A 70,495-nucleotide genomic window follows, 5' to 3' on the forward strand; every position below is an offset into this window, starting at 1 on the left:
GTGATAACCCTAGAAAAGTAACTCAAGCATCTCATGCGTCCTCTACATGACCACAGCTGAGTCCTACCTGAGATTGTATTTGGGCTGGCAATCACACTGGCACCAAGGAATAACATTTACTGAGCACTAACTAGGGGCCAGGCACTGTGCTTTGCACTTTTCACGGAGTATTCATTTACCCCTCACAACAACTCTGTAAGATAGGGACTATTATCCTCCCCGTTTCACAGACCAGGAAGTTGAGGCACAGAGAGGTGAAGTAATTTGCAACCAGGTCAACAGCGAGCAAGGGGTGCAGCCAGGTTTTGAACCCGGGGCTGACCCCAGAGCCTGTGATCTTGACCACTGTCACCAGCTCTGAGGGATGAGGCAGGGGTGGCTTTGAAATGTAAAGATGAATTCCTGCTAAGTGAAGGCCAGGTGATGCAGAGGTCACTGTGGGTGAAACAGAGCCAAGTGGTGGGAGAATAATGTCATTAGCACACAGAGTTGGGCAGAAGTGTGTGACCAACCGACAGAAATGGCAGCATGACTGAATGTCCCACATTCACTCTGTTAGTTGCAATTCAGGCTTAGCAAAGCAACAGCATCCCTATCACTGAATTAATGTTGTTACATTGATGCCGTGCCTCGGCAGTTAGGGTCATAGGCTTAAGAGTTATGGCTTTTGAGGTCAAATCCATCTTCCTCCTTGCTTGGTCCACAGACCATGGGCAAGTCACTGATTTCTCTGAAGTTCATTTTTCCTCATCTTTAAATGGAATTCTAATAGCACCTGAAAGGCTGCCAGTTGCCTATGGAATTCCCTTCTCTCCTCTTTCTTTGTTGACCAACCTCTGATTTTATTCCAGTTGTGATGTACACAGAAGACTACATTCTCAACCTCTCTTGCAGCTACTGGTGGCCAATGAGAAGAAGTTGTTAGGTGAGATTTCTGGGAAATATCCTTGGAAGACACTGATACAGCTGGGATGAAAGCAGAGTTTCCCTTCTTTCTCCTTCTTCCTATGTGGAACTCAGGCATTATGGCTGGAGCTCCAGCAGCCATTTTGGGTCAAGAATTGATCTTGAGGATGAAGCCATAAGATAAGAATGAAGCAACACAAAACTAGTGGGAATGTGAAATGTTGATAATACCATAGAGACTGCACCAGCCCTGGCCTGGATTGATCTTTTTTTAAATACACTTTTAATTTTTCTTACAACAGCTTTTGATTCACAGAATTATTGCAAAGATAGTACAAAGAATTTCTATATAGACCACATCCAGTTTCCTCTATTATTAACATCTTATATTGGTATGGTACACTTGTCACAATTAACAAACCAATACTGTTACGTTATTATTAACTAAAAATAATCCGTACTTCATTCAGATTTCCTCAGGTTTTCCTAACTGTCCTTTTTCCGTTTTAGGATCCCATCCAAGATACCAAATTACATTTAGTTGTCATGTTTTCTTAGGCTTCTCTTGACTGTGACAGTTTCTCAGATTTTTTGTTTTTGTTTTTAATGACCTAAACAGTTTTGAGGAGTACTTGTCAGGTATGTTGTGCCTGATTTGTCTGAAGATTTTATAATTAGACCAGGGGAATGTGTTTTGGGAGGAAGACCACTGAGATAAAGTGGCTGTTCTCACAGTCTCTCAAGGGTAGATACTGCCAACACGACTTATACATATGGATCTGAACTTTGATCACTGTCAGATTCTCTAAAGTTATTCTTTTTTCTCTCTTTCTGTGCTGTGCTCTTTGGAATTAGGTCACTATGTGCAGCACATAAGGCGTGGGGTTATGGCTTAAGGCGTGGGGACTTAAGGCGTGGGGACTTATTTTCCCTTCCTTAAGGGTGGAACATCTTATGTAAATTACTTGGAGCTCTTCTGCACAAGAGATTTATTTCTTCTGTTTATATCTATCTATCTATCTATCTATCTATCTATCTATCTATCTATCATCTATCTTTCTATCTACCCATCCATCCGTCCATCCATCCATCCATCCACTAATTTACTCAATCATTTATTTGATTTGATAAATATCACATTTTAATATATCCATATTCCAGAATGGACTCATGAATATTTATTTTATTCTTTGGGTTATAACTCAATACAGCTCTATGTTTTCACTCAAGTTGTTCCAACTTTGGTCATTGAGTTTTTTTCCGGTTGGCTCCCCAGACTTTTTGACATGAGAGATGAAACAAACTGAGGTAGATCTTTTGCAGTAATGATCTCAGATTCCTCCCATTCCTGTATGCTAACCCCTTTGCCATGTGATTTTGCAGCTTCCCTCATCAAGACCTGAGTCCCTGGAATCTGGGCTGAGCCGTGTGACTTGCTTTGGTCAATGGGAAAAAGGCAAAGCTTGAAAAGGCCTTGTGCCTGGGCCTTGCTGCCCCAGGGACTCCGAGACCACCATGGGGGCAACCCAGCAGCCTGCGGAGATGAGAGGATGTGTGGCCCAGTTACCTCCACTCCCCTTGCCTATAGCCCACCAGCAGCCAAGGGAAGGAGGCCTTCTACCACAGCTGATTGCAGACGGGAGATGAACTCAGACACAAGCCCTTCCCACTGAGCCCAGTCCAAACTGTCAACGCTCGGAGCCAGGAGCCAACTCCCAGTTAGTTTAAGCCCACACATCATGGGGGACTTACACAAGCCACTTTCTTTCATAAGTCTATGTTGTCTGAGTTTTCTGTTACATGATGTTGAACCTAATCCTACATGGACACAGAATTGATTTTATGGGAGGTGGTGAAATTTGAATGAGTGAGACTGCTTGGGTGGAATGATAATAATAATAATAATAACTGCTTGGTGGAATGATAATAATAATAAAAATAATAACAACAACAACAACTAGTTTTATAGTGTGTTAGTATTTAATTTTTAGTTTTTCCCCAAATTTTAGTTGAGAACTGTGTTCAGATGGGGCTTGAACTCACGACACTGAGATCAAGAGTCACGTGCTCTACTGACTGAGCCAGCTGGGCGCCCCTACTTGTTTGAGCTGTCAGGTTGAGGAGCTGAGAGCCCATTTTATGCGCATACACAAACAAGTGTTTTTCTGTCCATGCCCTCCAGCCTAAGACCACCAGGAGCGCTCCGGGAGTCGGACAAGTTGGGTTGATGACTCATTGCAGCAAGAGAGGCTGCGTCCCCATAGGGAACTCTGAGGCATCTCAGGGAGGCTGTTGGAAAAGGCTTATTATAGGATTTGGGTTTGTGTTAGGTGATCTTGAGGAGAGTTTAAGGGAGTAGGTTTTCCTCTAGGTTGCGTGGCTGTCAGGAAGTGGGAGTAGTTCCATGGCTGGGCTCTTGATCAACCTTCTCTGTGGAGAAGGCGGACCAGAGCAGGACTAAGGCTCTGAGTGAGTCCTACAGAGGCGGGGGCACTGGATCCATCATTTTGGTGGCTTGGAAGTGGTTGAGTTTTGTCTTTGTTCAGACATGATTACACAGCGGTCTTGCTTTTGTCTTGGTTCATCAGGCACAGAACACCTTGTCTTGGTTTCTGTTCAACAGGACATCAGGCTCAGCTGCTCACATCCAAGCCAGCTCCCGGATGTCGGGCCTGCTCTCTCTTTCTCAACGGAAATCAACGCTGGTAGGTCCGGGAGGATTCCTTCTCCCTAAAGATCTCCAGATATTACTCAGTTTGGAGCGACAGGCTCATTCCCGCTCAAATCGGGCGGCATCTTTAGGTACTTTTCTTGGCCCAGAAGTCTTTCCTTTCCCATTTACATCTTCTATTAACAATATCTTAATCTCAGTTTTGGTATTAATTATACACAAAGAGATTATCTTACTAACAAGATATTGTAATAATAATATTTATCAACATTTGCTATGTACCAGGGGCTGTTCTAAGCATATTATATGTCTTAATTCAAGGATTCTTTTTTTTTTTTTTTTTTTAAGATTTTATGTATTTGACAGAGAGAGGGATAGCGAGAGCAGGAACACAAGCAGGGGGAGTAGGGGAGGGAGAAGCCGGCTTCCTGCTGAGTAGGGAGCCCGATGTGGGGCTCGATCCCAGGACCCCGGGATCATGACCTGAGCCGAAGACAGACGCTTAAGGACTGAGCCACCCAGGCACCCCTTAATTCAAGGATTCTTAACCTGGGGTCATGCTGGGGTCCGTGAATGGGATTCATCTTCATTCACCTGTAATTAAATTCAGCACTTCCTTCGATTATGAATGTGGGACACAAGCCACAGAGTGTCAGCAGAGCCTGGAACTTGGCCACCATTAGAAATCATAGCTACTTTCATATCCTACCACAGTGGTTATGGGTATCTCCAAATACTGTTAGCACTCATCATTATTTTGCAATTACAGTACTTACGAGATCTTGAGACCACTAGAGCTTGTTAGTTAAATGTTCACCAAAAAGCATGTATAGTACCATATCACAACTGTGTTCTTTAAAAATATTTTGAGGACCACTTTTTAATTAATATAATTTGTTTCCTTCATAATTCAATGTATTTTATTTCAAGCAGTTGAAAACAGCATTCTGAGAAGGGCTCCATGATTTCACTCGATGCCAAAGGGATCCACAGCAGGACACACACGAAGAGCCCTGTGCATTGATTCACTCCTCCAATGACCCCACAGGCAGGTCTCATTACCAGCTTGTTAACGGAGGGAACATGAGGCACAGAGAAGATGTGTAGTTTGCCCAAGATCACACAGGTATTGAGTGGTTGTGCATTATTAAATCTGCCAGCTCTTTTCACAGCCTATGGGTTGTGATTATCCCGAGGCAGGTGTCAGACACATGGATCTATGGATCTCCATTTCTGCCTGTGGGTGTGTGTAATGCGTATATGTAGAAAAGCGAACCACAAATACTTGTCCATTCTGGGCCTTCTGTCTGACTTCCGGGATCCCTTCAGTAACTGCATCCTCATATCCTTTGGGCCCTCAGGGCTGAAGGGCTGGGCTGGGGAGGGCTCAGGGGCCCAGCGGGGGTGAGGTGGGCAGCAGGTGAAGGTGGGGTAGGAGGGCCAGCATAACTCCAGGGTTTGGCCTCTGGCCTGCAGCTACTCTTGTGACCTGGACAGCTTGGGGGGGCGGGGAATCTGGAGGAAAGAGGATGCAGGTCCCACAGTGAGACCAGTGAGACCCCTGGGACTTGTGAGTCGAGAACACCTGAGACCATGGTCCCTGTGCCAGGCTGCCTGGGTGGGGGCGCTGTGGGCAGCTCGAAGGGAAAGCAGCCCTCGCGTGAGCCCCTGGGCTCTCAACACTCCACTGCAACACCCCTTCCTTTCGGAGCCCAGACATGTGGGTTTTCCCGGCATCCAGCAGTTCTGCGACACCAGCTGGGTGTCCCACCACTTAAGTCCATTCTGACACCCAGGACCGCCCTCCCTTCCCGTCAGATGGCAGTTTCAAGTTCAAGTTGTCTCCTGTGCTTCTGAGTGCGGGCTATCAAGCAGAGGTTCCCAAGACGCCCTCCTCAGGTTTGACGAATCGCTAGAGCAGCTCCCAGAACTCAGGGAAACAGTTCACTTCCTAGATCACCTGTTTGTCATAAGGGGATATGACTCGGGAACGTGGAAGAGATGCGTGGGGCAGGGTAGGAGGGAAGGGGGCGGAGCTTCCATGTTCCCTGGGGTGTGTTTCTCAACCTGCTGCTCCGTGTGCTCACTAACTCTGCAGCTCTCTGGAGCCTGGACTTTGGGATTTGTATGGAGGCTTCATTACAGGAGCAGGATTGATGAAATCATTGGCCATAGGCCGAGGATTCCACCTCCAGCTCCTGGCCACGGCCCACTGCCTGGGGGTGCCCGTGGGGTGGGGCCAAAAGTCTGAGCCTGGTTGGTTCCCGTGGCAACCAGCCCCCAGCCTTGGGGCTTCCCAAAGAGTCACCTCATGAACAAACACGCAGGTGAGTAAAAAGAAATTCCTTCACCTTCAGGGCTGGGAACATTTTTCAGGAACCAATGACAAACCACCAAATATGACAAAAGATGCTCTCCTGGATCTTATTGCTCAGGAAATTCCAAGCATTTAGGCACTGTGTGCCAGAAATGGAGATGAAGACCGAATCTGTATGTTTCTTATGATAAATCATAACATCACAGGAACCTAGTAAAGCCTGCTGCCCACACAGGGGTGCTGGAGCCCCTATCCTGAAGGCAGTGAGTCCCAGAAAGGCCTTTGGATATGGGCCATCCCAGTCAAAGAGCGGAAGACTCCTCCTACCCCATGGGCCCTGGGACAGGGGTCAAGTAGAAGAGTCCCTTTGATCACAACTCTGGTTAGTTGTTTTCTTCCCAAAGGTGAAGTGACATTAGTAAAAATAATACATATATGTCCCATGGATTATTTATCCTCGTACCTGTGTCACATTGGATCAATCATTACAGTTTTGTGAGGTGCTTTATAAGGAGCCGAGGCAGATGGAAAAATCACAGCAAGTCACTTTATCTCATTTTCTTATATAAAGAACAGGGACAGGGGCACCTGGGCGGCTCAGTCAGTTAAGCGTCTGATTCTTGGTTTCGGCTCCAGTCATGATCTCAGGGTCCTGAGATTGAGCCCCACGTCAGGCTCCGCGCTCAGTGAGGAATCTGCTTGTCCTTTTCCCTCTGCTCCCCGCCTCAAATAAATAAATAAAATCTTTAAAGAACAGAGACAATTATGTGCTGAGCTGTGTGGACTAAATGAAATATTGTATCTTCTCAGTTCTAAATGGTAGCCTCTATGTCTGGTGGACGCTCTGTCTGAGGAACTTTGGACATGAAGAGAAAGCAATAGCTTGTATTTTATCTAGTGTCTAATTCAATAACTTTTCTTTTTTTAAAACAGCTTTACTGAAGTTAAATTGACATGTGATAAACTGCCCATATGTAAAGTGAATCATCTGATAAGTTTTAACGTGTGTACCTCTGAAGCCGCCTCCACGGTCAAGGTGATGAGCGTGTGCATCCCCCATGAGTGTTTCCACCTGTGTAGCTTAGAGGACAGTGTTGTCTCAGAGCAGGGGCTCTGAAAGCTCTCGTTTTTCTGTGATTTATTTTTATTTTATTTTTTTTAAAGATTTTATTTATTTATTTGACAGAGAGAGACATAGCGAGAGAGGGAACACAAGCGGGGTAGTGGGAGAGGGAGAAGCAGGCTTCCCGCGGAGCAGGGAGCCCGATGCGGGGCTCGATCCCAGGACCCTGGGACCACGACCTGAGCCTAAGGCAGACCCTTAACTGACTGAGCCACCCAGGCGCTCCTGTGATTTTTTTTTTTTTTTAAGATTTATTTATTTATTTGGGAGAGAGAGATAGCGAGAGCCAGTGGGGGAGGGGCAGAAGGAGAGGCAGAGAGAGAACCTCAAGCAGGCTCCACGCTGAGTGGGGGAGCCTGACTCAGGACTCGATCTCATGACCCTGAGATCAGGACCCTGAGATCATGACCTGAGCTGAAACCAAGAGTCGGACGCTTAACTGACTGAGCCACCCGGGTGCCCCGGCCTGTGATTTTCAGAAAAGATGAGAATAGTTGTCCAGGGCAGATCACTACAGCATGGTTTCATTGCAAAGCCCAGGAAGGACCACACCGGACACCTGGCATCCTCTGCTGACTCCTGAAACCCCTCACAGCTGTGCTCTTGTGCAGTTTGGGCTTCTCTAAGCTGCAGGTAGGCTTGAGCAAAACCAGACCTTCTACTGGTTCAAGGAGCTGAAAAGTCCGCAGTGATGCTGGCTTCAGGTGAGGCCTGGTTCAAGACACCAGACATTATCCCCAGACCCTGCTTTTCCCTTGTCCTCATGCACAGGTAGGCATTTCTTGGAAAGCAAAATAGCATTAGTCCTAAGCAATGTGGGAGATGAAGCTGGAAAGGTAGCAAGGTGTTGGATGCTCCGCACCCTTGCCCTTGGAGTTCTCTTCTTTACTCTGGAGTCTGGTGACCATGGGCAGCCACGGAAGGATTTCGAGCATGAGAATGACCTGATTTTATTTGAGTTCTGAGAAGATTCCATCAGCCATGATGCAGGGTCAGAATCGTCATGACAAACAAATTCTTTCTCTAGAAATCCTTTCTTGTAGGAGAATCACAGTGGAGTTAGCACCAGGCAGCATTCTTGGCGCTTTTCTTTTGGAATCTCACATCTTCCCACATTCCCTGGGAAAAATGTGTATCGCTTAAAATTTTAAATCCCAAATAACAGTGGCTTGAAGACAATAAAAGTCTGTTTCTCACTGTGTATGGTGGTCCAGGGCTGGTGTAGCAGCTCCGCAGTCAAAAGAAATCCCAACTCCTTCCATCATTCTGCCTCCAGCCCAGTTTGTGGCTTCTATCTATCAGCTCACCTCATGGCCCAAGCTGCTGGTGCTCCAGCCATCACACCTGCACCTCAGGTAAAAGAAAAGGGGGAGGGCAAAGGGGTCCACCTTCTGGTGGGTCAGCTTTCCTATTTTCCTGACTTGACATCTCTTCTTACCTATTATTGTCCAGAACCTGGCACATGATCTACTTTAATATCAAAGAATTCTGGGAAGTGTGACCTTTATAGGGGCACATTGCCACCCAAAGTGGGGCATGTGTGTGTGTGTGTTTAAAAGGTTGTATATTCTTTGGCACTCTTCCCATTGAGAGGTGGGATCTATGACCTACTCCCCAAATCTGGGCTGGGGCTCTGTGAGGGCGTTGACCACTAGAATAGGCGGAAGCGATGTTTTTATAGTGTGATTTAGCATCCAGGTCATAAAAGGCCTCAAGCTCAAGCTGCAGGTAGGCCTTACCATGTACCTTCCATTTGGCTTAGGAACCAGGAAAGGCTTTGTGGACCTACGACCTATTTAGTGGCATAGGGCCCTGTGCTCAGAAGGGTCATTCACTTGTTTTCATGCTCTGCTACAGTCTTGAAATTCTTAATGAGTGTTGTATCTTTGAACTTGTGTTTTGTAAGTGAAGTCTGATGGCACAGTGAAGCACATGCCTATGTGGAGGGTAGATGTACACTAGCTCCCTGCCACTCTATTTGTGTGTGTGTTTGGGATGCCTGCTACGCGGCTTCCATAACACGCTTAACCTTGTACATAGGGTCCCATGCTCAGAAGGGCTCAGCAGAGTATTAAAACAATTAAAATTAAAAACAATTTAATTGTTTTAATTGTTTTAGTGCTCTGCTATCACATCTTGAAATTCTTTTTTTTTTAAATATTTAATTTATTTATTTGACAGAGAGAGAAGGAACACAAGCAGGGGGAGTGGGAGAGGGAGAAACAGGCTCCCTGCTGAGCAAGGAGCCCGACACAGGGCTCGATCCCAGGACTCTGGGATCATGACCCGAGCTGAAGGCAGATGCCTAATGACTGAACCACCCAGGAGCCCCACATCTTGAAATTCTTAATTTCATCTTTGAACTTGTGTTTTGGAAGTAAAGTCTGATGGGACAGTGGCTGCTGCATGTGAGCAGAACATGCAGTAAGGGCGTCCACCGTTCACATACAGTGCCCACCGTTCACATACAGTTTCCACTGTTCACATACGGTGCCCACCAATCACATACGGTGCCCACCGATCACATACAGTGTCCACTGTTCACACATAGTGCTCACCATTCACATAAAGTGTTCACAATGCCCCATGAGCATAGAAGTCTAGTGAGCTCACATCACGTGGATGTTCGGAGGGCCTCCAAGTGGGTACAAGGTAAGCCTGTGATGTCTAGGATTGAGTAAGTAGGGGTACAGCCCACAGATGCCATGCTTTCTGTTCCAACTAGAAGTACCTTTGGTGGCAGAAAAGAGGCACTAACATTCCAGAAAACCACAGACAACCCAGGAAGCTGATCGCATCCTTTCCTATCCATGTGACTTCCTGTATTAGCCAACCACCTGCACTGAGATGATGACCCACAGAGGAAGGGGAGGACAGGGTACCCCTCAGTCCCTTTCCTTTCAGTCTTCTTGACCCATGATAAACAGGAGGTAGAGTGTTGATAGAAGGTGTACACATCAAGAAGTGAAATAAAAGTGGTCCATTGGTTTGGTGCAGTATTTCCACAGTCTTGCTAAGAATGAAATACACACACACACACACACACACACGAGCTCTGAAATACTAATTTTGTAATTTCAGTGACTCCACCTATGAGTTAAATGCTCTCACATCTGCATTCAAAACTGTCATTGTACAATATAAAGATGAATGGTAAAATTTATGCTAATAATTTAAATTAAAAAAATTTTTAGAACAACATTAAGTAAATAAATAAAAACACCATGACAAGTTGAGAGAGAGACTGTAGAAGAAAGGAAGAAACACATTTTCCTAAGGTTTGAACCATGGGCTCCACATTTTCATTTTGCACTGGGCCCTGCAAATTATGTTCCTGGTCCTGTTTGGAATGCTTGCTGTCAGGATGCTTCCTCTCAGAATCCAGCCGCCATGTTGTGAGGAAGCCCAAAGCATGAGGGAAAGGGCCTATGTGGATGCTCCAGTCAACAGTCCCCCGCAAGCCCCACCTCGGAGTCATCCCAGCCCAGGTGACAGAAACAAAGCCTCCAGATGATTCCATCCCCACGTCTCCCAGCATTCCCCCAACCTCATCCCAACTTCCAGACGCCTCCATCCATCTGGGTCTTCCAGCTGAAGCTCGGCTGTCATGACATTGAGACACGCCCTCCCTGCAATACCCAGTCTGGATTCTTGACCTACAGAATCCCTGAGCAAAATAAATCCACGGCTGTTATTTTTCTGCCCCTGAGATTGCTGTAGTTTGATATGCAGAAATAAATTACCATAGTTTATTCGTTTGGGTTGATTCCCATCTTTGGTTAATACAAATGAAGCTGCAATGAATAACTGTGTGCATGTATTATGTATATTTAGGACAGATTCCTAGAAGTGAGGATTACTGTGTCAAAGGGTAAATGCATAAGTAATTTTGTTAGCAGTGGCCAAATTCCTCTCTACATTCTTATTTTCTCCCTAAATAGCTTTGTGTTTGCAGTGTACATGTGGATGTGTAATCTCCCCTCCCGACATACCTAAGTACATATAGAGAAACATACAGAGACAAAAATGCACACACAAAGGGACAGCCTGGTGAATTCTCACAAACTGAACATGTGTGTGTAACCTTCACATGGGTCAAGAAACGAACAGTCCTCGTCCCCTCAAACTGCCCTAGCACCCTTCCCAGTGAATACTCCCTTCCATGTATGAATATACCACTATTTACCCATTTTCCTATTGGTGTTTCCAGTTGGGGGCTAATACGTTCTATACTCCTTGGCTTTTGTTATACTCATCCAAACCTGTTGCACAGATGTCAGGGGTGTTAGATGCTCTTTTACCTTTTTGTTGGGTTATCGTTCTCAAACTAGGTTCCTCTGTAACCCTGGGGCCCTTTCTCAAATGACAAGAAAAGAACAAAGGCGTGGCTTGGCTTCTATCAGTTTAAAACCTTCTCCCAAACATTTGGGGTCCGGCCCCACTTGTCCGCTAGTGAGCTTCAGCAGTGACAAATGTTCAAGAAATAACAGGAAAGCCTGTAAATGCCACAGGCTGCATTGCGAATAGGACATCATTTATGGAGTGGTCTTTTGTGTCGGGACAGGTCGTTCACGGACAGTAGATGGATTTTCTCTAAACTTCAAACGCCTTGGCACAATAGGTATCATGATCTGGATTTCACTGGGAGTGAAAACCCAGGTTCTGACGGGGGAAAGCAACTTGCTCACAGTTACACACTAACACTGGAGGACCGGGAAGCCTGTAGGCTCAGCGACACCACAGCGCTGGCTTCCTGCTGTTTAGACTGTTATCTTCTGTGTCCTCTTCTCAGTCTGGCCCACCAGGGCCTGCCTACCTCAGTCCCTTACCAGACCTCTGGCTTCTTCCCCTTCCTGAATGCTCCGAAGCTTTCCCCTGGGCCAGCCCCAGGGCCTTTGCGTGTACTGTTACCTCTGCCTGGAACCCTCTTGTTCCTCTTCACCTAACTCCTCCTCATCCTAGAAGGATACCTTCCCCAACTAGTTGGCGCCTTGCTCCAATAGCACCATATATTTCCCCTCTCACCTTCATTTTAGGTGGTTTGGTTAATTCGTATTGAATTTCTGTCTCTTTCTGCCCACCCCAGACTATAAGAACCTGAGGGCAAGTGTCAGTCTGTCTTGTTCATGGCCATGTCCCAGTGCCTAGCACAGTAGTTAGTAAATACTTGATGAAGGAAGGGACCATCTTATTTGAATCTCATGGCAACTCTGTGAAGCAAGCAGAGCTGGGCTGCTCACTCCCTTTTTACAGATGAGGAGAGTGAGGTCCAGAGAGGGAAAGGGTTGGTCCACTCTTCTGATTTGTGGACACAGCCAGACCTGGACAGCTGTGATCCTGATGCCTCTCCCAGACACCAACGGGCAGGTGGAGGCGGAGGGAAGAGATCTCGGCCAGCCAGGAGGTTTCCAGTCTCCCCAGATTAAAGTGGCCTGTCCCTGTCCCTCCCCTGCCCAGGCCACTCGAGGGGGGATGGGCGGGAAGCAGGTCAAGGAGGTCGACAAGGAAGAAAGCTAAGTCCTACTAAGAAAAGATTTGGGGGCGGTGAGCCTGTGGCCAAGTGCTCTGAAGCCAGGCAGGGAAGTCAGGAAGTCAGAGCAGGAAGGAAGGTCTGTCCCTGCCCCAGGGGGGGTCAAGCAGGGACAGTGGGCCTTTATTTTCCTGTGTGAGCTTCAGGCACTGGCTAGCTTCAGCTTGGCAACTGCTTATGCATTTATTTATTTTCCTTGAACCTTGGTCACGGGGAACATAAGATCCAGGTGAAGCATGCTCTGGAGCAGGTGATGTGGGCCCAGAGCTACCTTGGTAAATTCTTACTGTGTGTCTTTGGCCACGTGACTTCACATCTCTGGGTCTCAGTTTCCCTATTTGGAAAGGGGAGAGATGATCATAGTACCTATCCCATAAGGTCATTATGGGGCTTCCGTGGAGATTCTAAGGGAAGTTCTTCATAAGGTCCCTGGCAAAGAGAAGTAATTGGAGACAAATCACAGAGAGCTTACTATGTACAAGCTCTCTCCTAGGTGCCTGGCAATTTACTAAGCCCTCATGGGGATTTTGGAGGCTCTTAAATTATCCCTGTAAGGAGCAGAAGTGGACTTGGGCCCAGCTCTCGGCAGAACCAGAGGGCTGAACTGATACACTGTGTTACTTACAGAGAGTAGCTACCACGTGCTGGGCCTGGAATTCCATGCCATGGGGACGTGAAAGTCCAGTGGAAATGGACAATCCTCCAGGATACCTGAGGGCCACCTGGGATCCTCTCCTCAGAAGGAATTCGTCAGGCCCAAAGCCTCTGAACTCCAGTGTAAGAACAGAGCAGAGGTGGAGCTGGAGAAAGACTTGACCTGGGTGGTGAAGAGCCCTGATAGCAGGCTGAGCACAGGGTACTGGGGAGCCACTGAAGGTTTCAGGCAGGGGACATGACATGACTGTAGGCCAGGAGGGAGCAAACCTGGAGAGGGAGCCCTACAGGGAGACTGCTGGGATATTCTGAGCCAAAGATACCAGTCTGGGGTAAAGAGGGTACGTGCTGGAGGCGACGCGGTGCTGGATGGCCTGTTTCCCTTCCTGCCAGGTGCGAAATGACACCTTTGGGTGCAACTGCCCGGGCCGGAGAGGGAAGCTGTGGTTGAGGATGGCAGAGCTGCCCACCAGCCTTGGACTGCTCAGCTCCAGACTTATAGGGAAGAAAAATATTTAACCCACTGAATTTTGGGGTCCTCTTGCTACAGCAGCTTAGCTTGTACCCTAAGTCACTGTGTGACTGTAGGCAAGGCACTTGACTTCTCTGAGCCTCTGTTTCCACATCTGTAAAATGGGGTAATACTAGAACCCATTAGGATTCAGAGTTAGTGTGTGTAAACTAGCATGGAGGAGGCAGACAGCGCCTCGTGTTCCCACCCAAGCCCCCCTGGTTGATCCTGTGGAGGAGACACTCCCAACTTCCCATTCAGCCGAGGGCAAGTCCCTTACGTTCTCTTCCTCCTTCTGACTCCCCCACTGGCACCGAGTGCAGGGCAGTGCACACAATAAGGCCCTTGACTCAGTTTTCTAGAATAACAGGATGTGGATGACTTTCAGATAGAGGTGCTCCCTCTCCTGTATTTTACAGAGAAACTGAGGTCCAGAGAGGGGCAGAAATTTGCCTCTGCTGCACAATGACTCGGGCAGAGTGATGGCTGGATTCAGTCCTGGCAGGTGTTGGGATGGGGAGTGACCTCTGATGTAGGTGCTGGGCAGGCACGCTGTCCCACCCCTCTCCCCCTTGCTCATGATGGCTGCAGCCACACTGGCCCCCTTGTAGTTCCTCATGATCACATCAGGGCCTTTGCACTTGCTGTTCCACCTACTGAAACTACCCTTCCCTGGCTGCCTCTTTCTCACTGTATCAGTCCTCCATTTAGGTACTACCTCTTCAGAGAGGGCTTCCCCTGATCACCTGAAGTTGAACTCTCTGTAATCAGTCTCTACCTCCTGTTTGCTTTCTTTATTTGCAATATATTAATTTGTCAATTTAGTTTTACAAACTAAAAAAAATTCTGATTTGGGCCAGCCTCTCTCTCTAGCCTACGTTCTGTGAGCATAAGAGTGTCTTGTTTGCTCCATCCCCATCACCCAGTCTGGCCTTGACCCAGGCAGATCCTCAACACATACTTGCTATGTGAACAAATGCATGCATGCATGAATGACTGCATGAGTGAATGTTCCAGGTCTGGATGTCCACCATCACCTGGAATCCACATGATTTCCCTGTGAACCAACCCCCAGGCTCCCCAGTGTGCAGATGGGGAAAGGGAGGCTCTAAGAGTCCTCACGGGATAGGGCAGGAACGTGTCAGGTGCTAAAGGCCATTGGACTTCCCTGACCTCCGGACACACGAGAACCTCCGCTGCACAACCCCACATTCATCTAACACAAGCAAGTAACACACTTATGCTGGACACGGCCTGGACCAGACTCCATTCTCCGAAATGCTGCCCCACCGGAAGATGGGGCCGCTGCTGTTGCCAAGGCAACGCTGTTAGTTTTCGGAAGCATCTTTAAATGGGACAGGTGAAGGCTCCCACAGACACCGAGGGGGAGGGACATCTGGAAAATGGGGTCAAATCCCCCCAGCCAGCAAGACAGACCATCCTGATGCTGGCTGGTCCCCTACTCCCTGCAAAGGGCCACCTTTGACCTCAGCCATGGCTCTGGAGTGTGCACAGTGACTTTCTCCCTCATTGTGGAAACTGCTTCTACTGGGGACACGCAGAGACCTTAGGAACAATGTGATCAGGTGCCAGTGGTAAAGGCAGACTGGTCTTGGAGAGCTTTCCAGAAATTTCCTTCAGTCCTTGAAATAAGTAGAGGGGACCCTACTTCAGTATTTTTGTGGTTGGTGCCAAGATGCCCCAGAGAGGCCCGCACAAGGGAGGCAGCTCATAGATGCAGGGGCACCGGAGGTGGTGATGCGCTGTGCCACCTCGGATGAAACCCTTTTCCTCTCTGAGCGCTAACTTCTTCATCACTACAGTGCGGAGAATGCCGGTCTGGTGTAGGGAGCGGGGACAAGGATTCTGCAGAGTCAGGTATCCCAGAAGCCAGATCCTATGCGTAGGGACCTCGAGGACATCCAGCCAGGGCCAAGGCCACACCAGCCATGCCCCCACGGGGGCCTTGTGCTGCCTGGAGTCCTTCTGCTGGTCTTGTCTGCAGCCGCTGTGGCTCAGCATCGCTCTCAGGGGGCTTAGAGAGGTCAGCAGCTGCTCTGTCCTGATTGCAGGGATGCGAAACAGAGACTCAGTCAGAGAGGACCAGGGATTCTGCTCCAGGGACACAGCCAGGACAGCGAACCAGGGTCTGACATCCCTGGACAGGCCACAGCTGTGTCCTTGATAGTTTGGGGCAACCCCGAGGTGAGCTGGAGCCTGGGGCCAGGCCTTGGGGGCACGGAGGCTGGGAGAGGGGGCAGAGATGGAGGGAAATGGGAGTCAGAGAGATGGAAGGAGGAACAGTGATTGCCAGTCTGGAAATGGCGCCTAGAAACAGCTAGTCCACGTGACTTGGGTGGGACTGACCCTACCCCCGTTCCAGGTGTGATCAGGTGGCCCAGGTCTGGTCAATCAGACACATAATGATAAGTGCAGAGATGCGCACAGGAGGACCAGTCCCAGCTGGAGAAAATCATGCCTTTGCTGGAATCCCTGGGACAGGGGAACGCTCTGTCTTAGGGATGCTCAGCTGGGAGGACATGAGCCCAGGGCTGCTGGAGCCACCTGTCAGGAGAAAACCTGATGGAGAATAAAGCCAACATGGTGGATGCAGGGCTGAGAGGTGAAGAGGGACATCATTTGAGCCCCTGGATCTAACCGTGCCTGAATCCACTCCTAGACTTCCTGGCATGTGAGTCAATCCATTCCTTAGGATAGGGTTTCTATCCCTTGTGTTGGATGAGTCCTGGCATGGAGGAGGAAGGAAGGGAGGGAGGAAGGATGACTATTTTAGAACAGGCATCTGAGGGTAACCCAAATCAGCTTCTTGGCCTTTTCTAGAAAATGACTACAGACCCGGGTTTGGGCCTCACCCCACCCAGAGGAGTCTGTCCCTGGGGCTCCCAGCTCTGGCTTCATCTCCTCTCCAGTGCCCACCTGGCTGATAAAACTCTGCAGTACACACATAAATGCCACGGAGTCAAAAAACAAATGCTCACCTTACCTGGGTCCAGAAGAAGGGGGGCATGCACTTAGGGGTGAATTTCCTCACCCCACTTTCCTCTTTGGGAACTAAACTTTATTAGGCACCTGCTCATGCCGAGCCCTGTTACAAAGTTGACATACACGGTTTCATCACCTCCTGCCACAGCCCAGCCAGGAGAGAGCATCATTTCTAGTTCACAGACAAGGCAACTGAGGCCTTGAGAGGCTGAGCCACTGGCCTCAAGTCCAGGAGCTGGAGCAGGTCTGTCCAATTCCAGAGCCCCGCCGGCAGCACGGCTGCGCACGCGGTAGATGCTAAATGAAGGCCTGCCCAGCAAATGCTGTGTGAGGCCACGTGAGCCTTCGGGGCAGCACCCTGCCCCTCGGTAATTTCCCCCTCCTGCCTGAAAGGCCACCATTGGCAACCCCATCCTTTGTTTTTTTCAAAGAGATCAGTGTTAATCTGTGCTGGCTTTGCTCAGGGGACCAGCTGAGGCGGGACTCAAGGACAGGTGGGAAAAGGTGGCCCATTTCCACCATCCCAGCCTCATCCAGGAGAAAACCTGAAGACAGAGGCGTACCCTGGTGGGAGAGCAGGTTGATCTCGGCTGGTCTGGGTGTTGGCTGAAGACAGCAGGACGGTGCTGGCCTCATCAGGCCCGAGGAGGGTGACAGTGATGGGGGTGGGTGGCAGGGCGGCTGTGGCCCCTCTCTGACCCTGTCCTCTGAAGGAAGCTCGTGGGGAGCCCCTGGTCTCCCAGACCCAGGCCAAGGCTGGCTCTGCCCCACACTCCCACTTCCCTCAAACCCCCAACTGTAGCATCACTGTTGGATCAGGTGGGAGGAGAGGGCTAGGGTCCTGGCTTGGAGGCTGGAAGGATCTGGACTTGAAGATGGCATCCTGCCCAAGGCAGAGTGGACAGTCCCCAACAGTCCCTGAAACTTGAGCCAAGGTGGGCTAGGGCTACAGGGAGTGCTGAGAGGGTAGCCTCCAGGCAGATATCTGGTTTCCTGGGGCCAGAAGGAGCCTGGCAGGACCCCAGCCCACAGCACAGATCGGAAACTTAGTTCTAGATCCTTCTTCAGGGGTGGCATGTGTCTTCTTTAACCCAAAGCTTCTTCCAGTTGCTTTTAGAGGCTGTTGGAGACCATCACTGTGTCTCTTGTAGCTCGAAAGTGTGAGTGCAGATGGGGGTGGGGAGCTAGGGCTCCTCCTCTTCACACTTGACCAACTTTTTCCAAGGGCATCTGCAGCCCCGAGAGATGCTCTGGGATAAAGAAGGCCTGTTTTCCAATAAGGACACTTGGAGAAAGCTGCCCACTCTAACCTCTTCACAGGCAGTCAAAAGGCATATGCCCACACTAAAGGCTCTGACAGGTCCTGCAGCTATGGATGCCTGTTCATATTGATTTAAGCTGGTGTTTCCCTCCATAGGTACTTTTCGAGGGGAGCCTGAGTTATTCTCTCCGGAACACCTTCGAGGACACACTGGGGGTAAAGAAATCCTTGTTAGATCTTCTGGAGCCTCCAAGAGACCAGGTCTGAGCTCCGGATGCTGGGGTCTAGGAGGGGTGGACTGTTAGTCATGTATTTCTTTGAGGACCTACATGAAGTCTGTTCTCAGCTCATTCAGGGTGTTGTGACCCTCAAGCTGGCAGGGGGCCCGTGCAGGAGACAGAAGGGAGGAGGACAGAGGGACACTGTAGAGGCAGGACCCCCCCATTACCCACCATCTCGCAACTTGAGGGGAACAGGGGGGCAGCGGACCCTCTGACTCCCGGGCAGGAAAGGAGAGCGGCCTCAGGAGACCCAGGGTATCCAGGACAAGGCCCTGGCACTGTGCCCTGTGTTTGGGGTCCAGCTCGCCCCGGCTCTTCCACTGGGTCCAGCCTCCGGGCGCGGCTGCCTCTCAAATGCCCACGGGGCGCAGCATCATGCGAGTGGCCCGCAGCGAGTAGCTGGGGCCCTGGAAGTAGTGCCAGCGGATGCCGTTGAGCTTGCGCGTGTGGTGGCGAGCTGGGTAGTAGATGCCGTTGAGATTGGAGAGGCCGCAGGCGTCAAACCACCACCCTGGTGGAGGGAGAGCAAGATGCTTGGGCGGGGGCGGGCCAGCCAGTGGGTTGAGGGCAGCCCCCCAGGCCCCGGGACTAACCGAGGCTGCTGCCTCCTCTGGGAAGCCAGCTCGCAGGGGGAGATGGGGCCGAGTGGAATGGGCATGCGGGCGGCAGGGGGGCCCCCAGAGCCTCTGCTCAGCCTGCAGCCTCTGGAGGGCGACACCTCGATGCCCACCCCCCCAGCTTGTTTTTCCCTAGCCCAGTCTCAGAGTAAGATTGGTGGTGCCTGTGTTAGGATGAAGGGAGACACTGAGGGAACCTTAAGGACTTAGTGGGGAAAGGGTTTGGTGGGGGGGGGACAGCCAGGCCAGCATGCGGGTGGGTGAGACCCTGACCTGCACCCTCTTCCCGACAGCACCTGGCTGAACGCACGGGACCTGGGTGGGGAGGTAATGGGGGTGTCCAACCAGGTGCAGGGCTCCAGCCCCCCACACCCACCTCCAGACAGCATCTGGGCACACTTGCAGAGGCAGTTGTCATTGTCTGCGTCACGGGTGCTGAAGTTGGTGCCTTGCAGGACCAGGCTGCTCTGGCGTCCTGCTGACCCGCTGTACCCACTCAGAGAAAGCCTGGAGGCCACCCGGAGGTGGTGATGGGAGATGGGTCCAGAGTTAGGTTGGCTGGTTAAAGAACGCCCCGCCCCCCAAGAGGCTTTGTCCAAGGCTAAGGGTTCCCTCCAGTTGTTCTGGGAGGGGGCGCCCCAGTCTAGGCTGCTTGGACTGTCCCTGGCCCTGGCTTGCCCTCCCTGCCTGCTGCCTCCCAGGGGCAGAATACTCGCCGTGTGCCAGGCCTCCCTCATCTCACTGAACCCGTGTCTTGGACAGGACAGAGAAGGATCAAAATAATAATACTAATAATGAGGACGATGGCTAACATTTTTTTTGAACACCTCCCGTGTTCTGGGCATTCTGCGGCTTAGCCCGTCTCCTGGCATCCTCACAACACCCTATTATTTCCATCTTACAGATGAAGAAACAGAGATCCCGAGAGCCCAGGGAGGCTGCCCCAGGCCTCGGAATGAAAGACGGTGAGAGCCAGGTCCCAGCCCAGGGTGGCCTGCCTTGGGAGCTGTGTGCATTTTGCTCCCCAGCTGACCATCCTGCAACCCCAACCCACCACCTCCCGGAAGCCTTCCCTGACCACACCAACCCACATGGATCTGTGCCCCGGGGCACCCCCAGCCCTGTGACTTGCACATCTGCAGCCAGTGGGGGAGGGTTTCTATTTCTCTACCAGGTTGTGAGACCCTGGTGGGCACGGCCAAGGCTGCGTGGCTATTACGACCATGAGCTCTGGGGATAGAATGCCTGGATTTGCATCCCAGCCCTGCCACTTGCCAGCGGCATGACGGTGGGCAGACTGCTTCAGCTGCAGTTTCTTCAGCTGCAGTTTCTCCTTCTGTTAAAATGGTAGTGATAGTAATGTTACCCGTGACGACCTCGTTCGTTATTGTGATCCGAGGTCCTTGGGGTGTGAGGAGTGCAGAGCGGTGCGGGCACACGGTAAATGCTCAGCACATTTAGCGCTTGTTAGCCATTGTCCCTGCATTCCTGCCCTGGACACATGGCGGCCATAGGCTCTTGCTCAGCCTGACAGGAGAGGGTGTTGGGTGTTTGTAGCCCCGGCAACTGAGGTGGGGACCTGGTTTGGGAAAAATTAAGAAGGTCCTACGGGTGGAGAAAAACGGACACCAGATGCAGCCAGGGCAGCTCAGGGCAGCTCTGGTTCCCCCAGGAAGGGCCTGGGAGGTGCTGCTGGTGGGATCAAGAGGGAATGTGGGCCCTGGGCATGTGGCCTGGCTCAGTCCCTGCACCTCCCACCACAGGCTCTGCATGTCTGTGCCCTAACTGTGAAGCCCTAACTGTGCCCTTAAATGTGCAGCCCGGGGCTTGTGTGACTGGTGTTGCAACGCCCCTCCAAAGGGGCCCATCTCTGTTAATGCTCTATGTGCAGTATCTCATTTGAGCTTCATAACACGTTGAATAAGGTAGGTACACCTAGGGCACCCATTTTACAGATGAGAAGGTGGAGGCACTTCTTCAGGGTTGTTCAGGGGGATAAGGATTTAGTGAGGACTTAAGCCTTGGCTTTGGTGGCTTAAATAGGAGTCAGCAGGGTGTTGTGGTGACTCACTGGTCAGCTTGAGGAATAGAGAGGGCATCCAACTTAGCCCTGCCTAGCCCAGACCCAGGGCACGGTTCATTCAGCTCTGAAGCTTGCAGTTTAAGGAGGACTATTATCAGATTGGGGTGGGTCCCATAAGGAGGATGTCAGGACAACTTAGCTGGAGGATCCAGGGGCATTTAATAAGAAGAGAGAGGGGTAGGGTACTCATTGAAAAGCTCCCCAAGATGGAATTAGACAAAAAGTATAGGAGGACAGAGAGCCACCAGAGATTCCTTTGGAGGAAGTGACCTTCCTGTCAGTGGAGGCATTCCAGCCTGGCTGGATGATGACTATGGCTGTGGAGGAGATTCTAGCATCATGGGAAGACCCAGATGACAGGTGAGGTCCTTTGCAGACCCGTGAGTGTGAGTCTATGATTTCAGTTCTATCTTGTTCAAAGATAGCCAGGACCTAGTCTTCTCTTCGAGAACATTGAGTTTCTCAGAGAGGCAACATCATGTAGTGGAAACACCCTGAGTTTTCATAGCAGAGAGATCTGAGTTCAAATCCAAGCTCTACCTAACTTGTAACTTTGGGCAGGGGACTTAAGCTCTGTGCCTGCTTCTACATCCCTAAAGCAGGTACAGCAGTGCTTACCTCAGAGTGTTGTAGGAGGATTAAATGGAGTAATATGCCGGGAACATAGTAGGTGCTCAATAAATGCTCTTTTCTTTTCCTAAACAGAGCCAAGAACCAAGCCAAGGGAGGTGTGGGAGACCTTGATGATGCTATATTATACTCCATTTAAGCCCATCCTGCCGTTAAAGAAGCAGAGGTACAGAGAAGCCAGAACTTTGACTTGCCCAAGTTCGCAAAGCGAGCTGGAACAGAGCCAGAATTAGCTCAGGTCCCCTGATTCCCTGCCCAGGGACCTTTCCACCTCACCCCACAGCACGGGACAGCCTGGACTCCCCGCTCTGGGCCTCAGTAATATGGCTGACTCGGGGTGACTGACCTTAGAAGGCCCTTTCCTGTTCCTGGGCCGGCAGCGTCAGCGACATGCTCTCCACCCCACCCAGCGGCTAGGACGTGCTGAGTGTTAACCAGCCGCCTCCAGATCCCGTGACGTGTGCCCAAATGGGGGACAGATGGTAGCAACAGGAGACGCCCAGGGACTGACCCTTGGTACAGACTCTACAGCCACTAGCCCGGGACCCTGGCCCGCCCACCAGCCTGGGCCCCGAGCCCACCTGTACAGCTGCCCCTCGCTGCCCAGCTGGAAATGCTCATACTGGGCATAGGCCTCGTTGCCCTCCCAGTCTTGCAGCTCCACGCGCAGAGAGTAGGCTGCCCTGCTGGTGAGCTGGTGCACCACTTCATTGCCCAGCCAGTGCTCCCCCGCCAGGTCACCGAAGCCCTGCGGAGAGTGAAGGGTAGGGGTGGGTTTCATGCTGTGATGGGAGGCTGCCTCCCCGGCTGAAGAGCTGGGCTGGGCCAGGCTCCAGGGCCACTTAATCCAAAACCATGTTGCCTAATGATCAAGTCCACAAAGTACAGAGTGGGCAGGCCTAGGGATGGGAGTTCTCCACCTCCTAGAGCAAAAAGACTAAGATTTTTATAAATGTAAAATTCTGTTGAAAATAATTGAAATCACATTTCTATGGAGTTTAAGAACAAGCAAAATGAATCTGTGGTGATAGAAGTCAGAATAGCAACTACCTTTGGGGGGAGTATTGACCGGGACACACGGAGGCACAGGGGGGCACAGGGAGGGCTTCTGTGGTGCCGGCCGTGTTGTAGATATACCTAGCTTTGAACGGTGATCACGTTGGTGAATACGTATGTAAAAATCCACTGAGTATCTTACGCCTGAGATCTGTGCACTTATCGGCATGTCTGTCGAACCTCAATAAAAAATTAAAGATTTTAATAAGCTGCATGAATTGTAGAGCAAACCTTGGTCAGTGACATGGCAGCTGCTGCAAGATTTCAGCAACACAGAAATGCAAAGCTAAGCACGTTAGGTGTCACCACGGTCCCAGGGTGAGGAGAGACAAGTGCCCTGGGCCCGAGCAACAATTCAGCACCAAGGACAGGGGCACACCTAAGCCCCACTCCCCATTTAGCCACGTGGCGCTGCAGATCAGCCTAATGATTAATATTCAGTGCCCTCCTGTATTTCTGCGTCTGAGTATCCTATTTCTTTTTGCCATTTCAATAATTGTTTAAAACCCAACTGGCTCAAGAACACTCCTATCTTGATTTGGTATTTATTTTTAAGTATTTATCAAATGAACAGTAAGGGACACAACTAATGATATTGTTGCATTTCCGTGTATCCTTTTCTATTTCTTTTGCTTGTGGAAACTTTAAGAGCTTTTAAGTCAGCTTGCCAAAAATCATTTATTCAAAATTTAATTAAGAAATTGGAAGACAATCCGGCACCATGTCTCATCTCGTAAAACGCATGGGGTCTTTGAGCCAGCAAGTCCATGTTACAGAATCTCTCCTGCAGATGTCATTATATTATTGTGTGCAAAGACAGGGACATTCATTTAAGCAATGCAGCCAGGGGTGGGCAGGGGAGATTACTTTCTTTCTGTTCCTTTTTTTTTTTTTGTATTCTTAAAAAAATTTTTAAGCAATATGCATATATAATCTTTCCACAAATAAAAAAAATAAGGTTAAACTTTTATTCTTAGGATATATGTCAGAACTTGCAAAAAAGAAGGTTCAATTTCTGGTGATGGAGTCCCTGACAGTGAATGTGCACTGGGAAAATCTGTTTGAAGGTGGTTGGTTTTAGGTGGGTTGATTTTTTTTTTTCTGGGAAGGGTTGAGGGCGATCCACCTGCTCCAGGTTTCAGGGCGGAGAAGCCCCTTCCCAGGGCAGCAGTGTTACCTGTTTGTAATCTCTCCAGTTCCGCTGGAAATTCACGCTGCCATTCTCACGGCGCTGGATGAGAGTCCATCCGCCTCCATTGGCCTCCATGTCACAGAACACCTGGAAGGAGTTGGGTGGTGGTGGAGGAGGGAGTTGGAAGCCCCCGGAAGCTGGCAGAAGCAGGTCAGGGCTGGCCCTATTTTGATTTGGCTTACATTCTCACAGAGCAACAAGTGAGCCTGGAGGTCGAGGGCATCAGAAATACCCAGGTTCATATTTCCCACCTATTGTCATCATTTTTCTAAAGTCATGGGCAAGTGATGCCCCCTCAGAGCCTTCCTTTCCTCACTCATAAAATACAAGTGTTAAAACCTTAACCTCTTTGTGCCTCAGTTTCTCATCTGCAAATTGGCTTGATGTGAGAACTGCGTAAGCTGAGCCATGTAAAGAACAGAGCCTGGGCATACTGGGAACTCAGTAAGTGGAGGCTTTTCCCTCGCTGTTATTGCGAGGTTGTTGTAAGGATTAAATGCCGAGAGGCGTAACACGCTTGGCACACAGCATAGGCTCGGGAATTGTTATTATGTTCGGCAGACAAATGTTTTCTGAGCACCTGCTATATACCAAGCTCCATTCAAGGCATGGGGGATGCCAATATGGATAAGACAGAAAGAGTCTTTCCCTCAAAGTGCTCACCATCCAACATAATCTCTTCTTTCAGCCTAGTCTTTGTTCACATATTATTTTTCCAGCCAGTTCAGTACATGTTCAGTGTTCAGTGAGGACACACTTGGTCCCTGGTCCCATACTAGATGACAGAGACAAATCAGAGATAAAGCAACCCTCAGGGCCAGCTTGGTCTGCAGGAGGCTATGATAGGGCAGGCAGACTATTGATTATGAACATTTGGGTTGCTACAAGGAGAGCTCCTAAGAAGGAGTCACTGAGCAACCCTGACAGGCTTCCCAGAGGAGGTAGCATGAGAACAGGGCCTTGGCATGTGCCTGACAGGCCAACAAGGGGAATGGCACCTCCAGTGGAGGAAGCAGCTCTGAGGAGGTAAAGGCCAGCTCAGGGAGAGAAGACAGGGACATTTGCTGTGAAAGTGGCAGAGGGTGCAGGAAGGGAAACTGAGGCCCAGAGAAGACAAGGGACTTGCTCAAGGCTAGTGAGACTGAAGTAAAGCTAAGGTGTGAGCCCAGAACTCTGGCCTCCCAGGATTCCACCATAGCTGAATTGACTTAATTTCACGTAGAACATTTACTTAAAAAGTCATGTCCTTTTTTTTTTTTAAAGATTTTATTTATTTATTTGCGAGAGAGAGAATGAGAGACAGAGAACATGAGACGGAGGAGGGTCAGAGGGAGAAGCAGACTCCCCACTGAGCAGGGAGCCCGATGCGGGACTCGATCCCGGGACTCCAGGATCATGACCTGAGCCGAAGGCAGTCGCTTAACCGACTGAGCCACCCAGGCGCCCAAAAGTCGTGTCCTTTTAACACTTGCTTTTATTCAGATCATTATAAAAATAAATATAACAAAAAGGTGAAATTCTAGGTAGAAATCAAGGGCCCGAACTCTGTGTCAAAGAGGAGTTGAGCAGGTGGGTATGTGGAGTGTTAAAGACAGTCTGGAGACAAACTGATAGGTATATTTATAGGAATTCAAAGGAAATTGAACAGGGAATCGGGAAGTGTGAAGACTGTCTAGTTGTCCTCTATACTCTCTCACTGCTGGGTCTGGCCCCCAAGCCCTCCCTCCTGATAGCCACCCTTTCCCTTGACCCCTCATCCATCCATCTGATAACTGGACCTCAAAGCCTGGGGCAACCTTGGAAACACTCACTGAAGATGGTGGGGTCTCTATCAGCCCTGGTCCCTAATTTCCCACATAGAGCAGAGCCCCCACACCTGCATTCGACTGGACTACATGTAAATTAGAAAGAAACTTCTTTGGGTTAAGCCCCTGGATTTTCCGGGTTGATGTGCTGAATAAGCTAGCATTACCTTAAGCAACGCAGGACTATTTTCTGCCCTTCCACCTGAAAGCAGCTCTGGAGAAGATGCAGGAGAAGGATGCATTTCCAGCTCTGGGGACTTCTGCTTTACCCCCACATTCTGACCTCTGACTGGAGGGGGGCTGCAGACAGTAGGGTCATCCCACCTTCTCTGGGGTATCTCAGATGTTGGACAAGGCCTGAAGCTGATGGGGGGTGGCCTGCCAGGGACGCCCTTGGCTCAACCCCCTTGGATAGCCTCCGCCCCCAGGCGGTCCCCTAACCTTCCTGGGCTCTGTCATATTGGCCACATGGATGGTGTAGATGCCACTGGCATTGGCCCCGAAGCGCTGGATCTCTGCACAGTCCTGGAACACGTGCTCAGCTGCTCTCACAGAGGCTGCAATGGGACAAGGCAAAAGCAATCGGAGGTAAGCTAAGGAGAGAGGGAAGGGGCCAGGTGGGTACTACTTCCTGCCAGCTTCCGGGTTGGGAGGTGCCGGGGACAGGGAGAGGTATCAGACCTGTGCAGAGGACCGTGCAGTGAGAGGAAGTGGTGGAGGCCAGGGAGGGAAATGACCCGCCACCCACGAGAGCAGAGCTGAGGCCAGAGCTGTAGCTGTCCGATGATCTTGACTGGAGTAGGACAAGGCTGGCACAGGCAGGGTCACCAAGGAAGGAGAGATGAGGCTGAGTTTCAGCAGGGGGCAAGGTCAGCCCTGCAGGCCAGGATGAGGAGGCCGGGCTGTGCCGAGGAAGAGCGCTCTGGCCAGAGTGTGGAACGGGGACTGGAGGGGATGAGACTCAAAGCAGGGAGGCCACGGACGAGGCTGCTAGAGTCCTCCAGGAGAGGTAATTGGAGTCTGAACTCCAAGGAGGTCCTTCCCCCTTTCATAGCCCAGGAAACTAGGGCCCAAGAGTCACGTAACTGGCTCAAGGGCACATAGCTGGGGGCACAGGCAGAGCCTTCCTGCTCTCTAGGTCATATGAAGGAGTCCTTAGAGCCTTGGGCTGGAGGCACAACTCCACAGTGCCCTTCTCTGGTGACAGTGGTGACAGTGGGGCAGGGGGACAGGGCGTTTGGGGCAAAGGGTGCCCGAGGCAACGTGCCCTCCCCAGACCGGTGAACAGACATTGGGTCACAGCTGGAGACTGGGCTAGCGGTGAGCCTGTGGGGGGAGGCCTTGGGCCTGGGCCTGCATCTGGGACTGAGCTACAATACACCCACACATGGGACTCATTTAGGCGGCTTCCCTGCCAGGGCTACGCACAAGCCTGTGATGGGTTCGGGTCACTCCGTATCTCATGGTTTGGAAGGTATCCACTTCTCCTGCCTGTGGCTTCCTTGGGGCCTCATATCCCTCAAACCCAGCAGGGCCTGCCCGACTTAGACAGAGCCCTGGTGCCATCCTTTGGCACCATACTGCCTGGAACCCATCACTATTGCTTGATTCCTTGTGCCTTAAAAGCTTCCCAGCCTCCTGCTATGGCGATCCAGCCCGGGTAGAAACCCCTTCTGAGGTCTTTCTCTCACCCAGCCATTCTCCACTGCCCGGTTCCAATTGCGTTTCCTAAAACATAGTCCCACTGGGTGCAAAACCCTCGTGTGTCTCCTGATTATCCTCAGGTTCATATTCTCTCTCCTCAGCACAGCCTTTTAGGCCTTTAGTGGCCTGGTAATTTCAAGAACACTGTTGGCACATAGTGGCACATAGTAGGTACTCAAAAATATGCATTTCCTCCTTCTTCCCTTAGAGACCCAGAGATGGGCAGGTGGGTATTTTTGCAAGACTATGCTGTTCACTGCTGCATCCCCAGCACCGGGCACTGGGCCTGGCACACAGTGGGTGCTCAATAAGGGTTTTGCTGACCGCGTGATTGAAGCCGAAACCAGCAATGCCTTGGCCACCCCAAGTGGCCCTATCAGAAGGAGTCAGTGAGAGCTGGGGGATCGGGGAAACCCAGGCATTGTTCTCCCTTCTTAGAAGCTAGGGCCAGAGATGTCTCCTCACTCCTGTTTGGCCGTCCTGGGCTTAGGGACAAGGGCGACAGGGTGACAGAAGTCCTTCGGGAACAGTGAGTCCAACCTCTCCATTCTATAGATAGGGAAACTGAGGCCGGGGGAGGGGTGGGGCAAGTCTGAGCAAGCGAGGATGGAGGGTGGATCCTGGATCCCAAACTTGGCAGTCTGGGCCGGCAAATAAACCTTATTAGCTTCACTTCCGTTAAACAGATGGGGAAACTGAGGCCAAGAGAGGGACGGGGACCTGCTCAAGGTCACTCATGGAGTCAGGGCGTAGAGTCTGGATTGGTTCCTCCTGGGACTCTCGTCCTCACCATTATTATTGTTTGTTGTTATTTCTGTTTCACAGGTGCTGGGAGAGGGGCCGGGCCTTCCCCCCGTCCCCCCCAGCGAGCCGCGAGGGGGTAAGCAGGGTCTCGCTCCCCTCTCCTGCCGTTCTCCCGCACCGCGCCGGGCGCACCGCTCGCTCACCCGGGCCCTGGGCCACGACGCGCACCAGGCGCTGCACGGACTCCAGCAGCCGGCGCTGCTCCCGCTGCACGAGACTGGAGTTGCCGCTGGCGGCGCGCAGGCTGCGCTCGAGGCCGGCGAGGGCGCCACTCTGGCGGCCCAGCAGACGCCGCAGCCGCTCCTTCTCGCCGCGGAGAGAAGCCAGCTCCGCCTGCTGCTGCGTCTCCAGGGCCTGCACCCGCGTCTCCAGCGCGCTGCGGGGCGGGGGGCGCACGCGCGTCAGCCCGCGGTCCCCACCACGCAGCCACACTCGCGCGCTTGCCCCTGGGACCCCCGGGGGGGGAGGGACACTCCGCGGACCAGATCCGCACCGAGGCCCAGAGAGGTCGAGCGTCCTGCCCTGGGTTACACAGCTGTGCCCACCGATGGCAGAGAGTGAGGAGGGGAGGAAAGAGAGACCCCGCCCTGAAGAAGATGGACTGGGGTCCATAGAAGAAAGAGGTGCGGGTGGGAGGACATGCCAGCAACCGGGTCGTGGTTACCAAATCCCCAGTATGCCTGCCCTTTGACCTAGCAGTCGGCTCTCCGGAGATAACCTCCAGGGAGCAGGCGCGAGAGTGCCCCTGGGGGGACTGGTTCTGCTAGAGAGAAAGGAAACAGCCTAAATGTCCAACAGCCGGAGTTGGCCGAGGCTGTTTTCTTTCCGTGTCCCTAGAAATGTTCTGGAGCCGCAAGAGGAAGGAGGCAGAGCGCATCTGCACGCATTTGGCAAGACGCCCAGGACGTGGAGTGAACTGCGCTGGCACATCGGTGCCTCTAGTCCAGTCCCACGCGTGGGAAGACAGAACAAGAGAAAGAAGAAAGGTATTAATGGAAATGGAGAGGGAAGCCGGTGAACTGCTAGGAAAAGGCATGGAAAGACACGTGGAAGGACACGGCGGTGCCTGCGCTCGAAGAGAAAGTGAAAGACAGCTGGCTAAGTGCTGTTCCCCCTGCGGAGCCGGTTCCGGAGGAGGAGGGCGATGGAGAGGGAGGAAGATGGAGGCAGCTGGAGGGAACCCACTTTCCCTTTCGTTTTATAGGTCCTTGTTGTCTGGTGATATAATAAACATGGAGCATATTTGTCATGAGTTTTTTAGAAAAAGAGTTTTAGAAAAAGCAAAAAGTTCTAAAACTCAACTCTTCCACTTTTGGCATTTTATCCTGGTTTGCTCCCCGCGTGTGTGCAATGGGGTATGGGGACATTATTAGGGGCTTCTCGTTGAACAGGAGTAAAAGACAGGAAACAACCTTAATATACATTAATTGGGGACTGGGGATATAAGTGTGGGCAGCCATAGGGTGGAACATGACACAGTTAGAGAAAAGAATGGGCAAGTGTGTCATGCAATTATAGAACAGTTTCTTGGAAAAAAGAGGTGCAGAAGAGCAGTAAGCTCCATTTGGGTTCAAGAAGGGCAACAAAAGGATATGCACACATTTGTTTACATATTCATAGGAAACCCTCAAATGTTAGCTTATAGAATGTATGCTGTGGGGTAGGGATTTTTATCTATGTGTTCACTTCTGTAACCCCAGTTTCTAGAACAGTGTCTGACCTGTGCTAAGAGCTCAAAAAACAATTGTTGGTTGAATGAATGGAAGAGGACAAGACACTAGGAAGAGGGGTTACCTCTGCTGTGGGTGGGTGGGTGGCTGAGGGATAGAGTAAGAGGGAGACAGTCTCCTATCTATGAGGTTACGCCGACCCATTCTCCAGACTAGAACAACGAGTCTAGCCAGGGCAGAAGGAATTTCCCCTGAGCCCCGAGTTCTGCTGCAGGAAGAAAAAAAACTGGGGCACACTCGGATTCTAGAATCTTAGCGATCTCCATGGGCCAAGCGCTTATTGATGACATCCTCCGTCTTCACTGACTTCGAGGCACCTGGTGCCAATTCAGACAGTCCCAGTCCCTGCCCTTGCCCACCTCGGGGTGGGAGCATAAGAATGAGAAGGTGAACAAACTATCATGAGCTACACGCAGATCAGAGGGAGCTAGACGGGCCTGACGGCCTTATCTTGACCCAGAATTTGAGCAACAATAACATCTCCCCCTGCACACGGGTCCGTGGCCGCTTCAGTGGGTGGGTGTTGCCTCCTCCAACATCCTGACCTTGACAGTTTTTCTCTACTCAGCTCGAAACCAAGATGAAATCAGCCTCAGATGTCCATTTCTCTGCCTTATCTGTACCCCATGACTCTTTTATTCTTTGTAATTTGCAGGGTGTTCCCCTCAAGTGTATTTGCTTACAAATGCCGAGACTCTCTGCCGGTGAAGACGAGAAGCTGGCAGTGTGGTTGCTTCTGGGAAGGGAACCAGTGGATAAGATCAGATTTACTTATTTACAAATAAGTAAATCAAATAAAAATTTACAGGGTGAATTGTACAGCATGTAAACTGTAGCTCAATAAAGCTGTTAAACATTTATAAAATAAAGAAACAAAGGGGGGGGTGCCTGGGTGGCTCAGTCGTTAAGCGTCTGCCCTGGGCTCAGGTCATGGTCCCAGGGTCCTGGGTTTGAGCCCCGCATTGGGCTCCCTGCTCCGCGGGAAGTCTGCTTCTCCCTCTCCCACTCCCCCTGCTTGTGTTCCCTCTCTCTCTGTGTCTCTCTCTGTCAAATAAATAAAATAAAATAAAATAAAAACAAAAAAAAAGAAGAAAGAAAGGAAGGAAGGAAAAAGGAAAGGAAAAAGAAAGAACAGAGAAAGAATTGGGGTGTCCTGAGCCCCCGGGGAAATGTCTGTCTCCTGTCTCCACCCAGGGGTGCCTGTTTGGCCCCCAGCCCCACCCCAGGGCCCACCTTCACTCCCAGCTTGAGTCTGGGACCAAGCCCTGGTTTCAGTCCTTACCCCAGCTCTGGCAGTACCTGAGCCCCCCAAATGGTCCTTCACTTCAGTCCTAATCCGGGCCCGCAGCTCTGGCTCCAGGCCCCGTCCCAGGTACCAGCCCCAAGTCTAGTTTCCAACCCTGGCCCCAGCCCCAGCCCAACCCTGGCTCTGGGCGCCCCCCCACCGGCCTGGGTCCCACCTGCCTTGGGTCCCAGCCCTGGCCTGGTGCCAGGGTGCCAGTGCCCACCTGTTGCGGCCCTGCAGCCTGTGGAGCTCATGGCCCTGCAGTAGCAGCTGTTTCTCCAGCTTGTTGGTGGACAGCGAGGTCTCCAGCAGCTGGATCTCCATTCGGGATGTCTGGTTCAGGACCTGTCCCAGCAAACAGGAAGGGGAAGGGCGCGACGCAGACCCTGCAGGAGCCCCGATCAGCAGCCGCCCACCTGTCCAGGGGCTCTGCCATCCAGCAGCGTGCTGACCTATTTCCCTCCTCCCAGCAGTTAGTTCCTATAGTCGTCCATTCATGCCTTTACGCACCCACTCACAGGCCCTAGCTGAGTTGATGATCTGCTTCTTGACAGCAGTTCCATTTCTCCTGTTGCTCAGGCCCCAGGAGGGGTCCCCCTTGACCACCTCCCTCCCGCCCCAATCCAACCTACCAGCAGGTCCTGTCAGATCCAGCTTCCAAATGGGCACCTGACCACCCTCCCCTACTCCAAGGCCCCCACTCTTGGCCTCTGTCATTTCTTGCCCTGTGCCCTGTGCCACCCTCCTCACAGGGCTCCCTGTCCCCACCCTTGTTCCCTACACTCCTTCCTCTGCTAAGCAGTCCAAGGCAGCCTTTTAAACCGTGGCCCATCTGCTCAGAATCATCCTGTGGCTCCCACTGCACGCAGCGGAAAAGTCGCAGTCCTCGCCACGGCCTGCAACGCCCTGTGATGTCCTCTGCCCACATTGTCTCTGGGATCCCTTGCCCACCCCTTGCCCCCTGCTCTCTCTCTGGCTACACCGACCTCCTGGATGTTCCTGGAGCTTGCCAGCGCGGTCCCGCTGCTGGGCCTTGGCCCATGCTGTTCTCCTTGTTCTGGAAGGCCCTCCTGGTGAGCCTGGCTCGGACCCTACCTTCTCCGCAGTGCCCTCCTGGCCTCCCTGTCCAAACTTGCAAGCCATCCCTTCACTGCTCCTAGCACACACTCCCTCCCTCCTGTCTGTGCCTTTTTCTCCTGAGACCCTCATCCTCTCACATATGCAGGTTATTTATCCTGTTCGTTCTCCTGGCGGTCATTAGAAAGGAAGATGCACAAGTGTGGGGGGTGCATGCCTGTTTCACTTACTGCTCTGAACTAGAACCAGGAACCTCCCGCGGTGCCTGGCACATAGTAGGGTTTCAACAGACACGTGCCTATTTGTTGTTCAATCTTTTCCTCCTTTCATTTACTCACCCTCCTGTTTATCCATCCATTCCCTCCCTCCCTCCCCTTCTGTTGCCCCGTCTCAGAGTTGCTGGCCCCGTGAGGTTGAATGAATTCTTTATGATCCATCTCTCCCTGTAGCCCTTGGAACCCCCTGAGTGCTGCTCGCCCCTCTCATCCCAATGCCCAGCACAGACCCAGAGTCACTGGAGTCACAGAGACAGGAGAACCAGGCCCAGGGCCCACCCCCAGGGGCATGGCCTGGTGGTCAGTGACGTTCTGCGACAGGGTCATCAGGGAAGGGCCCCAGGGTGCTACAGGCCCAGACTTTACCCAGGGACAGAGGTCAAGGCTGGCCACAGCCCTTCCCCTTTCCCTCCCCGCCAGTGCCACCTACTTGGCCTCCGTACCTGAGCCTCCACATCAGTCAGCTTGCGGGTCTGGGCGGTGGTCTGGTTCAAGAGGCTGGTGCCTAGCTCCAGCATGGTGGCCGTCTGGTTCTGGACCATGTGCTGTTGGACCTGTGCCAGCTCTGATCTCAAGTTCATCTGGATGTACCTTTCTAGCTGTGGGGAGACCGTGGGCTGGGGTCACGGGTAGGGGCTGGAGGAAGGCTCCTGTCTCTTCCTGTGTCTTCATGAAGGACATAGAGCAGCGAGCACAGGCCTCCCTGCCAGCCCAGGCCACCATTACCTCTCACCTGGACTATTCCAGTAGCTTCCTCCCTGGCTTCTCTGCCTCCATCCTTGTCCCATGCACAACCCATCCTCCACTCAACAGCCAGAGGGATCTTGTTAAACCTAAGTCAAATCAAATTCCTCCTCTGCTGGAAAGAAACCCTCCCAGAATTCCTACCTTAGAGGAAAAGCCAAAGCCTTTCCTCCATGACCTGGCCTTCTGTTCCCACTCTGATTTCTTCTTCCAGTCCTCTCCCACACTCTGCTCCAGAAGCACTGGCCTCTGTGACATCCCTCCCATACCGCAAGCATACACCTACCTCAGGGCCTTTGCATATGCTCTTCTGGCTGCCTGGAAACTCCCTCCTCCCCGCCCCAACTACATGGCTCACTCCCTCATGTCATTTCAGGTCTCTTCCTACCACTTATCACTCCCTAACTTTGTATTACATATTTATCTGTCTATTGTCCATTTTACCATTAGCATGTCAATTCCATGAAGACAGAGACTGAGTCTTACCCCTTTATCTCTGTATCTAGCACTATGTTTAGTGCCCAGTGGGTACTCAATACATATGTGTTCAATGAATTGATGGAAAAGGGGGGAGCAGCAAGGGTCGGAGAATAGCCCCCAGTGTCATGCCCATTACAAGAGTTTGCAGGTCTATCCACCCAGCTGGACTTTCTATTTTCCGTCCCCCTCCATCCGCCAAGCGGGCTGAACAGGACAGTCTCCAAGGGTTCTTTCAGCTCAGATGTTCTGGGATCCCACGAGCTAACATTCATATCTTTGACAGGGTTGCTCTTTCCCAAGAGCAGTTGAAGCTGGTCTGGCATGAGACCAGGGTCAAGCTGCAAAGGTGAACAGTGTGTTCTCAGGGCTCAGTGCCCACAGGCAGAGAGCCGGTGCCCCTCCCCCGCTCCCTCTCCATTCTGCACACATGCTGGCCTCTGGCCATCACCCCACTGCCTGGCCCTGGCTCCTTCTCTTGCCCTCTTGCTCAGTCTTCCAGGAGGTCTGACAGACAGGGCAGCTCCCAGGGTCCCTGGGAAGACTGGCACTCCCCAGGGAGAGGTGGTGACCTTGGCTGAAGGGCCAGGCTCTGGCTGTTTCCTCCTTGGTCTTTTCTCCCTTTTGCCATCTTTTTTTTAAAAAAAGATTTATTTATTTTAGAGAGAGGGAGCACAAGCCGGTGGGGCAGAGGCAGAGGGAGAGAGAATCTCAGGCGGACTCTGCACTGAGTGTGGAGCCTGACACGGGGCTCGAGGTGGGGCTCCATCTCAGGACCCTGAGATCACGATCTGAGCCAAAACTAACAGTCAGAGTTTAATGGATTGTGCCACCCGGGCACCCCTCCCCTTTTCTGTCTTAAGAGTCAGCTCCTGGGCGCCTGGGTGGCTCAGTTGGTTAAGCAACTGCCTTTGGCTCAGGTCATGATCCCGGAGTCCCGGGATCGAGTCCCACATCGGGCTCCCTGCTCGGCGGGGAGTCTGCTTCTCCCTCTAACCCTACCCCCTCTTGCGCTCTCTATCTCACTCTCTCTCTCTCTCTCTCAAATAAATAAATAAATAAAATCTTAAAAAAAAAAAAGAGTCAGCTCCCATCCCTTCCTCCCACCCCTGCTTTTGGAAAGAGTGCGTGCCCGTGTAGTGCAACATCAGATCCCGGAGGGGGCACATGTGGGTGGTGCCGGTATTGACTACAGCAGTGGTTCTCAAAGTGTGTACCCTGCAGCAGCATCACGGGGGAGTTTGTTAAAAATGCAGATTTCTAGGTCCCACCCCAGACCTACTGAATCAGAAATTCTGGGGTGGCGCCCAGCCATCCAGGTGAATTTGATGCTCGCTCAAGTGTGAGAACTCCTGGGGTGGCAGTCACAAAACGGACTGAGGACCAGGGAGACAGGCCCCTTGGAGCTTCTCAAGTCTTTGTCATGGGGGCCTCTTCCTTCCTCCCCTGCACCATCAGCCCTCCGCACCGCTGTCCCCTGTAAGGCACAAACATGCTCCAGCCGCTCCCATCTAAAAGCAAATTCTTGAGCCCACAGTCCCTCCAGCTGTGTCTGCAATTTCCCTGATTCTTCAACAGCAAAACTTCAAGTTGCCTCCCATTTCTCACCCGCATCCCCACCCTCACCTCTAAAAACATTAACAATATTATTATGGTGTATTGCGTGCATACAAAAAAGTATAAGGAAGGATATAATGAAGTCTGTGTATTTATCACATTCAAGAAAAAAATATAACACATACTGGAGTGTTTGGGCGGCTCAGTGGGTTGAGCGTCCGGCCTGACTCTTGGTTTCGGCTCAGGTCATGATCTCAGGTTCATGAGATCCGCCCCGGCCAAATCAGGCTCTGCACTCGCAGAGAGTCTACTTCTCCCTCTGCTCTTCCCCCTGTTCACTCTCTCAAATGAATAAATAAATCTTTAAAAAATGTATATATAAACCATACTGTTGAATCCTGTGCTCCCTGGCTTGCCTTCCCAGTCCTGGGGAGCCCGTTCTCTCCTTAATTTGCCTGGTCATTGTCTCCTGGACAAGGAGGCCCAGAGACCCTTCCATGTCCTCTTACTCTCCCCCTCAGCAGCACTCAGTGCAGATGGCCACTCTCGAATTCTGGAAGCACTTCCCAGATGTTCCTTCTCCTAGTTGTCCTCCTACCTGTTGTCACCCCCTCTGGCTCCTGCTTTATCAGGGTCCTACATGTCAGGGAGCTCCTGGCCCAGTTCTGGGCCTTTGTCTCTCTGTACGTTCTCTCCCTAGGTCAAGGGTCCTTAGTGGGGACCACAGGGTCTGCAAAGAGAATTCAGGGGGTCCATGAACTTGGGTGAGAAAAAACTCTTTTGTTTGCTAACTTATAAGTAAAGTTTGGCATTTCCTTCCATTATGAGTGTAGACCACAAACCATAGCACTATTAGCTGATCCTGCAACTTCATTACCAATAGAAATCACCAATATTTCCATACAACAGTGCAAATGTTGTAGCATCTTTTTTTTTTAAGATTTTTTTATTTATTCATTCGAGACACAGAGATACAGAGAGAGAGAGAGAGCATGAGCAGGGGGAGAAGCAGAGGGAGGGGGAGGAGAAGCAGACTCCCCACCAAGCAGGGAGCCCGATGCGGGGCTCGATCCCAGGACCCTGGGATCATGACCTGAGCCGAAGGCAGATGCCCAAACATCTGAGCCACCCAGGCGCCCCATGTAGCATCTTTTTTAAAAAAGATTTTATTTACTCATTTGAGAGAGAGGGAGACCGCATGAACGGTGGGGGCGGTGACAGAGGGAGAAGGAGAAGAGAGACTCCCCGCTGAGCAGGGACCCCGACGGGAGGCTCCATCCCAGGACTCTGAGATCATGACCAGAGCCATCGTCAGGCGCTTGACCAACTGAGTCACCCAGGCACCCCCGTCACAGCATCTTAAATACTGGTTTTACTCATCATGACCTCAGAAGGATGGACATTCTCAAACCCACCACTGGATAACGCTCCCACTAGAGCACAGATGTGATATTTACTATTTTGATTACAATGGGAGCATCGCTGGGTGTTCTTAGGCTTTTATTTTACACATTTAGAAGTGTTGCTCTGAAAACGAATTTATTAGCTTCACCCAGGACCAGATGCCAAAGTGTTCAGGGCCCCAAATGCATCAGGGGCCCTGCTGCAGGTGCTCCTGTTGGTCCTACGACTGTCACGTGCTGAGAGTACCGGGTCCGCCTCCCACCACACTCTTCCCCTCAATGTGCCACCCACTCGCCATCCCCACGTGGGTTTCCAACAAGCATCTCAGGCAAAAATATCCAACGTGGAACTTTTGGTTCCTCAGCACCCACTGCCCTGTCTCTGCATCCCCACCTCACTCCCCCCATCTTTCCCATCTCAGCAAATGGCCCCAGACCCAGACCTCATCCTTGATGCTTCTCTTTTCCTCACCTGCTGCACTCAATCCTCTAGGGAGTTCTGGCCACTACGATCCCAATGCAAGTTTCGAATCTGCTCCCTTCCCTGCACCCTGGGCCAGGTTCCTGTCATCCCCACAGGTCGGCTTCAGGTTCACTCCCCACCACGCCTCCAACGGCTCCCTGGGGTTGCTAATGTGAGGCTGCTGGGGTGCCCCAGGGGGGATAGGGGAAGCAGAGCTATACGGAGGCTGCTCTCACCCTTCCCACGAGTCACAGACTTCCTGGAACTTGGTTTAAAATACAGACTCCCAGGCCCCAAGCTTCAGCTCCAGGCAGACAAATAGCAAGTTCAGTCCTGAGATGAGATTTTCTCATGCATCTCCCCCAAGCCTCTCATTGGCAGATGAACAAACTGAGGCCCGGAAGACTTGTGCAAGGTCACCACCTGGGGGGCTAGGTTCCACGACTCCTTGCCCAGGGACTTCTTCAGGTTTGCAGAGCTGGGCTGGGGACTCAGGGTAGCTCAGGGGTCATCTTAAGTGACAGGAGTTCCCTAAGTACCCGCATTGGTCCCCCACTTGTCCTGTGGCTGCGACTGGCTGGGTGGCGCCCAGGCCACCCACAGCTGGGGCCCATCACGCAATTTGCCACACCCGCCCACCAGCATGGGTCCTGGGATGGGTAATTTGGGCCAGATGGGCCCATCTTGGACATGCTGGGCTCTGGTGAGTAATGTTGGCCTGCGTGGTGGGGTCTGGGTCTGGTCCAGGGTTCAGGCACAGGCTGGAAGGATGGGGGAAGGGTCCTAATGAAGGAGAGATGAGCCCAGGATGAGATCTGCCACAGCATAGGATTGGATCTGTCCCTTCTCTGTCACCCTCATGCTGGCAGATTCTCAGGGTTGAGATGGAGGACAAGGGTCTGACCTGCCATCACCTCTCCAGCCTGCAAAGAAGCTGGTCTTTGGCCTTGGGGCTACCAACCTTCTTCCCTTAGCCCTGGGTTTGAGTTTTGGCTCTATGACACTCCAACTGTGGGCCTCTAGTAGTTGAGGGCTACATTTCTCTGATCCTCACTTTATTGATCTGTGACATGGGGACAGTAAACCTTGCTCCTTGTTGGGGAGGGAACAGCCAAAAAGGACCTTGAAGGAAAGGAAAGGAGTTAGACACGCAGGGGCTGGGTGAGGAAGGAAGATATTCTGGACAGACCACAGATGAAGGTCTAAGGGATGAGCAGTCTCAGTGGCCAAGGAGATCCCCTCAAACCTACTTTTCTTTTGCATTATTTGTATTAAAAAAGTCTACAACTGGAGAATGGGTAAGCAACCGTCTACGGATAAGTAACCATCCATCCAGTAGATTCTACTCAGCAATGGCAAGGAAGGAGTTAATCATGCACGCGACAACAAGGATGAACTATACAGAGTGAAGTAAACCAGACTCAAAAGGCTACATACTGTAAGATTCCACTGATGTGACTTCTGGAAAGGTCAGAATCCATGGTGTTGCCAGGGACTGGGGTCTGGGGTTGGGAATTGACTGCAAAGGGTCATAGGAGAACTTTCTGGCGTGTTGGCAATGTTCTATATCATGATTGGGGTAGCGGTTGCATAACTGTATGCATTTGTCATGCTCAGAGGACCATATGTTAGAAGGGTGTACTTCACTGTGTGGACTATACCTCAGTAAAACACAAACCCACCGAAACAAGATTCTAAAAAATGTCCCGTATGAAAGTATGGATTATAAGGATAAATATAGTTTCTCAAACGAATCCCTCACCCTCTGAGTGTCATTTATGTATCCACTCAGGAATTTCGTGAGCACCTATTGTGTGCTAGGCCCTGTACTAGGGACTAGGAAATCAGGAATGAGCAAAATTGGCAAGTTTTCTGATTCCAGCACATTTTCACTAAGCCATCGGTTAAATTCCAATAGTGATGAGTGCTCTGAAGGAGATGAGACAGGGCAGTGAGTGGGGTCAGAGGGAGTTTGGCCAGAGTGGCAGGGAAACCCCTCACCGGAGGGGCCGCCTGAGCTGAGAGGCTTGCTAGCTGTGGCAAAGTCAGGAGGAAGGGAATTCTAGACAGAGGGAAGGGCAAACGCACAAGCCCTGAGGTGTGAGTGCGTCTGGCGTGTTTGAGAATCAGAAAGAGGTCCATTATGGCGATCTGCCCTGCCTGTCTCTTCCTTGGAAAATGGTGCATGAGGTTCATATTTGGAAAAAGCGTTTTGTCAACGACAGATAAAAGCCAACGAGGGAAGAGTAGTTAGTGCTTTGTATCTGATGAGCCTGGGTTCGAATCAAAGCTCTCAACTTAGTGGCTGTATGACCTTGGGCAGGTACCTCTACCTGTCTGGGCGTCTTCTCTAGAATGGGAGTAATCTTGGCTCCTATCTCTGGGTTGTAGGGAGGAGGAGGATTCCTGATGCAGCCTACAGAAAGGGCCTGGGGCGTGGTTACATAATCAGCACATGAGAAATTCCAGTATGGCTGTGTCATGGAGGACCAGGTGGCTGTTAAAAAGAAGGAGGTTGACCTTCATCGGAGGCTGTTCTAAAAAGAGGTCTCAGTTATACTCTTGAGTGAAATAAGCAAGATGCAGAACATTTCCCACAGTGGGCCCGCTAATCTCTAACTGAATCAAGCTCTTCCCATGGCGAGGAACATGGGCCACAGACTGCTACCGTGTGGTGCCGGGGCCCATGACTTTGTCACCAGGACACATCCCAGATGTCCTCGTGTCTCACCACAGTGATTGCGGACATCCAGGACATACTCTTTACACTCATCATGACCTCAAAATGATGGAAGGTACTAGATCGTTAGATTTAATGTGTTAACACAGGAGCAATAGGGGACAGTATGACAAATCTGTTTAAAAAGCATTTTGATATCTGTATCCCAAGGCAATGTGTTTCCTTTGTAAATCTATGCACTTAATTTTACATTTGAAAAAATCTTCTTCAGAGAGAGGGTCCAGGTCACAGCACCTTCTGCTGAAAAGCCTGCTGTGGCTCCCACGTTAACAGAGAAAACCCGGAGAAATAGAGAAAACAAACCAGTTCCTCGTAAATTCCTTTCCAGGAGAAAAAAATGTCTGTGCTTTGGAAACAGGCAAAACTGCCCAAAAGAGCAGGATCCAAACTGGGCTGCACTGGAGGTGGGGGTGGGGGGAATTAGGGTCAAGCCAGCCAGGCTGAACCCAGGCCCCAGGGTACAGGGTGGGGGGAGATTAGAGCCTGGCCTGATGACGGAGAGGAAAGCAGCCCCCCCACCAGGGACCCGAGCCCAGGCAGGAGGGATATGGAAGCTTGAAAGACCTGCAGGGACCACACAGCCGGCCCTATTTCCTATATGGGGAAACTGAGACCCCAATCAAGAAAGCACTTTGTAGGAGGCTGCACACAAGCGTTAGTGTAGCCAGACCTGTGAAAATCTGAAAGAACAGAACTTTGATAGCTTTGTGTGTGTGTTTCAATTTAAATGTGTATTTTTATCATTTTAATTTTTTTTTTTTGGAATGGGTTATATGAGCAATTTGTTCAAAAGTCCAAGGTCTCAAAGGATGTGGAGTGCTAACGCCTCTCCCAGCCCTGCCCTGGTTCCCCTCCCACAGGCCACTGAAGGACGTGCGGGGCTCCCTTCCAGGGAGGCTCGATGCATGTGCCTGCAGCGAGCTCGCTCACATGCCCCGCACTGAGGGCTCATAAAACGTCCGCTCCCCATTCTGCACCTGCTGCTTCTCTCCGAGTACGCAGTGTGTCCATCCAGAGAGCCCTGCCTCACGGCCTTAACAGCTGCATGGCCCTCCACCTGCGGCCACCACTGTTTGCACATCAGTTCCCCGACAGCCGGGCTCATCTCCAGGCTTTTGCCATCACGCCGGGGCTGCTGGGAATATCCTTGCCCACAGGTCACCTAGCTCTCCTGCACGGCTGCGTCAGGCATAAGTCCCTTGACGCAGAACTGCTGAGTTCAAAGGCATGGACACTTGTGATGTGAACAAACGGCTCTTGGCAGAGGTCATGTCTGTGGTTTCCGTGCTGGTTTTAGAGGAGGGGCCCCGGGGGGGCTGCAGCAGGGGCCACGGGAGCCAGAGAGTTGCCCCACCGGGTCCTCCCGACATACATCCACAGCCCCGAGCTCAGGAGCACCCCGTCAGGCCTCTTTCTGACTCTGGGGTCTCCCCACAAATGTTACCACCCCGAGACGTGTTACCAGCAAAGGTAAACACCGAGCCCCCGCCCCTCCTTCCCCCACTGTGGCTGCCTGGTTCCTTCCCAACACTCCGCGCATCTGAAATCACAGCAGTGATCTCCTAGCTGTCCGATTTCTCCCTGGGACTATCAGCCCCAGGCTCGAAGGGCTGCCACGGTCACGGCCACATCCTCCGTGCCTCAACCGGTCCCCAGCACACGAGAGACACTTAGTCAATATTTGTTGAAAGGACAAATAGGTCGGTTTTACATCAGGGGCGTCGGATTTCCACTGAATAACTGGCTGCTGGAAATAAGTTTGGACCTCCCCGCCGAGCCCCAGCTACCGCCGGAGGCCTGGGAGAGGTGAGGCGAGGCCACAGAGGCCAGGAGGCCGGAAAGCGGAGGGACGACTGTAGAGGGGCGACGGACCAGGGCAGAAATGCCAGGGTGGTCGCTGTGTGGTCCTCAACGACTGGATCCCTGGGAGGCCCGCAGCAAGGCAGGGAGCCAGCCTGGGCTGTCTTCGGGAGAAATGTTCTAGAGGTGACCATGACACTCATTCATCTGTTCAACAGATTTGCGCAGATGTGCCAGGACCTGTGCAGGGCACTGGGGAGAGGGCAGCGACTGTCGCAGCCCTCGCTCCTGCTTGAGGGGTGGGCCAAGCTCTGCCCAGTGGCCCGCGTCTCCAAAGACAGGTCTCTGACGCACTAGGTGTGTGAGGGCCTGGCCTCAAGGACCCGACAAATAGAGCCCCTCTCGTCCTTGGCTCTCTCATCATCCCCATTTTACAGGTGAGGCAAAGAAGCACAGAGAAGATGAGCCTGTCGCCCATGTCACACCGCTTCAGAGCGGCAGAAGCTGGCTCGGGATGCAGGCCTTCAGGCCCCAGAGAGCCAACCCTTCACCACTCAGTGGGTGCCTGGAGGCTGCGAGACTCCAAGACTCCAGGCTCCAAGGAGCTCACCGCCTGGCCTGCACGACTTGCATCATCGGTCCCTCACCGGGCCGGGACCCACCACTTCGACAGTGACACATCATAGAAATATCCGAGTGAGGCTTTCATGGCTACGTCATTACGTTTTGGCTTCTACCTTCTTGGCTCTCTGGCTTGTGGGGACTCATGTCCTGAGGACCCTCAAGCAGCCCTGCAGAGGGGCCCTTCTGCAGAGGCGTGGAGGCCCCCCCCACGGCAGGCCAGCACCCCCTACCAGCCCTGGGAGTGGGCTGCCCGGAGCCTGGTCCTCCAGCCCCAGGGGAGCCTCTAGAGGACCCCGGCCCCGGCTGGCCTGTGAGTACAGCCACAGGAAGAAAAGCCGAGTCAGAGCTGCTTGTCAAGCGGCTCCTGGATTGTGGACCCTCAGAGACTGAGAGATAGTAACTGTGTATGGTTCTCTTAAGCTGCTCCGTGTTTGGGGGGAATGTGTTGTGCCACTAGATAAGGAGTACGTTACTTTTGTGGTGGTCGCAGGGGTCAGACCCTCTTGCTCCCAGGGGCTGACCCCCTTGCTGGGCGCATCACACCCCTGCCCCGCCGTCCCCATGACTCGGTTTCCTCAATTTTGCGATGAGGCGATGGCCCCCCCGATGGCCAAGGGTTGGCCCGTCCTCCTCTGCCTTGCTCCAGCCCCTTCCCATCCCCCTGTGGGCCCACACAGGCCCTGACCCTGTGGCTCTGAGCAGCCAGGCCCAGCCCTCCTGGCTGCTTTCCCCTCTGTTGCTCTTCTTCTGGGTCAGGGCACAGAGAGCACGGAGCGAGCGGGCCGGGGGCCAGGGGTGGAGCGTGTCAAGGACCAGCGGGCTGTTGTGCAGGGAGGCGTTGTGTGGCTTTCAGCTCAGCCCACAATTCCCGGCACAGGCCGGCCTTCTCCAAACTTCCCGCTGCAGCCCTGGGTCTGGCGGGGGCCTGGGGTGCTGAGTCAGGCGCTGGTCCAGTCACAGCTTTGCCATTTCCTTTCTGTGCCAGTGATGGAGCTTCTCTGGGCCTCAGTGGCCTCATCAGAGAATGGGGCTCATTGTTTCCTCTTGGCAGAGGGACCAGGGGAATAAAGGAAGCCAGTGCTGGAATCTGTGCCCCACGGGGGTTGGGTTTCTTCCATTTTGCTCACTGGTGTAGCCCCAGGGCCTAGCGCGGCACCTGGCACGTGGAGGGGCTTACCAATATTTGTCCAATATTTGTGGCTGTCCTGCTCTCTGAGCCTCACCTCATGTGAGGTGTGTGTATGTGTGTGTGGATATGGGCTGCCTAGTGTCTGTCCAGGTCAAAGAAGCCACAGGGAGAAGAGGAGGGGAATGGGGAAGAGAGTGCAGGGGGAGGAGCAGCTGGGCCTGCATTTGCAGTCTGAACTTGGGGTGCTTCTCAGAAGATGGGAACAGGCTGCCAGGACCTTTGGTCTCCTAAACCTCCACTATCCCTCTGCAGTCATCTGTGTCTCAACCTGGATCTTGGAAGTTTTGTCTAAATGCGGGCCATTAGATGAGACAAGTCCTTATTCTCCCTTGTGCAGAGATTGAGAATTTAGCGGAGAGAAAGTGAAGAAGCACATGTCTCGTAATTGCTCACCGCGCGGCCACCTGAGTACCAGGCCTTACACAGAATGGGGTAGTGTGTCCCTTTTGCTTAGCAAATGTGTATTCGGCACATACTATGTGCTGGGCACTGTTCTGGCCACTATGCTTACTAGATTTTTGTCGCCACTCTCTGTGGTATCAGCCCATTTCACCGATGAGGCACAGTGTGGTTAAGCAACTTGTTCGAGGTCAGGCAGCTTATCATGGGCAAACCCATGGGCAAACGGGCTGTCTGGGAGCAGATTGGCCAGATCACACTTCTGCAAAGTCTCCTTGACTGAAGTGATCATTTGGCAGCATCCTCACCTGCCTCCCAACCCAATCAAGCCAAGCAGGTTCTAGACAGAGGGAGGCCTTGCTGGGGTACCTCGCCATGTGGCACCAGGCTTTCCTGCCAGCACAGCTCTGGTGTATAACTGTTCTTGTCTGATTCCCAGCAGCCTGAAGGAAAAGGGTGACTGTTCCCCACTCGACAAAGGAATAAGCAGAGGCCTGGAGAGGCCGAGCATTGCCTACAGCTGGTAAGTGAGGATTTGAATCTAATGGCTGAGCTCTTGCCACTCACCCATCTTGCATCTTTAGTGTCTGAGGCTGACCCTGAAAACAGGGTGACAGAGGTGGGATCAGGGTTAGGCAAGGCCCTGATGTCCATAGCCACTGCCCTTTGCAGAGCAACCCTCACCGGGCACAGGGCAGAAAAGTGGTTCCATCAGTTCCCAGCACCCAAGGTCCCTAAGAGCAGGGTCAGGCCCAGGGAGGTCTGGTCTGGCCCCTGATGAGCATTCTAGTCTCAGCTTGACCACACTTTTCCTGGCTCTCTATGCTTCAGCCAGAAGGAATGCTTTTCACTACCTCCAAATCATCTTGTTCATTCCACCCCAGGGCCTTTGCACTTGCTATTCCCTGTGACTGGAATGCTTTTCCTTTCCCTTCCTTGCCTGAGAACAGCAATCTACCTTTTATTTATTTTTTATTTTTTTAAAAGATTTTATTTATTTATTTTGACAGAGAGAGACAGTGAGAGAGGGAACACAAGCAGGGGGAGTGGGAGAGGGAGAAGCAGGCTTCCCGCCGAGCAGGGAGCCCGATGCGGGGCTTGATCCCAGGACCCGGGGATCATGACCTGAGCCGAAGGCAGACGTTCAACGACCGAGCCACCCAGGCACCCCCCAATCTACTTTTTAGAGCTCAGCTCTGTCCTTCCTCCAGGTGTCCTTCCTCCATCAAGGTCGGGTCCCCCCTCGCCGCCCTGTTATCTACCCCTAGACCAGGCAAAGCCTTCCTCACAGAGTGTATCATGGTTGATCATTACACATGAGACATTACTAGGTTGGTGTCTCTCCCGCTGCTCCCAGAGGGGATCCCCGGCACAATGCCTAGCATTACAAGCTCTCAATAAACCTCCGTGGAAGGGGCGATTGAGTGGATGCGGAAAGAAGGTGCTCACCTGTGTGTGTGTGCGTGTGTGCTTACGTGCAACCCCACAACTTAATAACTGTAAGGACGCATTAATTTTTCACGAGGTTCATGACCTGCAGTGTGTTGTGTTGCTATAGGGAGGAGGCACAAGATGCCCCCGGCTGGGTGTCAGGAGCCCTGAGTTCTGATCCAACACCTGCCACTGACCTCGGGGTGAATATAGTTGAGTCACTCCCCATGCCCAGGGGCAGTGTCCGCATCTGTAAGATGGGCGGCATAGAGAGGCAGTCCATGTGGTGGCTTACCTGTGAGGTCTGGACCCAGCCCCTGCCTGGGTTCAAAGCCACCTCCTTCACTTCCTAGCCACGTGACCTCTCTGGGCCTCGGTGTCCCCTTAATAAAAGGGGATCGTACAGTCCTCACCGTTTAGGATGTTGTGAGGTTTAATGGATCGATGTTTGTGTGACACGTAGAGCATGCGTGCCTGGCACAGAGGACGTCTGTGGGCATCTGCCACAGCAGCAAACTCATCCCCAAAGAGAGGGGAAACCTCCCCGCGAGCGAGCTGAAGCCGCATTAGGTGCGTGTCTGGATCTTGGCATTCACTGGTCATCTGGGCCTCGCGGCAAACCCGGGCATGAGCTTACCACCGTTCCCAGTTTACAGCTGGAAAAGCTGAAGCTCAGGCCTTTCCCACCTTTGCAGAGTTACACCTCTCACAGCTGTAAGGTTGAGTGGACAAAAGCGAATTGTAGAAAGACCTAGATCGTGTGACACCATTTATATAGGAAACAAATATTATACATTGGTTAGGGAGGGCGAGCCATGGGGTAAGAGGTACCCACAGCGAATTCCCAGTAGCTCTCTCTGGCGGGGAAGGAAGCGGGAGTGGGCAGTTGATGAGCGACACTGGCATTGGGAAGCTTTTGTTTCTTAAGCTGGGTTGTGGGAACGAGGAGTTTTATTTGATTTTTCTCTCTATCTTTTCGTACTTCTAAAACATTTCCGTAGACATTTAAAATGCAGAGAATAAACTGCAAGGAAATTAACTGGGAGGTGACCAGGGAATTGGGATGACAGGTGATTTTTTTTTCCCTCTGTGTCCTCACACACTTCCCGATTTCCCAGCGTTTGCACGCTGGAAGTTCAAAGGCTCAGAAAAGCAAGTAGGCTGTTCGCAGGAGGTAGAGCTGGGACTGGAACCCGGGTCTACCGGACTCTGGAGGAGGGGTCCCAGCTGCCCTATCTGCAGCCCCTCTCCCCCTCGTCTTCGCTCGCAATGGGCCCATTTGCAGCCTATGGGGGTTCCCCTCAGCTGCTTGGAGACTATCTTCCTTCCTTCAGCCCCACTAGGTGGTCACACTGGAGACCCCAGAGTGACGGACCAGAGACAGGAGTGAAGGGCCACAGGGCTCTGCTGGCCTAAGCTTCCGAGGTTCTGCTCCACTGTCCAAAGGGAGGTAGTTTTGCTTTCAGCTTCAGGGTCCCCAGACATCCCCTCGCCCATGGACCCCACCGGATCTCTGCCTGCTTTGCCCTATTCTGTCCTCCTCTGAGGTACTTGTGTTCATGATCCCTACTTTGCAGATGAGGAAACTGAGGTCCAGGGAGGGGATCACACAAGGCACGATGTGGAGAAGCTGCAGTTGAATTCCTGTGCTCGCTCCCAAGTGGACCCCCTCGCTGCGCTGTGCGCTCCAGGCATGTCAGCCATTCCCGGCCCCGCGCGTCTCTTCCTCTGTGCCAGGCACCGTACCCGGCCCTGCGCATGGGCTAACTCATGTAATCACGATAACCTGCAAAGCGTCTTCTATCAGTTTCCCCATTTCACAGATCAGGAAACTGAGGCACAGAGTGGCAAAGTGATTGAGAACACACAGCCAACAAGCCGTGGAGCAGCTGGGATTCAAACTGAGTCGGTGGGAGGGGAGGGCGGTTCCAAGGTCCACGCTCTGCCTCTGTGGGATTTACTCTGGGCTCTGGCCAAGGATGGGGGATACAATGGCGAGGATGCCCAAGTGGAAGTTCTGGGTCCCCTCGGCTTTCAAGAGCTGCCGATGCTGGCTGAGGTGCTAACCGAATCCTCTCTGGCAGAAGAGCTTTCCAGAAGCCCTCGGTGGCTGAGGGGCTCATGGGGAAGGGAAAAATCTAGCATCGGTGAGTTTCTCTCGGGTCCACGGTCCTCTTGGTTCTGCAGGCCCCAGCTGGGTGTCCGGGGACCAGACTGCACGGGACATGTCTGGTTTATTAGCCAGGAACCTGGTCTAAGTGCCCAGAGCATGGGTTTGGGCAGCAGACTGCCTGAGGGTTAAATCTGACCTCACCTTTTCTGGCCATGTGACCTGGGGCAAGTCACCTAACCTCTTGGTGCCTCAGTTTCCTGATCTGTATAACAGTAAGTGCTCAATACACGCTGGCCTTAAATTCTGTTATCTTTCTTTTATCCTAGACTCTCTCTAGGAAACAGCGAGTGTTTGGAGTTTCACTTTTCGGAGGAACCAGCTGATGCAGGTGGCTTCCCCGGGGTCCCACAGCTGGTCAGTGGCACCACTGGGACAAGACCCCTCGACTCTGGGGCCATTCCAGACATTTCAGAGCTGACTCTGAGGTTAAGCAAACGCTCAAAAGCCAGAGGTGCAGACTTAGGGGGCTGACCTGGGGCCTGTTTTCTCATATTTCCTGCCCTAGAAGACAATGGGGAAGAGGGTCTGTGTGCGTCCCAGCCCCGCTGAGCTGTGGGGCCTCGGAGGAGAGAGCCAGAAATGCACGGCCCTGCCCCCATGGGATGGCCTGGCCAGGGAGCTTGAACAAATAAACCTGTCCCTCTGGGGGAAGCTGCTGGGGGTGGGGGGAGGAAGCTGCTTGAGGGGCCACTGCCCCCGTGGCTCCCTCGGTCATCCCTAGGCCAAGGGCATCTGTACCAGCCATTTCTAGGCTCCCTTCTTGGAAAAATAACCCCATTTCTCCAAGAAGCAGATGCTGTTCTTCCCCCCACCCCCACCCTCCCAGCCCCAAACTGCTTAGAAAGCCGCCAGCGGTGAGGTTAGGAAACCAAACCCCAAGACATTCTGTTCGGCAACTGAGATTCATTTCTTGTTTGGATAACCGAAGGCCTAAAATGCCAAGAATTTACGGGCAGCCTGGGGAGGCTGGGGCAGCTGGGAGTCCCGGGCCAATTTGGGAAGGTCTTGGGCTGGGCCAGGAAGCCACGCTGCGCTCTGCTGGATGCGCTTTTGACCCACATCCAGCCAGGCAGGGCCTCGCAAGCGCGGGGTGAGGTCTTGAGTTCTTTTGAGATTTGGCGTCGGGGATCTGGAGTGAGCAACAGAGGCTGGGGCAGTGCCAGGTTGGGAAGCTCCTGTCCAGCCCCTCCTCCCTCCCCACTTGGCTTTGGGGTGCAGAGACGGAAGAGAAAGAGGGTCCAGCTGAGCACCCTGGCCGAGGGATGGGCACTGGCCATTGGCTTGGGGGTCCTGGGTCCTCCGGGGTGGACAGAGCCTGTGGACACCCAGGAAGGTAGAGACAGGAGGGCCGGCCGGCCCAGGGAGCAGGGAGGGAAGGATCTGAGAGAGAGACAGGGAGAGACCTCGGGGAGAGGCCACCAGGCAGGAGGGAGAGCCACCGAGTGACAGAGACACCCACAGAGTTAGAGGCAATGTCAGGGCCACGGTGAAGGCCCCAGGAGAGTGACCCACAAGAGGCAAAGGGACACAGAGATAAAAAGGGAGGGGCAGAGACACGTGGGGAGGTGGGCAGAGAGGGCCAACTGTCACTGGGATGGGGAGAGAGCCGAAGGTCCCACGGTTTGGGGGCCCTGCTCCCGGGACTCCAGCAGCTGAGAGGCAGTTGGGCTGCCCGTGGGTGCTGGGGGTGGGCCAGGGAGCTTGCGTGCTTGTGTCTGGCCCGGATTTCCCTGCTCTCCTCATCTATAGAATGGGTCCTGCAACGGGAGAAGGCAGAATAGGGCACTTTCTGGCAGAGACTGGGATCAACTCAGGGGATGACAGTAACAAGAGTGACCCTACACTGAGCACCCATTCTTTCCCGGTCTGCTTCTCTTCAGCCCACATCAAACTCTCAGCATCACGCCGATGAGGCACTGAGCGCAGGGCCAACGCTAGGTCTGTCCGCCCACCCCCTCAACATTCCTGGCTGCAGCTTTCCACCCAGATGAGGGGGTGGAGCAGAGCCAGGACCGATAGCCAGCCGACTCCAGACGTGAGTCATTAGGGCAGAGGCTTTCCAGGGAAAGGGAGGAGGAGGAGAAGAGAGGAGGTGGAGGAAGGGGAGAAGAGTAGAAGGAAGAAGTGGGGAAGGGGGTGGGGTACAGGGGAGGGGAGTGAGGAAGAGGGAGAGGGAGTGGTTCCCCGACCCATGGACCCTGAGCATAGGCGAGAGGACACCAGCCATGGCCAGCTCCATGCTGGGAGAAGAGAGGGAGTGTCTGGGATTCAGGAATTCTAAGGCCCTAGGGAACACCCCACCATCTCTCAGGTCTTGCCTCCCCCACCTCCTTGGCCCCCTCCAGAGTCAGGAGAAAGGACCTGGAGTTTGGAGTGAGAGTCCAGGCTAGCTGTCACTGCTGGGTGACTCCGGCAAGTCCCTTCCCCTCCCTGGCCTGTTTCCTCACCTGTGTACAGGGGTTGGGGGGTGGGGAGGACAGGGCTGGAGCCAGGGGCAGGGGCTGAGCACGTCCTGGCCACTGGCGGCTTGCAGCAGGGAGGGGCTCCCCTGCGCCCACTCTGATGATTGGAATCTTGCCGAGAGCTCAGTCTGGCTAGGCCAGTCCTCTCCGCTCATCCCCAGTAATCCCTAATGGCAATGGTGGTGATGACGATGCTTCTACATCAGAATATTTTGAAACTCATTTTTTTCCTCCTCTGGGATGTTACTGCAGAAACCAAGAAGAGGCCTTCGAGTTTCAAAGACTGAGATATGCCCAGCCCAAGGGCATGAAGGGGGCCTTCAACCAAGAGCAAACACCCGCTTGGACCCCAGCAGAGACCAGGCAGGACTGCGGAGCCCTAGAGAATACCAGCACGGACGAGTGACATTCCCAGCCCCGAGGTTATTGGACTGGGGCCATTGGACTGACTTGTCCGAGGTTGAGCTGCCCTCACCCGGCAGTGCCGGGCTCAAACTAGAGATGCGGTTGAATGAAGTAAAAGCCCATTGATCCACCGCATCTGGTGCGGTGTTCACGGAGCATGCTCTCTGCCTGGACAGCAGGCTAAGAGCGACGTGGGAGCCGCCTCAGTGGTCCTCCCGGCCATCCCCCCGCATGTTGCCATTTGCTCCACTTTGCAGATTGGGGAAACTGAGACTTGCTCATCCGCAGCCATGTGGCAAGTGTCAGGCCGGGATGTGAACTCAGGTCGGCCTGGCGCTCTCTGCCCCGTGGTGCCCCATGGACATCTGGAGAGGACATTGCACTTCAGGCTGAAGAGGTGGCCTGGGGGACCTGACCTGAAAGCCACTGGTTTAAATTCATCCTTTGGCTCAGCCAGTGTTGCCCAAGTACCAGGCACCCAGGGGAGTCACGGAGGGATGAGCAGGTGAGGCTCAGGGTAGAGAAGCCAGCGGGGAGGTGACAAGGCCTGAGCAGGGTGGCAGCTGGGTAGACAAGAGGATGCACCACAAGGAGACAGGCCAAGGCCACAGGAAGGGCAGGACCTGCTGCCTGGGGTCAGGCGGCATGGACACCCCAGGGCCGCAGAAGGCCTTAAACAGAGACAGGTAGGCAGGGAGGGAAGAGCTGAGTGTCAGGCAGCTTTGGGGTTGAGGCACCATGGCCTCTCAGAGGGGAGACAGCTGCGGGGTCAGGGTCATGGATTTGGGGCTCGGGAGACCATCAGATACTGATTTGGTGTCATCATGGGGCAGATGGGAGACAGTGCTGCAGGAGCGGTGGGGGCAGCCCTGGGGACAGTACCATCAAATGTGAGAGGAAAGGAAGAGTGGGAACAGAGTCTTGGGAAACACTGGCATTTCAGGGTGGGGGAGGCCCGGAGCGACGGGAGGGACTCAGGGACGTTCACGCATCCGTGCGTTCGTTCACTCCAAAAGATGTGTATGGAGCCCCTGCCCTGTGCCAGGCACTGTGCTAGGCTCTGGGCACTCAGTAGTGAACAAAGCACCTATGATCCTTGCTCTCTTGGAGTTCACAGATCAACAGAAGTGCTTTAAGAATGGGCAGTGAGAAGTGCTAAGAGAGAAAACCAGGGGCGCCTGGGTGGCTCAGTCGTTAAGCGTCTGCCTTCGGCTCAGGTCATGATCCCAGGGGCCTGGGATCGAGCCCCACATCAGGCTCCCTGCTCCGTGGGAAGCCTGCTTCTCCCTCTCCCACTCCCCCTGCTTGTGTTCCCTCTCTCGCTGTCTCTCTCTGTCAAATAAATAAATAAAATCTTAAAAAAAAAAAAAAGAAAAGAAAAGAAAACCAAAGCTGGGTTGAGGGGATATAGAGTGACGGAGGGAGGGTGGCTGTTTTAAATGGAGTGAACAGGGAGAGCCTCTCTGAGGAGGTGACATTTAAGCAGAGACCCAAGGGAGGTTGGGTGAGCCATGTGGGCATCTGGGAGGGCTGATGTTCTAGGGACTAAGGATTTTTGCTTTTATTCCAAAGAGATAGGAGCCCCAGGAGGGTTTTAAGCAGAGGAGGGACAGGATCTGACTTAGGATCCCTCTGTCTGCTGAGGAAACGGACTGTGGGGGCCAGGGTGGAAATAGGGAGCCCAGGGTGGCTGCCATGATGACTGTCCAGGTAGGAGATGGAGGTGGCTGGTGCAGGGTGGGGCTGTGAAGGGAGGGAAAGCCGTTGGGAGGTAGGTCAGAGGAGGCATGTTTTGTGGCTGAGGACTTGCTGATGGAGACAGTTTTTGGAAAGATGGTACTGGTCAGCAACATTAAATTTGTCAGGAGATCAAGTATGATGGAGACTGAGCCGTGGCCATTGCGTGTGGGAGGTGGCATGTGGGACGTGACTTTTGGGGGAAGGAGTACATGGGATGTGAGGAAGTGGAGGCAGAGTGTGTGGACTTCTGAGAGCTAGGCCAGAAGTCAGAGAGAGTGTGGGTTGGAGAAGAGACCTGTTTCCTCTACTCGTCCTTACTCTACTTCCTTTTTTTTTTTTTTTTCTTTTACCATGGGACATACTTGGACGGGATCAAGCACTGAGGGGAAGAATCAGCAGAGGAGGAACACAGGGGGGATAGTTGGCTTGGGGACTGCAGGGGGATGCAGGGGGATGGAATCTGCATCCTAGGAAGGAGCAGTGGGCCTTGGCCCATGGAGGAACCTCTTCCTTCTGAGCCGGAGAAAAGTCCTGGGGACTGGTGGATACATGGGTGAACCTGCAGGTGTGGGAGAGGCAGCTGAAGGGTGGCTCGCCCTTTGTCCCCATTTCTCACTGAAGCAGGGGGTTGTTGGTCTGGTGAGAGCATGGGGGGCAGTAAAGATGGAGGCTTGAGGAGGAGGCGAGGTTTGGAGTGACCCTCATGGAACGGGAAACACACAGATTTCTGGGCAGCATGGAGCCCCCACTGGATTGGCTCCAGCGTGTGAGGCAGACTGGCAGTGTTGCAGGGCAGGTGGGTGGGAGGGCAGGTGGGAAAGGGACTATGGGAAGATGGTGAGTGGGGGGTTGAGGTCAGGGCAGAAATAGGCAGGAGGTTAAGTATGCATGCACGTGGGTGTATATGCAAGTGTGTGCAAAGCAGTTTGGTTAGTTACGTGTAGGGCAGTGTCTCCACCTTGGGGATGGATAAACCCAGGTGTGCTCAAGGCAATCCTTTGGAAGACAGAGGAAACTACCAGAACTTCAATTTACATGATTTTGTATGTCATCGTTTTGAAAATGGAAGGTTCCATTTCATTTTGTTTTATTCCCTGTACTTACATGAATATGAGTACATGTGCAAAGAATATTAAATAAATGTGCACATATCAGGGGAGTGGATGTTGTTTGATGATTGGGCACATGATTTGAAAAGTTTGGAAACCAAGGAGTAAGAAAGCACTGCTCCTTGGAGTGGTACCCTGTCACTTGCTATGTGCTGCTTAATACATCCGAAGGCTCTAGGAATCGGACCACTTCCCTCCACCCCGTGCCGCAGCTCAGACTGTCCCCTGCACCTGGGGCCTGGGTCTCATTCCCTCCCTCCATTGCTCCCACTTAGGCACTCCTGCCAGCCCTGTCTTGGAACCCACAGGACGCCTTTCCTGCCCCCAGGCCTGTGCAGGGCCACGCCGGCTTTGTTCATCCCTGTACTCAGTGCCTTGTCGAGGGCCCGGCACACAGCGGGTGCTCAGAGTGTTTGCTGAAAGAATGAGGACAGAAGACTCTAAAGCGGTCCGGGCCTTGGGCCAGAGCAGCCTGGGGTGTCCTCAACTCCTCATTCTCTGCCACCCCGTCCCTGGTTCATCAGCAGGGCGATTAGCCCCCCTGCAGAATAAAGCAGGTTCCCCCCAGCCCGGTCCCGCTCCATCCAGGCATCCATCCCCTCTTGCCTGACAGCTGAGCAGGCTCCTCCTCCCGCTCCCAGCATGCACCCTGCCCCCACACTGTATTTTGTTCAGAACAAATCAGCTGTGTCTCCTCTCCAAGGCCTGCACTGGCTCCTGAGATGCTCAGAGCTAGAGCCAGAGTCCTCCCAGTGGCCCCCACGGCCCGGTGCGCCCTGCCTCCCCTCCCCTCCCCTCTCAGATCTGCTCGCTTGCCCCTCTCTCCCCTCCTTCTCTGCTCCAGCAGCCCTGGTCCCCGCTGTTCCCCAGACACCCTGACTGCATTCCCACCTCGCAGCCTTTGCACTTGCTGGCCCCTTTGTAGCGAACGCGCTCCCCGCAGGTACCCACATGGGCTGCTCCATTACCTTACTTGTTCTCTGGGTTCAAACATCACCTCCTCCAAGAAGCCCTCTTGGATTCTCTGACCTCAAATAGCCACCCCGTCACCCCTTGCCCTCTTCCCTCCTTCATTTTGCTTCACCATCTGACACGGGAGATATTTATCGCTCATCTCTTTATGGCCTCTTTCCCCCACCAGGCCAGCAGGGGACATATTGTTCTGTTTACTGTTATATCCCTGGCACCCAGGGTGGGCCAGGCCCGGGATCAGAGCTCAGCGGATTTCCCTCAGATGAGGGAACGAAGGCTGTGAGGCAGCCACGTTTCCAGCTCTGAGCCTGCCTCGTCTTGCTGTGTGGCATCAGGGCCATCCCTGTCCCTCTCTGTTCCTCATTACCCCAATTTGTACAATTCAGAGACATGAGTTTGATCAGCCTGGCCTTTGTGCAGGGGAAGACCTCTGGGGAGGACGCCCCACCTATCCGTCGGGACAGGCCCCCCTGGCTCCCCTCACCGCGCCCCTGCAGAGGCCCAGCCCTTACCTTCTGCAGCCACTGTGTGTTGTTCTCCAGCACCTTCTCCAGCTGTCGCACTCGCTGGGCCGGCCAGTCGGCTAGGTTCAGTGCGGCGGCCGGCGAGTCCCTCTGGAGGCTGTTGGAGCCCCCGAAGGCCTCCGGCTCCGGCGGGCAGGGCTCCGGCTCGGGCAGCACGAAGGTGTAGCTGCACTGGCCATGCTGGACGCGGTGTGCCCGGCGGCGCCCGCTCGCCTCCTGCCCCCTCCGCTGGGCCACCGACCCGGCGGCCACGACGAGGAGGAGGCCGCCCAGCAGCATGGCCGGCCGGGAGAGCATCGGAGATGTGGCGAGGGCGAGGGCTGTGGGCTCAGAGCCCCCAGGGCGCTCCGCCTGCCCACCGCCGGGCTCCCCGCCCAGGATGGGCCGCCGCCGTGGCCAGCCGAGGACAGGCCTGCGCGCGGAGCCGTGGCAGCGACAAACCCCTGCTTGGCCGAGCTCTGTCCAAGCAGCTATTTATACTTGCTCCAAATACCACAGCTGCTCGGCTTCCTCCCACCGCCTCTGCTCCCCGCCCGCAGACACCCCCTCACCTCGAATCTTCCCCCTCTCCCTTCCTTCCTCTTCGTTCTTGCCCACGGCTGCCCTGTCCCCGCACCGGCCCTGCTTGCCTCGCTTGGCCTGGACTCTGAGTTCTTTTATTATCCAGTGGAGGCCTGGCCTCCCTGTGAGAAAGAAAACAACACACACACACACACACACGCACACGCACACGCACACACACACGCATGCACACACACACACATGCACCAAACCCCCAAAGCTGCCTGCTTCAGAAAACCAAACGCAACTGAACCCTCTCTTCCTGTCTCTGTCTCTCTCTCTTTCTCTGTCTCTCTCCAACCTCCCCCCACCAAGGCTGGGATCTCAAGTTTCAGCTCCCCTTCCCTCTCCCCCTCTACCATCCCCCTCTGATTCCATGTTAGTGCTTGGAACACAAGCGAAGTGACCCCCAGAGAGAGCAAAGAGGGGGGCAGAGGGGTGAGGCTGGGGAGGAGGCAGCGAGTCCAAACTGTTTCTAGAGACAGAGAAAATCCTTTTGAGGCCAGGGAAGTGGGCGCTCTAGCCGGGAGCTGGCTCCGGTCCTCCCTTCTCCCTTGGGGCCTGGGGGGTTGTTGTGCCCTGGGGTGGCCCTGGCTCAGCAGTTGTGACACTGAGAGGCTGTCTTGTCCTGGGGCAGATTGTTCTAGGACTGCCTTTGGCCAGAGTGGGGAAAAGGATTGCAGGAAGAATAGCTTGGGGTAAAGAGGTCTCTGCTAGCCCGGGAGTCAGAAGGGGCTGCCTCTAAACCCTGCTCCCCAGCCTGAGGCCCTCGGGTGGGCGGCTGAGTTTCTCTGTGCCTCCATACCCTGATTTGTAAGCTGGGTAACTCCCGTCTCTTACATGATGAATGTACGTGAGTCCTCCCCTTGGAAACTGAGGAATATTTGATTTATTAATTTACCTGTTTACTGCTTTAAATCCTGGCTATACCAGCTGTGTGACTTTGGGCAGGTCACTTAACCTCTCTGTGCCACTGTTTCCTCTTGGCAAACGGAGGAAAATAATACCACCCACTTCACAGAGTGTGAAAATTAAGTGAGTTAGAGCAGGAACTAGAGGGTGAGCACCAAATAGATACTTTGTACTGCTGTGATCAGCCTCACAGTTACTATGTATCTTGCTCCCCGAGCCCCCAGGAATGTAAACCCCGCAAGGGCAGGACTTGTTCTGGGGGGAAACGGTCGCTGGGCGGCAGGTACCCAGGAGTGCTGGCGCCTTTCCCGGGTGTGCTGTCTCCCGTCTTCTTCTGTTGCTTTTCCTAGAGTGGGGGCCCGTCCAGCTGTTTGGTATTGTTTTTTTTCCTTTGTTTTTCTAAATCCTATGGAGTTTTGAATAGGGTAGCCTGCTTGGGGGCAGCAGGAACCAGGGGCTCATCCGGGCGATTGAGAACTTTAAACCAGGTGTGTGGGGTTTTGGCAGGAAAAGGAAAGGCCGCTGGTTATCAGCCACCAGCATTCACTGAACTTCCTGTGTGCTCAGGACTCTGCCCACCTCTGCCTCAATTGTCTCGACTGTAAATGGGGTCATACTACCCCTGCCCTTGTGAAGAAGAAGTGTGTGAGTGCAGGTCAGGAGTCTATCCCGGTGCCTGACACAGATGAGCCCAGAGTAAGGGGCGACTGTCATGAGGATTGTATTGGTTGAGCCACAAGGTATAAGCCCAAAAAGGTCAGTGTCATCATTGTTCCCATTTTACAGAGGAGAAACCTAAACCCAGAGCAGGAGGGTGATTTGCCCAAAGTCACACAGCCTGGAGATGCTTGACCTGGAGCTGGGGCAGGAGGGCAGTCTCTGCTACCAGGTGGGTCTGGAGCCCATCTCACTTCCTCCCGCTTATCCCTCAGGGCAGTGCAGGAGCCCAGCCTCCATGAGCTCCCCCCTGCCCCAGATCAATCCCCTCCTCTGTGCACTGCAGGGAGCATCTACACCACCTCAGGGAGCAGTGGAGCTACCCCCCACCACATACATACCCAGGCCACGCATTTAATCTTACTGACCGAAAAAATGAATGTAATTTTCTTCCCAAGGTCCCATTATTACGTGAATGGCTCTCTGTACAGAAGAGGAAACAGGAATACCTGTTCACTGGAGAAATGTGGGTAGGACCAAAAGAAGAGTTCTGGAAAGCTTGGGAGATGACCCTGGCAGCCTCTGCACCTTTATTTCAGCACCTCTTTCTCATCTCAGGGCCTTTGCACATGCTGCTTGTTCTGTGCAGAGCACTGCTGTCCGCCCACCCCCACCTTTCAACAGTGTTCCCGTTACCGTGGCTGTCAACCAATTACCCCAACACTTAGTGGCTTAAGACAAAAATAACCATTTCTTATCTCTTAGGGTTTCTGTGGGTCAGGAATTCGGGAGCAGCTCAGCCGGGCCATCACTGAGGTTGCAGTTGGATGGTGGCTGAGTGAGGGTCATCCCGAAGGCTTCTTTCATCACCTGTTGGCACCTCGGGTTTCCACCTCCCGCCCCAGCTCCCTCGTGGTCTCCTCAGGGGTGTCTCCCAGCATGGTGGCTTCAGGCTTTTACATGGCCACTCGGGGCTACAAAGGCACTTGTCCCCGGAGAGCCAGGTGGAAGTTACATAGTACTTCATGACCTAGGCTTGGGACTTTGCCACCGTCTATTGGTCAGGGTCTGCCCAGTTCAAGGCAGGGAATGTAGAGCCCACCTTTCGATGGAGGTCATTGTCCCAAGAAGAGCACACAGGACAGGAGGCACATTGACATAGCCATCTCTGGGAATTGGTACAGGTAGGGAAATTGACGCATGCTCAGCCCGGGCCCTGAGCCCTGTTCACGTGGTAAATCAGAAACTCCTCTCACAGTCTCACTCTTTATCATAACCCTCCTCAAGGTGCTAAGAGGTGAATTACTTATGTAATTACTCACCTTTTTTATTTGGCCTCAGCCTTTGATATGTAGCATGTTCTCAATATCTGCCAAATGAATGAATGAGTGAATGAATAAATGAGTGAACGAGTGAATGAGCGAATGAGTGAATGAGTGAGTGAATGAATGAGTGAGTGAATGAATGAGTGAGTGAACGAGTGAATAGCGAATGAGTGAATGAGTGAGTGAATGAGTGAATGAGCGAACGAGTGAATGAGTGAGTGAATGAATGAGTGAGTGAAGGAGTGAGTGAATGCAGTGCTTGAGCCAGGCTCTGCCAGTCGGGCTGCTGTGAAGCAGGAGGCGGGGTCACCACGGAGCCTCTGTGGGGCGACACCAACAGAGCAAGCCCAGTTGACACAGACATGGTAATGGCCTTGGGCAGATGGCTGATGGCCTTGGGCTGCAGATCCCTCATCCTCAGTAAGAGAGCGTCAAACAGATTCTACCCACGCCTCCAGGAGAGGTGAGCTCTAGGGGAAGTTTACCAATTGTCAGGCTGCTGAGGATCTTTATTTTATTTTTTTAAAGATTTTATTTATTTATTTGAGACAGAATGAGAGAGAGAGAGAGCACATGAGAGGGGGGAGGGTCAGAGGGAGAAGCAGGCTCCCCGCCGAGCAGGGAGTCCAATGTGGGACTCGATCCCGGGACTCCAGGATCATGACCTGAGCCGAAGGCAGTCGCTTAACCGACTGAGCCACCCAGGCGCCCCATGGCTGCTGAGGATCTTTAAACACAGGTCCTCAAGGCCAGTGTCCAAGGTAGTTGGGGCAAAATCTAGTCCGGAGGCAGAGGGTTTGCAAAGTAACCTCCCAGCCCTCAGGGAAATGGGAACCAGCCATTCCCATGAGCGGCAGCTGGTAGCAGGTAGGAGGGTCTGGCGGCAGGCCCCAGAAAAGGAACCTGAGAGATGTCATCTGGGGTCAGTTGGCAAGCTCAGGGAGTGCGTGTGTTGGTGCCAAAGGCAACACTGAACTTTGTACCTGGTGCTCTGCGCGGGGACTTGTGGCCCCGACCTCACATCTGAGCGCCAGACCCAGAGCCATCCTCCTGGACCTGAACTTCAAGGTCTCAAACAGAACTCCCCATTTTCTATTCCCTCACTGCCCTAAGCAAACTTCTGGATTCTTCCGTCTCTGCTTACTGCCCAACCTTCTCCAGGCACCTGGGACAGAAACCCGGGAGCGGGGTTGGGACCCCTGCATTCACACATTCGCCGCGCTTCAAAGGGCTGCACACAGGTGTAGGGCTCTGTCACTGTCTGGAGATTCTTAGTCAATTCTGAACAAAGGGGCCGGCACTTTCATTTTGCACTGGGCCCCTCCAATTAGGTAGCTGCTCCTGCCTGGGAGTCAGGAGCCTCCCCCAGCCCCGCCCCCCCAATCAGACCTGTTCTTCCAGGGAGTTCCTGTAACTCTTTCTCCCCCTACCCCCTCTTCGCTATTCTGGACATGCCAGAGCCAGCCTGTCTGGTTGCAGGGGGTGGCGGGTGTTCTGGCTCTCTATCCTCCAGATGTATGCTTCATCTGCCTGGAGCTCAGTTTCCACTTCTGTCGAATGGGGCTGATGTTAGTGATAACCTGATAGGGTTGTTCAAAGGATGTAAAAGCTGATTGCTATAAAAGGCTTAACACAGAGCCTGGCACATCCTAAGTGCTCAATAAATGACAGCCCAATACTGTCATCATTCCCCCCCCCCCCCCCACCACCACCCTGCTGTCACTCTCCTAGGCCAGGCTGATTCATCTCTTGCCGAGGGGAGAACAAGAGCCTCAGAACTGAACTCTTGTTAAATCATCTTTGCTGCTGCAGCCAGAGCGATTTTTCCAAGACACAAATCCAGACCCTGACCTCTTTGCTTAAACTCTTCAGTTTCAAACGCCAGACTTTTTAGTGGTTTACAAATCCCTGTAGGATTTGGCCTCCAGCCTCATCGCTCTTTCCTTAAGACTTTGCACCTCGTGATGAGGAGTTGGTTTTCCTTTCCAGCACCCTCTCTGCTCTCTCCAGCCTCTGGGCCTTTGCTCTTGCAGTTACCTCTGCTTGGACAAATCCTTTCCACCTGTATTCCCTGGCTTCCTTCTACCTGTCTTTTGGGTCTTACCTCGGGCATCACCTCCTCTGAGAAGCCTTCCCACATTGCCTCCCTACTTTAGTGGGAATAGGCCTTCTACCTCTGGGATCCCAATGCTCCTTGCCTGTGTGTCCCCCACCAAAGCATCACCCTGCATTATAAAGTCTTGTTTGCAGACTTTGTCTAATCTGAAAACCCTTCCAGGGCATTGACCACCTTTCCATTTCTGTGTCTGTGGCCTGTCGTTGGGTCAGGCTCATTAGTGGGTTCTCACCAGTGTTTGTTGAATGAGTAGTCACCACTATCAGGTTGGGGCTGGAGCTGTAGTCCCAAAGTAGAGATTGAGGAAGTCACCCTTTCTAGCGCAGGGGCAGTAGGAAGTCTAGGGTCTTTCTATTTGGGTCTTGCCTCCAAACATGTAAAACACCCCCCCCCCCCCAGTTTATTTTCCCTCTGCTAGCCTGTTGTGGCCATGGAGCCAGAACATGGAGAAAATACTTATATCCACCTGGAGAATTTGGATTTTGCTCAAATGGCTTAGGCAAAAAGAGAACTTGTTGGTCGATGTAACTGAAAAGTGTAGGGGTTTCTAGCTTCAGGCATAGCTGGATCCAGATGCTTAAATGATATCTGGAATCTTCTTTTCCCTCAGCTCTGGGCCCCTGTTTTCCTGTTGGCTTAAATCTTTGATAGTTCCCACCACCATTACCCCCACCACTGGTGGCAATAATTCCAATCTATCAACTTAGCAACCCCTCCTGAAACAGAGTGCCCCTTTCCTGATGGTTCTTGGGAAAGTTCTGGCTTGGGTCACACGGACATTCCTGAACCAAATACTGTAGCCAGAGGGATGGGTACTCTGACTGGTCAGGCTGGGCCATGTGCCCAGCCCTGGAGCCCTGGAGTAGGGTCAACCTCATGGGACCGAGAGGGATTGAGGGAAGGATAGGGTGGTTCTCAAGGAAACCTGGGTAGAGTGACCAGAGGGAGATGGGTATTGAGGGTGCAAAGCACCTCCCCATCCTGCCCACTCACCAAATGAACTGGCTCCCCCCACTGCCACTGCCACCCCGAGCGAGTGGAGCCTTGGCATCACCAGGGATGCCACGGGTCCATACCTCCCGTTTAGCTTGTGAGAAAACACACCCAGAGGGGGAGGCAACTTGCCAAAAGTCGCACACTGGAATCTATTTTCTTGGAAGCACTGATCTTCCTGCTCCTGGGAACAGAGGCAGGGGAAACAAGATAATTCCCAGAGAATCACGTGCCAGTTTGGGGCTCCTTGAGTATTTGGATCCAAAGAAGATGAAGCCACAAGCCTGAGTCTCCCACTCTGGGCTTTATCTTTACCACCTAGCACTTCTCCCAGCCCCCTTTCTTTTCAGCTCCCTGCATTTCAGCACCCAGGGTGATAACCGAGGGTTGCACGTAGAGCAGCAGGACCCGTCCCCAAAGCTTGAAGGCCTGGAATCATCTGAAAGCTCATCCATTCATATCTGTGACTCAGAGGGGGCCGTCAGCGAGAATAGCTACAAGGGGGCATCCTCACGGCCTGGGGGCTGGGTTCCCAGGGCCAGCATCTCTGGGAATCAGGCAGAAGGCAAATGACCTTTTATGGCCGAGCCTCACAAATCACTCAGGGTCAGTCTTCTGCATGCTATTCCGAGAGGCAGTAACAAAGCCCCACCCAAGTTCAAGGGGAGTGGGAAGAGGCTGCCTCTAGGTGGGGAGTGGTAAGGTTTCAGAAGAGCATGTGGGGTAGGAGAGATCGCTGGGGCCATTGTTTGAAAACACAGTAGACCACAAGATGGTAGGATGGGAAAATGTCATTTAAAGAATTTAGCACGTAGGTGCTCAAGAGTCGGTAGTGTTATGACCCTTGCTATCATTGGACAGATCCAGCTTCTCTTGGCATGAAAATGTCCTTTAGACCTCTGATAGTGAAAGGTGCAGGAGGAAGTGGATTATTTCCATCGGGGCTGCCAGAGAAATTGACCCAGAAGTGCTCCGGGATTTGTCCAAAGTCACTGGCTGTATCCGCATCACGCAGTCCTAGCAAGATGGGCTCCCTTACAGCTGCCTCTGCAGTTAGCTACACTTGTCTCTCCCTGGAGCAACCACCCTGGCCTCAGTTTCCCCTCTGAACAGGGGCAGTGTCCTGGCTCTGCTGCCCCAGAGGCTAAGGGGTCCAGGGGGGAGGACATGCACCCTCTTGGCTGGGCTGCTCAGCCTGGGCCACTAGCCTGCCCATCCTTTCTCAGGCCCGGGGAGCTCGGCCACCTCTGAGCCGGCCTCTGAGCCCGGGTCTGGCACTTACTCCAGGATGTGAAGAATGAGCCTGCTAGGTCAGAGGGCAGATCTATTTTTGAACCTGGGACCCCACGGAGGTCCAGAAGAGCCTGTGACCCAGAGAACCAACATGGCCCTATATATTTTGTTTGTTTTTCTTAGACAAGCACAGCATGTCCTTCATAGAAAAGTCAGAAAATGCATGTTAGCATGAGGGAAAAATAAACAGAGTTTGGATTGTCACCAGCCGGAGGCAAAGACCATTGCTCACATTTTGGCGTATCCTCCCCAATCATTTCCCTCTGTGTATAAATGCATGTATTTTGGCGGTGGGTTTTCTAACACATGCACACACACACACACACACACACACTGAAATATTCTCTAAATTGTTTTTTATTGTATTTTACTTATTTTTGGATTTACCTTTTGAAAAAAGAAATCAGAAATGTGCACAAGATCATATGATATGACCCTAAATACCCATCACTCTAAATGGGCACGTGCCAGCATTTTGCATATTTGTTCGGGAGTTTTTAAAGAAATAAAATATTATTGCACATTAAGGTGGCATCTCTCCCATCCTGCTTCCCAGTCTCATTTACTCTCCCTTCCCACCCATAGGTCCATATACATGTATCCATAAATAATGTATGCTGTTTTTGTGCCTTCAAAATTCAAATACATGTTATTAAGGTGTAAACACTGTTCTGCGTGCACACAGAACCGTGGAGCGCATTTTCCAGCTCTACCCAAACGACCCATATAGATCCGGTGTCTAGGTCACTTTCTTGTCATTGTTGTGCAGCATTCCAACCTATGATTATATGACTCTATTTATCCAGCCCTTAGTAGATGGACATTTGGGTTGATTCAGTTCTTCTCTCACTTCAAATGAGGCTCCTGTGGCTATCTTACCCACGAGCCCTTGTGCCCACGAATAGATTGCCAAATTGTGCTTCCCAGCGGTTGCTGCGCCTGGTTACCTTCCGCCCGTGGGGCATGAGGGCTTCTTTGCTCCACATTCTTGCTATCCGTTGGTATCACAGGCTTTACTCTGTGGAATCCGATAGCTGTGAAATAGTACACGTATTTAAGTATTTTCCTATTTAACAATATATCATGAACTACTGTCCTCAGCAGACATTTCTTCTATAAGCGCATGCTTAATGGTGGCAAAAGCCTCTGCTGGGGCGCTGCCAGAATCTTCTTAACTGATTCCCCGTTGCTGGACACTTTGTTTTCACGGTAGACTGCAAGACTGACCACAGATTCCTCCCATCCCTGTGAGCATGCTCCATTGCAATGTGACTTCCCAGCTCCTCCCACCAAGAGGCGGAGTCTGTTTCTCCATCCCGCGAATCTGGGTTTGCCCATGTGACTTGCTCTGGCCAATGAAACAGTTTCGAATGTGAGGCTCCGGAAGCTCGAAAGGGGCTGTGCGCTGGGGCTTGCTCTCTTGCTCACCCGGGACACTGGGACCAGGGTGGGACTAAGCCTTGCTAGCCTGCTTGAGACACCTGTGGTCGTGTCATCCTGTCCCCCCAGCTGACGTTGGACCAACCCCAGGTCGGTGGTGAGGCCATCCTAGACCACCCGGCCCAGACGAGAAGAATCGTCCAGTTGACCCGCAGAAACATGGGGAATGATACATGTTTGACATGTTTGCTGTTGGAAGCCACTGAAGTTCGAGAACGGTTTGTTAGACAAACCTTATGGTGATAATAGCTCCATCAGCTCTTTCCTTCACTCAGCTAATTGCTGTGAACATTGGGCTATTTATCCCTCAAAAGTCATCGCGAAGATGGAATGAGATGGCATTTGTCAGTATCACAGGACAGGACTCAATATCCAGGGGATCCTCTTTCACATCCTGGTAGGCTGAGACGTGACTTGTGACCCACCTTATTTCCCCTTGGTTTTCCCTCCTGCTCTTCCTTATCTCAAACGGACTCATTCTTCCAGGTTTTCTGGACGGTACCAATATTTAAACGTAAATGTAATCGTGTAGACTGCAGTATTTAATGGCATTTGTAGGAACATCTCTAGTGCTGGATTTCCAGGTGTCCTATCCTTTGAGACACTCTCTTGAAGTCAGGCATGGCCACGTGACTTGTTTTGACCACTGAATGTGAATGGTAACTTTTTTTTTTAAGTAACATATTTTTTTATTGTGTTATGTTAATCACCATACATTACGTCATTAGTTTTTGATGTAGTGTTCCATGATTCATTGTTTGTGTATAGTACCCAGTACTCCATGCAGAACGTGCCCTCTTTCATACCCATCATCAGGCTAACCCATCCCCCCACCAGCCTCCCCTCTAGAACCCTCAGTTTGTTTTTCAGAGTCCATCATCTCTCATGGTTCGTCTACCCCTCCGATTTCGCCCCCTTCATTCTTCCTCTGCTGCTATCTTCTTCTGCTTCTTCTTCTTCTTCTTCTTCTTCTTCTTCTTCTTCTTCTTTTTAACGTATATTGTATTATTTGTTTCAGAGGTACAATCTGTGATTCAACAGTCTTGCACAATTCACAGCACTCACCATAGCACATACCCTCCCCAATGTCTATCACCCAGCCACCTCATCCCTCCCAGCCCCCCCCCACTCCAGCAACCCTCAGTTTGTTTCCTGAGATTAAGAATTCCTCATATCAGTGAGGTCATATGATACATGTCTTTCTCTGATTGACTTATTTCGCTCAGCATAACAGTTCCATCCATGTCATTGCAAATGGCGAGATCTCATTCCTTTTGATGGCTGCATAATATTCCATTGTATATATATACCACATCTTCTTCATCCATTCATCTGTTGAAGGGCATCTTGGCTCTTTCCACAGTTTGGTTATTGTGGACATTGCTGCTATAAACATCGGGGTGCACGTACTCCTTCGGGTCCCTACATTTGTATCTTTGGGGTAAATGCCCAGTAGTGCAATTGCTGGATCGTAGGGTAGCTCTATTTTCAACTTTTTGAGGAACCTCCATACTGTTTTCCGGAGTGGCTGCACCAGCTTGCATTCCCACCAACAGTGTAGGAGGGTTCCCCTTTCTCTACATCCCCGCCAACATCTGTCGTTTCCTGACTTGTTAATTTTAACCAGTGAATGGTAACTTTTAAGAAACGTGATGCTCTGTGCTTCCTTGCCTGACTGCAGAGAACCAGGAGCCTCATGTTAAGATAGCAGCCGCATTAAAATGGTCGAAATCTTGTGAGGTTTCAATCAGCTCACCTAATGATCTCCATTGGACTAGAAGCATGAGAAAGAAAAACATTCTTTCTTGTGTTGTGTTGTTTGTCATGGCAGCCTAGCCTGTTTTGGCTTGAACTCTGCTCCCCCCCAAATATATGTTGAAATCCTAACCCCCATAATGTGGCCTTATTTGGGGAAATGGGTAATTAGTTAAGATGATGTCATACTGGGGGCGCCTGAGTGGCTCAGTCGGTTAAGCGTCTGCCTTCGGCTCAGGTCATGATCCCAGGGTCCTGGGATCAAGCCCCGCATGGGGCTCCCTGCCCAGCGGGAAGCCTGCTTCTCCCTCTCCCACTCTCCCTGCTTGTGTTCCCTCTCTCGCTGTGTCTCTCTCTGTCAAATAAATAAGCAAAATCTTAAAAAAAAAAAAAAAAAAGATGAGGTCATACTGGAGTAGGTTTGCCCTTAATCCAATAGGCCTGTTGTCCATATAAGAAGATGGTGTGAAGATATGAGGGCAGAATGCCATGTGAGGACAGAGGCAGGGACTGGAGAGATGCAGCCACAAGCCAAGGAACTGCAAGGATTGGGGGAGATCACCAGAAGCCAGCAAGAGGCAAGGGAGCATTCTACCCAGAGTCTCAGAGGGAACATGACCTCACCTCCGGAGCTGTGAGAGAACCCATGTCTGTGGTTTTCAGCCACCTAGTCGGCTGGACTCGGTTATGGCGGCCCCAGGAAACGAATACCCTGACATACCTGGCTGATACAACCATCAGTGATGGCAGCCTCTTTCAGTCCAGGCACCCCTGTGTCTGTTTAGTGACACTTCCCGTGCCCCAGGCGCGTGCTCAGTGCTCAGCATACAGAATCCACTCGTTCATCTTTGTTACTTATGGTTTACCGATTTATGGTCCTTACTGCGCGCCTGCCACATGCCCGGCACTTCCCTCTCGGCGCTGGGGAAGCCCACTGAACCACACAGCCCTGGCAGTCACGTAGCTGGCAGACTAGAGGGGTAAACACTGAGCAGGATGACTAAGTGGGTGTGTGTTTGGCTTCACTGAGGAGGTGGCCCTTGGACAGAGACCGAAAGGAGGCCCCACAGGTCCAGCCTTGAAGATTTGGTGGCCCTCTGCCTGGATGCCTCTTCCAGAAGGGGAAGGGGAAACTGTAGCAAGTTCATGGGCTAGAACACCAAGGAGCTATTAAAAATGAAGTTGTAGGAGAAAGAGATTTATGATGCACTGTTAACTTAAAAAACCACTTCAGCCAAGATTTCTTAGATAGGACACAAAAACAGAAATCATAAAAGACAAGACTGATCCATGGAACTTCGTCAAAAACGTATGTATGTGTGGTGGTGTCGAGTTACTCAGGCACAAGGTCAGGAGGCAGCTTCCAGCAGAGGGCGTAGCCCAGGCCCGGAGTAGGGAAGAGCCGTGAAGAAGGAGCACTTGGTCTCCTCGCCTGCATGAATTGAACGAATTGAATTGCCATCCCCCCCATGGCCCTAGCCCTGGAGGAGGAGATGAGATGCCTGGACTGGAAGCTCCAAGTGTTTGGTCATCTTGGCCATAGGGGACCCCCACCCTACCTCTCTGTCCTAGACCCTGATCTCCCCCATCACTCCTCACTGTAACATGACACTTCCCCCCCCCAAACCTGTCCGGGCCTTGGAACAGCCCATTCAAATCCCTTTTGTTTGAGGCCCTCCTCAAGCCCAAAGGCATGTCGTATTTCCTGACACAGAGCTTCCTACCTCCAGCTCAGGTGAACTTGGCCCCTGTCCTTGGCTGGAAACCTTCTTTCCACAAGTCCATTGTCCCCATGGAGCTGCTGCCCCTGTGAAGGGGGCGGGGGGCTGGGGGCGGCAGTGTGGACGGGCCGAGGGGCCAGGGGCTGTAGCTGACCTGGAGGTATGTGAGCAGGGGCATTTCCCATCCTTCAAGCCCCCATCCTCCTCCAGGAGGCCATTCCTGACCCCCACTCTGCAGCACCCGCCCCCCATCCGTGCTGTTCCTCTTCCAGCATTGGACACACTGCCGATAATCGCTGGGAGTGACGTTGCTGCTGATAAGGAGAAGTAATGTCAGCATTACCAAGAATAACAGCACCAGCAGGGAGCTAGAGAGGTTAAGAAAACAGATTCTGGAGTTAGATGGATCTAGCCACTCTGAGTCTCAGTGTCCTCACCTGGAAAATGGGTTTAATATGGCATCTACCTACTTCACGTAGTTGCTGGGGATGACACCAGATCAACATACACCATCCCTAGCATGAGAGCAAGGGCTTAATCCGGGACATAGATTGTGGTTTTTCTTACCGTTGTGGCTACGAGGACCGTTCAGCAAGGACTTCCCCTGGCCAAGGTCGGGGAGATCACAAAAGCAACAGGGTGTCGTGGTGCCACGTTAGGACAACTGAGTTTCAGCAAAACTAAGGCATGGGTTCCAGGTACCACAGTTGGGGCATTGAAGACGCACCGAGCAGACTCTGAGCCCCCGAGGGTTGCGCTCCTGCACACCCTGGCCGCGGGAGGGCGCTAGGCTCACTGGGCTCTGGACTCATTCCTCCTTCGCAGATCCAGGGCCAGCCACTTCACCCTCTTGAACTCAACATCTGCATTTGGAAGATGAGATAATTGTCCCTACCTCATAGGGGCTATGGGGGGGATGAATGAGTAAGTGGATGGGAAGCCAAAGCCCAAGGCCTGGCGCACAGTGGGGCTGATGGGGCAGGTAGAAGCAAGGCCAGGCCTGGAAATTCTGGAGGGCAGACACATTATTCCCCCCAGATATCATCTCCTTGGCAGAAACATTCTCAGAGGGGTTGGCAGCAAGATGAAGTTCTATGGACAGAAAATCTCAAATTGGCCTATTTTCCTCAGTGGGGTATTTTTTTCATTTCATATTGGTGTGAGAGGAATGTTCCTGGCCTAGGAGTTGCTGTATTAGGTTCATTCATTTACTTAGGCATTCCCCATGCATAGGTCACATAAGGCCAACCTAGGGGGGGTTCTCTGTATTTGCTGTTCCCTCCGTCTGGATCACAGTTCCCCCCGTGGACAACTTAGCATTCTAGCTAGGCTCAAATATCTGTCCTCAGAGAGGTCTTCTGTGGGCACCCTATAAAACAAACTCTATCCCTTCCCCACTGTGGTTTCTTCATGGCACTTTTACTATCTGACGTTGTGCTTTAAATGTATTTGTCTATTTGCTCTCTGTCTCTCCCAGGAGATCATGAGCCCCTGAAGAGAAAGACCGTCTCTATGCCATTCACTTCTGTATCTCCATGACCTACCACACACCTGGCATACAGTAGGTGCTCAATAAATTCTGTTAAATGGATGAATGAAATACTGTATGCTCTTAACTCGAATGTTTCCTGAGCACCTATGGTCTATGGGCTGTGGATATGGAAATAAATCAGAAGTAGTCCTTGGCCCCAAAGAGCACTTTGTCTAGGGGAAAGAGGGATTTTGACAAATGCCATAGCAAAACGTAGCCGGGGAATCCATCTCCAGCTTCTGCAAGCTTCATATGGGTGAGTGGAAGGAAGGAGGGAGGCAGTTACTGTGTGCTGAGAGCCTGCTCCGTGACAGGACCTTTCGCATGTCACGCCTGGCTCAGTCTTCACAACAGCCCATTTTGCAGATTAATCATAACGTGAAATTACTTGGCCAAAAGTCAAATTCATGGCAGCACCAGGATGGAAACTGGGTGGCCTGATACTAAATACTCTGCCCTTCCTATTTCCTCTACCAGCAAGGCCCCTCTTGCTCAAGAGAAAGAAGTTAAGTCCAGCCTAAGGGGGCTCAAACAAAAAACTATATATATCGTTTTATATAAAATATAGACATTTTGTATATAAACCACTTCATAAAGTATTTTATAAAATATATATTTATATTTAACATTTTACATTTATGTAAAAATTTAAAATATAAATGTAATAAGTTATAATTATTATTTATTCATGTAATAGCTATATCAAGGAATAGCAGCCTTCAGGTACGGCTGGATCTAGTATTGCAAACAACATCACTAGACCTGGCTCCATTCCCAGATGACCTCTCAAGTCATGGTGGCAAGATGGCTGCCTTCAATGCCTGCCCTCCCCACCCCTCCCCACAGCCCCAAAGAACCAAGTCTTGAGGGAAAAAGAATGTCTCATTGCAGACCTTGGAGTTGGCTAATCCAGAGTCCATTCCCACCAACCACCTCCCACAATGGAGGCTGAATAGCCAAATACTGAACTTTCCAGCCTCTTCTACAGCTGAAGTGGGGGGCACATGATACAGTGCTAGCTGATGAGACAAGCTAGAGTTAGCCGGCAGGAAGAGAGTTTTGTTGCTCCTGTAACAGGGGCAGCTGTGGCCGGAGCTGCCCCTCCCCACTTAGTCTTGTCTTTTTTTTTTTTTTTTTGAAATACCATTTATTCCCCCGAAGGGGTGGTGCACCGTTCCTGGAAGTACTGCAATACCAGGTCGATGCGTGGAGTGGACGGAGCAAGCTCCTATTCCATCTCCTAACTCCAAAAATCCATTTAATATATTGTCCTCGGATAGAGGACGTATCAGATATTAAACTGATAAGAACAGATACTACACTTGATCTTAGCCAAAAGGCCGAGAAGCGATTAGTCTTGTCTTGAACACAAGCGTGATGTTGGAGCATGGCGCATCCTACAACCATGGGGGGTGGGGTGGAAAATCACATTATCCTTGACATGGCTAAGCTGCTGGACTTCCA

The 70,495-nt window shown here is 52.3% G+C and overlaps 1 protein-coding gene and 1 non-coding gene across 2 annotated transcripts; both read right to left on the minus strand.

Moving 5' to 3' along the window:
• Window positions 1-16,769: 16,769 nt before the first annotated feature.
• On the minus strand, window positions 16,770-55,259 carry ANGPT4 (angiopoietin 4). The gene is made up of 9 exons (XM_035006100.1): window positions 54,716-55,259; window positions 32,959-33,114; window positions 31,387-31,508; window positions 28,292-28,524; window positions 26,082-26,197; window positions 23,821-23,922; window positions 22,169-22,335; window positions 19,251-19,381; window positions 16,770-18,768 (listed from the first exon to the last, which is right to left on the minus strand). Exons 1-9 carry the CDS (start codon window positions 55,022-55,024, stop codon window positions 18,608-18,610), a joined length of 1,497 nt encoding a protein of 498 aa, XP_034861991.1. The 5' UTR covers window positions 55,025-55,259; the 3' UTR covers window positions 16,770-18,607.
• Window positions 55,260-70,192: 14,933 nt separating this feature from the next.
• On the minus strand, window positions 70,193-70,383 carry LOC118011643. Its single transcript, XR_004679518.1, has one exon. It is a non-coding gene; the product is annotated as a U2 spliceosomal RNA (small nuclear RNA).
• Between the last annotated feature and the right edge of the window lie 112 nt (window positions 70,384-70,495).

This window comes from Mirounga leonina, unplaced genomic scaffold, assembly GCF_011800145.1.
Source record: "Mirounga leonina isolate KUSES-001 unplaced genomic scaffold, KU_Mleo_1.0 Mir_150, whole genome shotgun sequence".
Taxonomy (NCBI): Eukaryota; Metazoa; Chordata; class Mammalia; order Carnivora; family Phocidae; genus Mirounga; species Mirounga leonina.

What these genes read in the sequence shown, in the direction of transcription:
- ANGPT4 (XM_035006100.1), bottom strand. Translation starts at nt 55,024, where the DNA reads ATGCTCTCCCGGCCGGCCATGCTGCTGGGCGGCCTCCTCCTCGTCGTG. An exon ending in ACACACAGTGGCTGCAGAAG is followed by an intron (nt 33,115 to 54,715) that starts GTAAGGGCTGGG and finishes GTCTCCCCACAG; the next exon opens with CTAGAAAGGTACATCCAGAT. An exon ending in ACTGGAGAGATTACAAACAG is followed by an intron (nt 22,336 to 23,820) that starts GTAACACTGCTG and finishes CACTCTCCGCAG; the next exon opens with GGCTTCGGTGACCTGGCGGG.